Below are 72089 nucleotides of genomic sequence, written 5' to 3'. Positions count from 1 at the left end.
CTAGGGTCCACTTCCTATGTCTGACAGCCCTGCTCCAATAGTAGTTTCAGGATCTGGGTTAAGTGATAACCGGGAGATTATGAGGGAGGAATTAAAGACTAGGTGTGTGGATTAGCACATCATAGGAGCACAGGAATTGCTAAATCGTCAGTTTGCTGACTGCCACCTCGACAGTATATTAGATGGCTGAAATGCATAAACAGGAATGCTTTCCTTTGTGTTATTCTGAAAACAAAGAAAGTGGACAGTCAGTTGAAAAGGACCATCCCTCTGTAACTGAGGAGATTACTGCATTTGCTGTTGTTTCTACCCGCTCCTTCCATCCTCTTTCCAATGTCATAGTGAGTTAGGTAGCATGTCCACTGACAGAAAGCAGGCTTTCAATAACGTCATTTATAAACACTCTGGTTTGATCAAGGCAATGAGGAAAGGAGGAGGTTCAGCACTTTCACAGCCATTGAGATGGGGTTAGCCTCCTCAACGCCCAGCATTGACCTCCTCAGTGAAGGGTCCCTAGCCTTCCCGGCTCTAGGATCACCCTCAACATGGGATAGGACATAAGAACGGAGGAACTAGGAACAGGAGTAGGCCATGTGGCCCCTCGAGCCTGCTCCAGCATTCAATGAGGTCATGACTGATCTTCAACCTCAACTTCAATTTCCCGCCTGACCCCCAAATCCCTTGATTCCCTGAGAGAGCAAGAAGCTATCAATGTCACCCTTGAATATACTCAACGCAGGACACAGGAGAAGGAGCAGTTGTCACTGCTACTGTGACTTCTCACCACTGACAGTATCAGGAGTCAGCTGGAGAATGCAATGAGGTGGAAGGGGGTGGACCCTCCGAGGCTGCCTCATGGGACACTTTGCCTGAGTCAGTCACACCCTTGAACCCCTCTTCATGCCTCTCATTTCATGAGTGCCTGTCTTATTGTGAGGCATGAAGTACATCAAAGAACAGCTTCTCCAGGATATAATACAAAGGCCAATTACAGTTCACCAGGATGATACCTGAGAGGACGGACTGGATTCTAACGGGAGATCAAGTGCAACTTGGGCGATCTGATCGGGGTGTTTAAAGTAATGAAGAGAATTGACTGGGCTGACAGGGGACATCTCTTACCTCGAGCAGTTAAAAGCAAGCCCATAAACATGGTGAGATGGTGGTGTAGTGGTAATGTCATTGAACTAGTAATCCAGAGGTCCAGGCAATGCCCTGGGGACACGGGTTCAAATCCCACCACAGCAGCTGGTGGAATTTAAATTCAATTAATCACTAAAAATCATGAATTGAAAGCTGGTCTCAGCAGTGTGCCATGAAACAATTATCATTAAAACCCATCTGGTTCACTAATGTCCTATAGGGGACCTTGCATTTATATGGCCTATATGTGACTCCAAACTCACAGCAATGTTATTTACCCTTACCTGTCCTCTGAAATGGCCGAGCAAGCCACTCAGTTGTCAAGGGCAATTAGGGATGGACAACAACTGCTGGCCTTGCCAGTGATGCCCACATCCCTTGAAATAATTTTTTAAAAGCATGTTCACACAAAGGGCTGTAAGAATGAAGAATAGACTCCATGGATTGAGATTTAGAAAATGAGATAGATATGTTAGAAGTATGAAGGGATTTGGTGAGAAAGCAAAAAAAAAAACTTGGATTAAAGAGAGTGAAAGCTCAGAAGGGCAACAAAACTGGCAGAGTAGGCTGAATGCACCAAATGGTCTCCTGCTGTTCCTATGCTTCTCCTATGATACGTAACCTGTTCCTCCTACCTCTTTCCCAATATACTCCTCCAAATTCCATTCCCTTTGGGAAACTCCCATGCACTCAATGTTGCTCTTTCCTTGAGCTCCATTCATTATGTTGCTCCCTTCACACTGCCAAAGAGTTGGCATTATCCCAGAACCATTCCACAGCCATGTAGGAAAAGAATGTGCCCTTTGCATTTACGTGACACCTTGTCCAGCCTCTCAGAGACATCTCACAGTGCTTCACATACAATGGGGCAGAAAACCCTGGCTCCAACCAGCCCGACACCAAGGATACTTCTTGATGGCAGTCGCTTGTTAGGCTGCAGCGATCCCACCACAGCCTGAGTGGGGTAGGCTCAGCGTGGATGAATAGGTCCTCAAAGAGGTGAAAGGCCCCTCATTAGGGTCAACATCACAAAGAACAGATTATCTGGTCATTCTCACATTGCTGTTTGTGGGAACTTGCTGTGCGCAAATTGGCTGCCACGTTTCCGACATTACAACAGTGACTACACTGCAAAAGTATTTCATTGATTGTAAAGTGCTTTGAGACATCCAGTGAGAAGCTTTATATAAATGCAAGTCTTTCATATTCCTCTTTTACACGTCTCTCTGGGATGATGTCGGATATCTGGGTACAGTGTTTAGCCCTGTGAAATCTGTTACCTTTGTCCCCCATTTTCCATTGACCTTGCATTTATATAGTGCATTTAACATAGTCAAACATCCCAAGGCACTTCACAGGAATGTTACCGGGCAAAATTTGGCACTGAGTCACATAAGGAGATATTAGGATAGGTGGCTAAAGGCTTGGTCAAAGAGATAGTTTTTAAGGAGCATTTTAAAGGAGGAGAGAGAGATAGAGAGGCGGAGCGGTTTCGGGAGCAAATTCCAGAGCTTAGGGTGGAGGCAGCTGACGACAGATCAGGTAATAGCAGGGTGATGGGAAATCGAGAATAAGCAAGAGGCCAGAATTGGAGGGGCATCTTGGAGAGTTGTAGGGCTAAAGGAAGTTACAGAGACTAGGAGGCCATGGAGGGATTTAAAGACTTCTAAAACTGAGGCAATCACGTCAGCGAGCAACGGGGTGATGGGTGAACGGGACTTGATGCAAGTTAGAGTACAGGCAACAGAGTTTTGGATGTCCTAAACTTTATGGAATGTAGGTGATGGGAGGCTGGCAAGGGCAGCATTGGAATAGTCATATCTGAAGGTTACAAAGGCAGGAAAGGCAGGCCAATTTGCAGAGAGCAGTATCCCCACAAGCAGATGAATGAACTTTGTCTAGTTTTGACTGAGGGAGGAATGATTGCCCTACTCTCCGTCCAATTGTACCGGGGAACCATTTAACATTCAGCAGAACAGACAGAGCAACAGCAATGAGAAGATCTTTTTTTTTTGCTTGAGGGGAGGGTCAAAGATGACATTAAACAATGTCAGCAGTGATCTGTACTGGAGCTACACTAATTGAGGGAAAGGGAGAGATAGGAAGGAAATTTTGCATGTGGAAGGAGAATTCATGAATTTTTATTGGAGATTATTACAGCATTTAAATAGAAACATGGAAAGGCCATGGGAAAGAAATCTTGCAGTTTGAAAGGGCAATGATCTCAACCCTACATGACTTACAAGCTCCAAGCCTTCGTTCACCATAATGCAGTCATCACTATCTTGTTGATTCACTAACACCTAAACTATTAATGCCACAGATGTCAAGGGAAGTTTCATTAAATTTTAATGTCAATTTTGTTTTCTGACGCTTTTAAAGGTGGGTTTCTCATGAGATATCTGGACAGGTCCACTGGGTAAAGGCACTGACTCCTCCACACCAGGAAGTCCCAGGTCCGATCCCTGGTTTATGCTGAGCTAGCTGCTCTTGGCCAGGGCACCAGATGGGTTTGCTGCTATAGGATGCAGTGGTTCCAGAATAGGTAAATGAAAATCAGGCCTGGTTAACACTAAACTCAATGGCGATACTCTGAGCCCTGAGTCAGAAGGTTGTGGTTTCAAGCTGCACTTCACAGAGACTGGGGCACATAATCCAAGCTCTTTGCACACATCATGGCAATTCGTGATTGCAGTTTTTTTGCATCTTTTTGACCTCTTGATAGGACGGAAAAGAAACAGTCCACGTGATTGTGTCAACAACCTCTTGGATACACAGCTGGAAATATGGCCTGACTAGGACAGGGCTTCTGCCGCATATACGAGTGCTCGGAACAACATTCTCCCCCACCCCCCACCCCCCCAAGCCCCTAGCACCAACGTCCCCTCTCTCGGCCAAAACTCATTGGCCTGAATTCTTCTGGAGCAGGACTTGTTAATTAGGCATTCTTCCTCACGCTACAGCTGGAAAAAACTGTAGCATCAGAACACGCTGGAAGTACGAGCTGATGCTGGGGCATCAGGCACCTCAGTGAATGAAAGGCCCGACAGTGTATCTCCTTACTCCAAGAAACAGAGCAACGACAGAGAAGGAAAGAGGGTGAATTAGTCAAATCACTTACAGAAAACCAAATATAGAGAGGGAAAGATCAAGGGAGAGGGAGAGAGAGAAAAAAAGAGACTTTGGCTGAAGGTGAAAACAAGTGCTAAACGGGTGCAGTGTTAATAAGACAAACCTGTTTGAAAGTCAGTATTTAACACAAATTTTGATTCTAATTGCTGATTATCGTAAGTTGAACTTGTCTGGAGGTGCCAAACAGACACCTGCAGGTTTAACACTCAAGTGCTGATTGTATGCAATTTTCATGGAGGAGTCGATGTGAGCTTCTCGCACCCTCTTCCTCTGAAGGTGTGGAGTGCCCTGGCTAGCAGACAGTGGCAAATTGCAGAATGGCTCAGGGATCGAGGTGCACTGGTTCTCGGATTCTGTACTGGAGGTGCTGGTGGAGGAGGCCCAGAGGAGGAGGGATGTCCTGTACCTACAGCAGGGAAGGACACCACCTCACCCTCCTGTCCCTCCTGTCTGTCTCTCCTGCAGCAGCTGGTGCCTGTTGTGCCTGGCCTCATGTCCTCCTGCCATTCCTCATCCGGCCAATGGGAACCCCTAGCAGGATGCCGATGACCAAGCACTCCCTTTCCCCTGGTGACTCCTATAGGATGTCCGATAAGGAGGAGGAGCACAGCACTTACTCTCTTCAGGTAAAATCCTCAGAGAATTTCTGGAATAAAGGTTGCTTGAGTGTTGATGACATTTTGCCAAACTATCCCAGGAATTCTCCCGATGTGTTTCGGAGGCCCTCTTCACAGCTCCAGCAGCATTGAGCATGAAATGGTGAGTATCCCTTTAAGTAGCGTTTGCAATCGACATAAACGCTGTGTTTATTCCCAAACAGCTGGGAGCTGTTAGGAGGGGACATTAGGGCAAGTGCTAGCCACCAAAGGGGCTCTTTAATGAGCCCTAGCAGGCATTGTAAGTGACAATCAGCTGTGAAAGGAGCCTGCAGGGTCTTTTCCAGGCATTGGCTTCATGCCTGTTACCAAGATGTTGTCCTGTTCCAAATATGGGCTAAATTGGCAGTTCAGCTCAAAACCCCATCTTGGCCACTTCGGAGGATCATGCTGAGCATGCTACTGAAAATCACCCCCTTAAAATTTTAAATTTAGAAGTTCTCTAACAATTTACCACCTGTAGGCATGAGACTCCACAGTTTAAATTGTTCCCTTTCTGGCCTGGAGAGGTTGCTTGGAAATGCAGGAACTGAAATATCCTCATTAAGAAGGTAGTCACGCTGTTAAATAATAGCCCTAATTTCCTGCGGCGAGTTTACTTGGCCATTAATGTACAAATACAGCAGTTTCTTGAAGCTCACGGGTGTTTGAGCATGAGCTGCCTTCTTCACAAAGCTAAAGGACGGCATAAATTGTCCAGTAACTTGTGGCGGTTGACAGTGTATCTCTTCCTAGCCACAAGTTGCTGGACAATTTATGTATCAATAATGTGATGGTGTAACTTGTCATTGTTTTGCAGGCAAGTTCTGGCCCATTGTTCCTCCATTACAATGCTTCTTTATGGGGCCTTTCCTGTGTCCAAAATGGCTGCCATATTTGCATCCATAACAACAGCAACTACAAAATAATTTGTGGGTTGTGAAGAATTTTGGGAAAGCATTATCTTCTTCCCTTCAATTCCACCCTTGGCGTCTCAATAGGGAAAGTCTTTAAGAGTGACCGATCTCAAAAGAGTTTCTGACATTTTTACACCGAGGCTGAACCCCTTCCTCAAATGTAGAATGGTTTGGTGATCGATAAGGTAACAGCGTGCCAGTTGTGGTACTGCAACCCAGAGATCGCCAGTATATGAACATTCCATGCAGCCTTGGCAGTGTTTCCCACGTCTGTCAGCAAAAGAAATTGCAGGCATCACTTGTCAATTAAATAGCAGCCATAACTTTCTGTGGTGCAACGTAAAAAGATGGATTACAGATTAGTAATACCAGACAGATTGGTGTATTGGAAAGTAGGCCTGCAAGATACTTAATGGTAAAGAGAAAATTAGGGAGAGCTCAAACTGGGCGAGTGAGGGAACAAGAGAGAGTGAGAGAGTGCGAGAGCTAAAAGGGAGCCAGACAGAGAGAGAGGGAGGGAGAATGAGAGAGAGTGAGAGAGAGAGACTGCAAGGGTTGACAGGGAGCGCACGAGCGAGAGAGTGAGGGAGAATGAGAGAGACTGCGAGGGTTGACAGGGAGCATATGAGAGACAGAGTGAGGGAGAATGGGACAGAGAACAAGAGAGTGCCCAGAGCTAAAAGTGAGCACAAGAGAGAGTGAGGGAGAACGAAACAGAGTGAGAGAGTGCGAGAGCTGAAAGGGAGCATGAGAGAGAGATTCAGTAAAGGATTGGCTCACGCTGGTAATGATGCATGACCTCAGAAGGGACGATGATTCTGACAGGAGATGCTGCCATCTTGAGGTTCTGAAAGGCAATCTCTGTTGGTTTAAGGTGGAGAGTGAGAGTAAGGAGTGGCATTTCAATTTTAAATCGGTCAAGTCAGTTCACATACAAATTTCTTCGAACATTTGTAACATGAATATTTGAAACAGACTTTAAAAAAAAAATAACAGAAAGAATCAGTGTGAAAAGGAAACCAACCAGTCTCCAGGGCACGTACACAACCTCTCCTGACCCACAGACTAACCAGTCATGATTGATATCAGTGAAATACACTACAGAAAGGGAACAGGCTCAAATTTTATTTTATATCCTTAATGGAATTATCCAGAACAAGGCCCTACAGCCTGCTTTATCCTTTAGGAGCCATTTAATGAATATACCACAGAAGGTTTTCTCTCTGTGATTTATCGATGTGAAACTGTAAACCCATTTTATAAAGATCAGGAAGGGGGAAGCCTACCCTCCATTCCCCCTCGCTCCCTCCCTCTACCACATATTCATAACCAATTTGATAAGAAAACGTAATTATGCAGCTTCTCGCACGCACTACAAGCTGGCTAATATCCAGCTATTTCTCCCTGCCCCCATCGTTTCAAGGAGCTTTTACTGTGGCAACTTTGAAAAGGTAGCATCCAAGGCCGGACATGTTGTTTAGGTTTTTAATTTTTACTTTTGTTTTAAATATATATTGTTTCATTAGTCATGCCCTATATGTTCACTAGGGGAAAAAAGAAAGACTGGCATTTCTGTAGCACCTTCTAAAAGCTCGGGAGGTCCCAAAGTGCTTTCCAGCCAATGAAGTGCTTTTGAAACAAAAACAAGAAATGCTGGATTCACTCAGCAGGTCTGGCAGCATCTGTGGAAAGAGAAGCAGAGTTCACGTTTCGGGTCAGTGCTTTTGAAATGTCGTCGGTGTTGTAAAGTAGCTAATCTGTGCACAGCAAGATCCCACAACCAGATAATCTGCTTTAGTAATTTTGATTGAGGGATAAATATTGGCCAGACACTAGGGAGAATTCCCCTGTTGTTCTTGAGAAGGTGACATGAGATCTGTGGCATCCACCTGAGTGGGCAGATGGGGCCTCAGTTTAGCGTCTCGTCCAAAGGTGATACCTCCGACAGTGCAGCACAGCCTCACTACTGCACTGGAGTGTCAGCCCAGATTATGTCACTCAGGTCTCTGAAGTGGGTCTTGAATGCAGCACCTTCTGGACTCAGAGACAAAAGTGGTAACACTGTGTCAAGGCAGATAAGCGTCACAGGCCAAGGAATATATCTCAGATTGACTCCTTGAACTGTGCTGTTTTCTAAGCTGGCAGCAGCCTATGCAGGCTCAGGAGGGCAAATTGATGGGCTAGTGTTTCCGTTAGCCAGAGACTCCTGCCACAAATGCACGTGCATAGATAGTAGGTGAAGACATGGTCAATTTCAGTTTAATCAGATGGAAAATCGGTCAGGCTCCTTTACAGCCCTGTGCTCCAAGCAGCCTGATGTGCCTATATTCACTGTGTCCAGCTGATTCAGAATGCCAGGCCAATGGGTCAGGAATAAATCCCCTGAAACATGATTTAGTGTGTTTGTTGTAGCAGACTGGGACAAGTTACAGTACCACCTCTGGAGCAAAGAACAATTACAGCTAACACAAAAGCAAAATACTGCAGATGCAGGGAATCCAAAATAAAAACAGAAAATGCTGGAAATACTGAGCAGGTCTGTCAATATCTGTGGAGAGAAAAACAGGATTAAGGTTTCAGGTCAATGATGTTTCAACAGAATTTCCTATGGAAAAAACAAATGACTGTATTGATGCCATTTCCTGCTCTAGCTTCGAACTGGAAAATTTCATCAACCTTACTTCCAATTTCCACCCTTCTCTTGTCTTCACGTAGTCCATCTCCGACTCTTCCCTTCCCTTCTCAATTTCTCTGTCTCCATTTCTGGGGATAGGCTATCAACCAATATTTACTATAAGCCCACAGACTTCCACAGCTGCCTTGACTACACTTCCTCGCACCCCATTTCCAGCAAGTAGATCATAAGATCACAAAAAATAGGAGCAGGAGTAGGCCATTCGGCCCCTCAAGCCTGCTCCACCATTCAATAAGATCATGGTTGATCTGATTGTGGTCTTAACTCTACTTTCCTGTCGGACTCCCATAATCCTTGAGTCACTTGTCGATCAAAAATCTAACTCAGCCTTGAATATATTCAATGACCCAGCCTCGACAGCTCTCTGGGGAAGAGAATTCCAAAGATTACTGACCCTCTGAGAGAAGAAATTCCTCCTCATCTCTTTCTTAAATGGGAGATCCCTTATTCTGAAACTGTGCCCCCTAGTTCTCGATTCCCCCATGAGGGGACACATCCTCTCAGCATCTACCCTGTTAAAATCCCTCAGAATCTTATCTGTTTTAACAGATCACCTCTCATTCTTCTAAACTCCAATGAATATAGGCCTAACCTACTCAACCTTTCCTCATAAGACAACCCCTTCATTCCAGTAATCAGCCTAGTGAACCTTCTCTGAACTGCTTCCAATGCAAGTCTATCCCTCCTTGAGCAAGGAGACCAAAACTTTAGGTGCGGTCTCACCAATGCCCTTTACAGTTGTAGCAAGACTTCCCTACTTCTATACTCCACCCTCCTTGCAATAAATGCCAACATTTCATTTGCCTTCCTAATTACATGCTGTACCTCCATGCTGACTTTTTGTCATTCATGTACAAGGACAACCAGATCCCTCTGTACCACAACATTCTGCAGTCTCTCTCCATGTGAATAAAATTTTGCTTTTCTATTCTTCCCACCAAAGTCGACAACCTCACATTTTTCCACATTATACTCCATCGGCCAAATTTTTGCCCACTCACTTAACCTACCTTTTTCTCTTTGGAGGCACTTTGTGTCCTCCTCACAACTTGTTTTCCTACCTATCTTTGTATCATCTGCAAATTTGGCTACAATACACTTGACCCCCTCATCCAGGTCATTAATATAGAGCATAAACAGTTGAGGCCCCAGCACTGATCCCTGAGGCATTCCACTAGTTACGGTTTGCCAACCTGAAAATGCCCCATTTGTCCTGTTGCCTGTTAGTTAGCTAATCTCCCTGTTGACTCTACCTGATTTCATTATGATATTCTAAATGTCCTGCTACAACTTCCTTAATAATGGATTCCAGCAGCTTCCCAATGACAGATGTTAGGCCAACTGGCCTATAATTGCATGCTTTCCACCTCCCTCCTTTCTTGAATAGTGGTCTTACATTTGAGGTTTTCCAATCTACTAGGACCTTTCCAGAATCTAGGGAATTTTGGAAGAATACAACCAATGCATCCACTATCTCTGCTGCCACTTCTTTTAAGACCTTAAGATGCAGATCACCCAGTCCAGGGGACTTTTTAGCCTTTATTCCCATTATTTTTTCTCTAGTGATCGTGATTGTTTTAAGTTCCTGCCTCCCTTTTGCCTCTTGATTTTCTAGTATTCTTGGGATGTTTTGTGTCTTCTACTGTAAAGACAGATAGAAAATACTTGATCAAAGTCTCTGCCATTTCCTTGTTTCTCCTTATTGATTCCCCAATCTTATCCTCTAAGGGACCAGTGCTTACTTTAGCTACTCTTTTCCTTTTTATATATTTGATAGAAGCATTTACTGTCTGTTTTTATATCCCTGCTATTCTCATACTCTAATTTCTTCCTCTTTATCATTTTCTTAGCCACCCTTAGCTGATTTCTAAAATTTTCCCAATCATCTGGCCTACCACTAACCTTCGCAGCGATGTACATCTTTTCTTTCAATTTGATACCATCTTTGTTAGCCATGAATGGTGCAACCTTCTCATAGTCTTTCTTTCTCAATGCAATATATCTTTGTTGAGAGTTATGAAATATCTCCTTGAATGCCTGCCACTGCTTCTCTATTGTCTTACCTTTTAACCTATTTTCCCAGTCCACTTTAGGCAACTCTGTCTTCATACCCTTGTAATTGCCTTTATTTAAGTTTAAGACACAAGTTTCAGACCCAAATTTCTCACCTTCAAACTGAATGTGAAATTCTTCATATTATGATCACTCTTGCCTAGAAGAACCTTTACTCTCAGGTCATTTATTAATCCTGTATCATTACACATTACCAGGTCTCAAATAGCCTGTTCCCTGTTTGCTTCCAGAATGTATTGTTCTAAGAACTGTCCTGAATACACTCTATGAACTCATCCGCCATGGCTACCTTTGCCAATTTGATACATGCAATCTATAACTGGAGGAAGCGGAAACAACAGGAATTTCCATTAATTTTCTATTATTACAATACTTGTTTTTTGTCTGTCTGGACTGTTTTCATTGGTCAGTTTAAGGGGCATATCTGTTGGTGGGTTTATTTGGTGGGCAGTGCCTGGCACACACAGAGGCACATAGGACATGTGGAGGACTGGAGAGCATGGCGCACATATGAGTGCCAATGATTGGTGGCAGTGATGTGGGAGCAGGGTAGGGGGTGGTGGGGTGTGGTTGGTGGAGAACAAAAACTGCACAAGGTAAGGGGAGCTCAACAGCAAAGTTATCCTGGCTGGAGAGACTGTTTCTGTGAGGGATGGGATGAGATTGATGGGGGTGGCAACAGCAGGATGGGGATAGCATGGGAGGGACGTAAGGAATGGGATGGGGATGGCATGGCAAGGAGGGGATGTCATTGGAAAAGTGGCATAGGAGGGGTGGTGAGATGATGGAATTGGTTAAGTGTGGCAAAATGGCAAAGACAATTATTTGATACAACTTATTATTCGAAAGCTATTCTTTGTGCTAAAAAAGAAGATTCACTAGATTTGAATGAAAATGTTTTAGAAACGCTTTTGGGTGAATTAAAAGAATAAATCAGCATGGATTCTATAGACGATGAAGATGATAACAGTCTGTACACTCCAGAGTTTCTACACAGTCTAACTCCATTGGACATACCACCAAACAAACTTAAACTCAAGGAAGCAGCAGTTATAATGTTGCTACAAAACTTGATTCCTAAACAAAGACTTCACCATGGAACAAGATTAGTAGTTAGGAAGCTGTTACTTCAATGATAGATGCTGAAATTGAAACAGGCGGATTTCAAGGAAATAGTGTTTATTCCTCAAATAGTATTGAACCCATCAGATGCAAACCTGCCTTTTCAACTCAGGCGAAAACAGTTCCCAATTAGACTTTCATATTCTATGACTATGAACAAGTCACAGGCAGAATTTGTCTTTATATTCCTAGGCCTGTGGTTAGAATCATATCTGGCACAAAGAAAGATGACTGTGGTTGTTGGAGATCAATCATCTCAGCTCCAGGACATCACTGCAGGAGTTCCTCAAGGTAGTGTCCTAGGCCCAACCATCTTCAACTGCTTCATCAATGACCTTCGCTCCATCATAAGGTCAGAAGTGGCGATGTTCGCCGATGATTCCAGTGTTCAGCACCCTTCGTGACTCCTCAGATACTGAAGCAGACCGTGTAGAAATGCAGCAAAACCTGGACAATATCCAGGCTTGGGCTGATAAGTGGCAAGTAACATTTGGACGACACAAGTGCCAGGCAATGACTATCTCCAACAAGAGGGAATCTAACCATCACCCCTCAACATTCAATGGCATTACCATCGCTGAATCCCCCACTATCAACCTCCTAGGAGCTACCATTGACCAGAAACTGAACTGGACCAGCCACATAAATACTGTGGCTACAAGAGCAGGTCTGAGGTTGGGAACTCTGTGACAGTAACTCACTTTCTTACTCCCAAAGAATGCCCACCATCTACAAGGCACAAGTCAGGAGTGTGATGGAATACTCTCCACTTGCCTGGATGGGTGCAGCTGCAACAACACAGAAGACATTCACCACCATTCAGGACACATTATCCCGCTTAATCGGCACCCCATCTACCACCTTCAACATTCACTCCCTCCACCACCGACGCACAGTGGCAGCAGTGTCTACCATCTACAAGATGCACTGCAGCAACTCGCCAAGCCTCCTTCGACAGCACCTTCCAAACTCGCAACCTCTACCACTTCGAAGGACAAGGGCAGCAGATGCACGGGAACACCACCACCTGCAAGTTCCCCTCCAAGCCACACACAATCCTTACTTAGAAATATATTGCCATTCCTTCACTGTCACTGGGTCAAAATCCTGGAACTCCCTTCCAACAGCACTGTTTGTGTACTTACACCAGAATAACTAGAAATCCTGTGTTTAAAGAAGTACTGTTGCATTAAAGATATTGATTTGACTGCAAATATTTTATAGGACTCTGCTAGTATTACGGCATTACTCACGGATTCCAATGTAGCGTGGGGAGGAGGTGCTTGCTTGATCATGAATTCAACCCAAGGATTTTGTATGCAATAAAAGAGAAAGTAACAATTAAAAATAGTAATTACATTTGCATAAGGTTAAGTCTAGCAATGCCATGTTCTCAGCATGGATTGATTATAATGACAAGAAACTCAGGAGTGCTGTGAATGGAGTGAAACTAATCTGTGCCTGATTCTATGATTGACACTCCCTTCCAGCAAGGCTCTGCACAGGGAGCAGAGCCTCGTTACTTTCACCCTATAGTGCCTCAGCACATTGAATGTCCAAGAGCTGTATGCAATGAGTTAGCGTGTCAGCTTCACTCAGTCAGTGGAGCTCTTCATCCTGAACCAGGAGGTCTAGGGTTCAAGCCCTACTCCAGGGCTTCAGCACATAACCTAGAATACCCCTTCAGTGCAGTACTGTGGGAGTGCTGCACTGCTGCAGGTACTGTTCTTTGGCTGGAATGTTAAACTGAAACCCCATCAAAACTGTGGAGCTCTTCACTTTGTACAACCTGGAACTTGGTGTCAGCTAAATATTGCCTTTTAATGTATTTTGTCTTCTCTTCTGTTCTCTTCAGCGTTGGGTTCTCAATAAGATAAGATTTGAAAATGTGCTGTTTTTTCTGATTTAATATAACTGCCAATTGCTGTAATCTGGAAATCCTAATAGGATTGATTCCACAATCAGAAGGGGTGTGGTGTTCCTAATGGGCACTGTGGGAAACCTTCTTCCCCACTTATCCTCTTCTATTTCTCTCTCTAGCTCCCCTCTTCCCCTTGTATCCCCTCCACCTCTCCTTTCCCTCTCCCATCTTCCTTACCCATCTTCCATTCTGCTCCCGCTTTTTTTTTTAGATTAGATTAGAGATACAGCACTGAAACAGGCCCTTCGGCCCACCGGGTCTGTGCCGAACATCAACCACCCATTTATACTAATCCTACGCTAATCCCATATTTCCCTACCACCTACCTATACTAGTGACAATTTATAATGGCCAATTTACCTATCAACCTGCAAGTCTTTTGGCTTGTGGGAGGAAACCGGAGCACCCGGAGAAAACCCACGCAGACACAGGGAGAACTTGCAAACTCCACACAGGCAGTACCCGGAATCGAACCCGGGTCCCTGGAGCTGTGAGGCTGCGGTGCTAACCACTGCGCCACTGTGCCGCCCTCAATCTTCCAGCTCTCTTTCCCCTTCCTCCCCCTCCTGTCCCCTCCCTCTCCCTCATCCCACTCACTCTCCTCTTCCCCTTTCTCATCCCGGTCTGTCTCCCCTCCATATCTCCCTTTCCCCTTCTTTTTCCTACTCCCCGTTCCCTAACCCTATCCCTCACTCCCTCTCCCTTCTGCTCTGTCTGCCCTTCCCATTGAACCCTTTCTCCTGTTCCTCTTTCCCTTCCCTACTCCCCATCTCCCCTTCCCTACTCCCCATCTCCCCTTCCCCTTCATCCTGTTTCTCCCCTGCAGCCCATCTCCCTTTCCCTTTCTCTATTCTGAGCCCACTTCTCTCCCCTTGTCCCCTCTCTGCCCTCTCTTGCCAGTTGTTTCCTCCTCCCCCTGTTCCTACTCCTTCCCTTTCTTCCTTCTGCCCTCTCCCTCTCCCCTTCCTTTGCCCCCCTCAGCATTTCCCCCTTCCCCACCTCTCCGCTTCTCTCCTGCTTGCCCCATCCCCCACCTTGCCTCATCTACACCCCACTCCCCCATCTCTTCCTGGGTTATCATAGAATCACAGAATTGTCACAGCACAGAAGGAGGCTATTCGACCCGTCGTGTCTGTGCTGGCCCTTCGAAGGAGCAATTTACCTAGTGCCGCTCCCCCGCCTTCTCCCCATAGCCCTGCACCTTCATCCTTTTCCTACAATAATCCAATTCCCTGTTGAATGCCTCAATTGAACCTGCCTCCACCGCACTCTGAGATAGATCCTAACCACTCGCTCCGTATTATGATTAGTTCCTGATCTTACTGATACTCAGCTGTGCTGGTTCTTTATGGCACAGGGACAGAGGGTGAATCAGGAAGTGGAGCTTGGCTACTATACCTGGAAGGGGCCCCAATGCAGCACTGATTGTGGTTACCTAACGCGAGCAGAAACATTGAAATCCAAACCCAATTTCTGTTTAATTCCATTATTACAGCTGGCTTCATCTAGATAGTGCAGTTAAAGATACATCACCCTCAGCCAAGCATTAAATTAGCTTCACTCATTCACATTTCATTGCTAAGTATACTGAATACTGCCAGTTAATTACCTCATTCAGCATATGTTAGATATTTAATCATTACACACATTTACACCTTGTTGTGGAATAGATAAATTCATTGCTGGTGTTGCAGCAGCGTTCAGAGGGAAATCTAGCCAACTTTCCGAGAGAAGATTAAAAGGATAGAAAGAAAGAAAGAATGTCCGAAGGTGTTTGTGCAGTGAGTGAAATACTTTACAAAGCACAGTCACTTTGAGCTCTGTAGATAAACTCAGCAGCCAAATTGCGCACAGCAAGGTCCCACAAACAACAATGGGATAAATGGCCAGAGAGAAATGGATGCTGGGTCAAATCGAGACTGAGACTGAGAGTTTTGTTTGGTAAGGGTATTGAGGGATATGGAGAAAGGTAAACGGATCTAATTGGATGGTGGAACAGGTTTGAGGGGCTGAATGGCCTACTCCAGTTCCTATGTTGCTATAATCTGTTCTAGTTAAGGGAGGAATGTTGGACAGACATGAGGGATTTTAACACAGAGAGTTGTATGATCTGGAATGCACTACCTGAAAGACTGGTGGAAGCAAATTCCATAGGAAAGTTTAAAAGGCCGTTGGAGATGTACTTGAAGAGGATTATTAGGAGAATGCTGGGGATTGGGGCTAAATAGGACAGCTCTTTCAAACAGCCGGCACAGGCATGATGGGCCAAATGGCCTCCTTCTGTGCTGTACAATTCCATAGTCCTAGGGCATCAGGAGAAGTCCTCTATTTTTGTTCAAATAGTGCCATGGGATCTTTTACATCCACCTGAGTAGGCTTTAGTCCACCCGACAAGGACATTGATTTCTGGTCAGAGGACCCGCCTCTCAGTCAGGAGGTGGTGTAATACTACCTAATGCATCACTGGTACTGCCCCCATTCCCCAGCGAAGAGTGGGCCCATCAGAGGGCCTGGCTGGGATCAATGCTTGAACCTTAAAGAGGGAACTGCAGGATCACCTTACACTTTTTTCTGAGAAGGGGGACAATCATCTTTTGATGCCTTTGTCTGCACCCAATAGTGAAATGGCTGCTGATTGGTGTGCTGGTGGCCCTGGGATGAAGAGCTTGTCTGGATGAGAACAAAAAAATGCCCTTGGTGTCCCAGGACATCATGAAGAAAGCATTATGTTTGTAAGTGGGACTGTAACCCAGCACGGGGCTTCAGAGAAAGAGGAGGAACAACCGGGTGAATTCCAGTTAATGGTTGAAAACCACAAAAAAAGACTTACAGTCAAATTCCATTATTCTTTAGGGGGTTGTGGAGGGTCCTACAGCACTGGGGTGACGGGGAGGGGGTGTTGTGTGTGCAGTGACTATGGGGGGGGGGGTGGGGTGCTGGTGGGTGAGAGTTGCTGGGGCCTAGCAGCTCTGGGATGGTAATGGGAGTGTGGGGTATGGGGTGTGGTGTTTGTGGGTCCAGTAACTCTGGGGAGGGGTGGGGTTTATTGGTCTAATAGCTTTGGGGGTTGGGGGCAGGGGTGGGGGGTTGGGGGAAGGTAGTAGGTCCAGTAGCTCAGGGGGAGTTGGGGGTCCAGAATTTTGGAGGGGGCGGTTTGTGGGTCCAGTAGCTCTGATGGGGGCAGGGGTGATGATTGTGGGTCCACTAGCTTCAGTTTTGTATGATCCTCTCAGCAGATATATTGACTGGAGTGTTTTGTGATGGACCCCAGTAATTAAATAAAAACCACAGTAGCAAAAGAGCACGGGGCAGATGGTTCGCTGTGACCCTGCTCTACGGAAAGGTAAACACAGAGCTCCTTTAATACCACCCAGTTCTTTCCAACAGAAAAATTCAGCCCACAATTCCTGCATCTCTTGGACTCAGGCAGGAGGTGGGGGCGGGGCTTACAGTCAGCACTCGCTATGAATGGCTAGTTTTGCTGTCAATCATCGACACTTGCTGAAATTATCTGAGGCCTATACTGCAAAAATTATTGAAGTTATTCATCTTGGACAATGTAATAGTTACATTTAATCGTGTCACTGTGAAATTTCAGGTTTTTAATGCCTATTCCACATAAGGAAACATATTTTGGACATCAGAAAATAGAAATTTCAGTCACTGAGAAAAAATGGCATAAATTAGTATATTCTGACTGCTCTTTCATCATTAGTAGTTTTAATTCATGCTTGTAGTTTACCATTGTCAGTTTCCTATCACACTCTGTGCTTTTGACTGTTATGTTCCCAATCTGTACTGATGTTTAGCTGTTTAACTTTGAGCAAATTATCAAAGGGAGGGGGAGTGAATGGGAGAGGGACCATCAGTCTGAACACAGACAGGAATGAGTGGAGGGAGGGGGAGTGAATGGGAGAGGGTCTCTCATTCTGAACACAGACAGGAATGAGTGGAGGGAGGGGAAGTGAATGGGAGAGGGACTCTCAGTCTGAACAGAGACAGGAATGAGTCAAGGGAGGGGGAGTGAATGGGAGACGGACTTTCAGTCTGAACACAGACAGGAATGAGTGGAGGGAGGGGGAGTGAATGGGAGAGGGTCACTCATTCTGAACACAGACAGGACTGAGACGAGGGAGGGGGAGTGAATGGAGAGGGTCTCTCAGTCTGAACACAGACAGGAATGAGTGGAGGGAGGGGGAGTGAATGGGAGACGGACTTTCAGTCTGAACACAGACAGGAATGAGTGGAGGGAGGGGGAGTAATTGGGAGAGGGACCGTCAGTCTGAACACAGACAGGAATGAGTGGAGGGAGGGGGAGTGAATGGGAGAGGGACCGTCAGTCTGAACACAGACAGGAATGAGTGGAGGGAGGGGAAGTAATTGGGAGAGGGACCCTCAGTCTGAACACACACAGGAATGAGTGGAGGGAGAGGGAGTGAATGGGAGAGGGTCACTCATTCTGAACACAGGAATGAGTCGAAGGAGGGGGAGTGAATGGGAGACGGACCCTCAGTCTGAACACAGACAGGAATGAGTGGAGGGAGGGGGAGTGAATGAGAGAGGGACCCTCAGTCTGAACACAGACAGGAATGAGTTGAGGGTGGGGGAGTGAATGAGAGAGGGACCCTCAGTCTGAACACAGACAGGAATGAGTCGAGGGAGGGGGATTGAATGGGCACAGGAAGACAGGAAGCTGAATAATATTACTTCCTGTGTCAACAGAACTCAAACCTCATTCATTGCTCCTTCAACCGCATTCTACTCAGAAACCATTAGCCTCCTGGGTTTTTTTTAATCACATAAAATGGATGGCATCAATGTTGCCCTCCTTCACGGGCTTCTTGGCGGTAAGGGTGCCTAGTTCGTCCCTTTGTTGCAGATAGTAGGGTGGGAGGGCCAGGGGCCCCTGGCTGAACAGTCACATAATAAAACCAGGACACTGTCTGGTTGCACTTTAGGCCTCCTCTCTCTCTCTCTCCTTCCCCCACCCACCTCCATTAATGGTTTTGATGTTATTAGGCTGGACAGAGGCTTGTCTGTGCGAATTATTTTCACTAGTATTACATATTCGTAATCAACTAAATATAGGACAGCGAGAAGGCCAGTGGCTAAAGACTGCCTGGTTACTGCTGCTGGCTCGGCCTACCATCACGTTCCAAGGAGTAATGAAGCTGCCCTTGTCCCCTCCCCCCACCCCTCTCCCCTTGCCCCCCTCCCACAGCCCCCACACACCCTCCCACTTGGCACGCAGATCCACAGACACTGAGGATAGTCGTCCTCCTGCTGAGGAGGTTGAGCGCCAGAGCACTGAACGCTGCAGTCCCAGCATCAGGCATTTCAATTGACGGGCAAGATGCAGAACGCAAAGGAACTGCAGCCGACTGTCTGCCTTACTGAGGTGAATAACCTTTCGAGAAGCTTCTGGGTATTTTCCGTCATGCTACTGTAGCAAGGAGAAGGAAAGAAACAATTGCAGCACTCAAGGGCGGACAAGCCAGACTTTGGCAGTGAGGCACTTCAGCTCACAGAGTGGGGTGTTTTCCACCTGTTGGAGGAAAAGGCTTGCTCATTTTGGTCTGACAGGATAATTTCTGACAGGATTTTATTACTACAAGCAACTCATTTTTTTGTTGTGCACTGTCTCCCAACAAATGTAACCCTCCACTCCAAACCAAAGAGGCAGCTTTGAAGAATGCTTTTCCCTTACAGAGGGGGTTATTATGGCCACAATATTTCATCAATAAGAGGAGAAACGTCAAAGAGTGCAGGGAAAGAGCCGGGGAAGGGGATTAGAGAGTATCTCTCAGATGTGATGCTAGCACTCGCAAGGGCACAATGGGCTGAATGGCCTCCTTCTGGGCTGCAATTTTGGTAATTTAGATGGAAGCTATCACAGCCACTGTACTTGAGATGTGAAATATATGGGAAAAAAAAGCTGTCACTCTTCATTGTGTCCTCCCGGCCCACAACCAACTCAACAGGGCATTAGAGCACCTGTGGTATCTCTTCATGGGTGACCCTGTGTCATGTGTCACAAGCTGTACAGTACCAGATGGGAGTGAATCGTACTCTGCTACCCAGTGTGTACTGTACATGTACAGGAGCTGACACAAGACACATGCAGGTTGTACAGTACCAGACAGGAATGAATCATTCTCTTTTACACACTGTGTACTGTATATGTATGGGCAGTGCAGTATCTGATTTTGTAGAGGTTTAGGAAGGTTTTAACATCTTGTCTGCACTGTTCTGGGGCAACAGCCTGCACCTTCTGATTGGAGACAGAGTGTATACTTATAGAGTCAAGCTGACACTTGGGTACTAAGGGCTCGCAGGCTGGGTGCAGACTGCTCCTGACTTTTCCATCCTCAATCCCAACATCAAATGCTATATCGATGGGTAAAACACATCAAACCCAAACAGGCTGGCGCTTATGGAATAAATCTGCAGCTCGGTCATGCCCGGGCGAGCCAAGTCGTCTGGGACACAGGAAAACCGCCACTCACTTTCGCTTCAGATTTCCAACATGTCTGTCACATCTGTAAACTCTTCACTCTCAGTCCAGCAGAAAGACCCCTACCTCATCCAGCCCATGGATTGCCCTTTATCTGGAAAATCCTACATCATTCCCATTGCTTACTCTGCTCCTCCAGTAACAGCCTCTTCATCAGCCAATGATTAAAGCTCCAGCTTGTTGCCTTTCTTTGAACCATTTCTGAGCTCTCTAAGGTCCACCTAAGGGCAGCAAATTCTTCCCAAAACATGATCTGATTGTTCCTCTCCAGCAAGCTTATTTCACTGTAATTTTCCCATGTTTCCACTTAACTGCTGTGTCTACATTTTCCAGAATATACTCAGATGTAAAACCAACTCAGAGATACTGGCAAAAGCAAAATACTCCGGATGCTGGGAATCTGAAATGAAAACAGAAAATGCTGGAAATACTCAGCAAGTCAGGCAGCATCTGTGAAGAGAGAAACAGATTTTACATTTCAGGTCAGTGAGTTCCTTCGGAAATTTCACAATTCTTGTCTCCTATGTCCCTCCGTATTATTTATCCCTCTGTAGTTTTAGTCTCTGTTCTTCTGTTTTGTAATTAACCTACAAAATACCATCTCAGCACTTTAGATAACACGCCTATTGTCCAATGGGCAATGTGGGCATGGATAGTGATGGGCTTTAAGAGGACATAGACAGACTGTTGGAATGGGTGACACGTGGCAGATGAAATTTAATGCAGAGAAGTACGAAGTGATACAGTAGAGATGGAAGAACAAGGAGAGGGCGCATAAAATAAAGGATCCAATTCTAAAGGGGATGGAGGAGCAGAGGGACCTGGGGGTATATGTGCATAAATCATTGAAGATGGCAGGACAGGTTGAGAGAGCGTTTAATAAAACATATGGGATCCTGGGATTTATAGATAGAGGCAATGAGTACAAAAACTATGAAGTTATGATGAATCTTTATTAAAAAACTGGTTCGGCCTCAACTGGACTATTGTGGCCAATAGTGGGTGTCACATTTTAGGAAGGATGTGAAGGCTTTAGAGAGGGTGCAGATTCACAAGAATGGTTCCAGGTTATGGGGATAGATTGGAGAAGCTGGAGCTGCTCTCCTTGGAGAAGAGAAGATTAAGAGGAGATTTGATAGAGGTGTTCAAAATCATGAGGGGTCTGGACAGAGTAGATAGGGAGAAATTGTTCCCACTGGCAGAACGATGGGGAACTAGAGGACACTGTTTTAAGACGAATGGCAGGAAAAAACCTTTTTATGCAGCGAGTGGTTGGGATCTGGAATACACTGCCTGAGATATGGTGGAGGGAGATTCAATAGTGGCCTTCAAAAGAGAATTGGATAGTTATTTGAAGATAAAAAAAATTTGCAGGGTTGTGGGAAAAAGGTGGGGGAGACGGACTAGCTGAGTTGCTTTTGCAGAGAGCTGGCACGGAAACGATAGGCCAAATGGCCTCCTTCTGTGTTGTAACCATTCCACGATTTTTATGAACTAACTTTTAAGATAAATCTGTTCTGACAATGCAACCTTCCATTCGAGCGCTTCTGATATGTCTTCTCTTTGCCGCAGCAGAGGATTCCCCCCCACCCACAGTGGTTGACAGGGCCCTCGACCATGTGCCTCTGTTCTGACCCCTTCTGCTCCCTCCCAGAACCGTGACAGGGTTCTCCACCCCACCAGCCTCCATATTCAATGGATCATGCTCCACCATTTCCATCATCTCCAGCGTGACGCCACCACTAAAATCATCTTCCCCTCCTCTGCCGTTTCAGCATTCCGAAGGGGCTGTTCCCGCCATGACACCCTGCTCCACTCCTCAATTACCCTCAACACCCCGTCCCTTTCCCACACCACCTTCCCATGCAATCGCAGGAGGTGTAACACCTGCCCTTTTACCTTCTCTCCCTTCACCATCCAAGGACCCAAACACCCCTTCCAGGTGAAGCAGCGATTTACTTGCACATTTTTCAATTTATTATACTATTTTCGCTGCTCACAAAACACAGATTGGGTGACCGCTTTGCGGAACACCTCTGCTCAGTCTGAAAGCAGGACCCCGCGCTTCCGGTTGCTTGCCATTTTAATAGACTACCCTGCTCTCGATCCCACATTTCTGTCCTTGGTCTGCTGCAGTGTTCCAGTGAACCTCAACGCAAGCTGGAAGAACAGCACCTCATCTTTCGATTAGGCACTCTGTAGCCTTCCGGACTCAACACTGAATTCAATAATTTCAGACCATAATCTCTGTCCCCATTTTATTTCCTTTTCCTTTACTTATTTTGAATTTTTTTCTTATGGACTGCAGCCATTCAGGATCCTACTGTTTGCACCTCCTCTAGATACATCTTTTGTTTCTTTGTTACTCCCATTACCACTCCCTTTGGCCTTGCACTATCAACTCTTTTGTCATTTGATCTCTCCTGACTTCCATCCAATCACCAACCTTCTCCTGCACGGAGGTGGCATGCGAGCGGGAGTTCAGTGCTGACTTCATCTGGCAGCTATCATGAGAGGCAATGTGGCCTGCCAGGGAGGGTGGAGCAGCACGGGCACTGGCAAATGAAGCTAGGAGGTGGGGAAAAGGTGCCAGCACTGCAGAGGCATTGTGCCAGAGTCCCATCTGGGCACTGCCACTTGAGCCCAAGAAACATGTGAGAGAAAGTGGGCAAAGAATGAGAGAGGCCAGCTGCTGTAGGCCTCATTCACCCAGGCTTCAGGGCCCTCGGTGAGGAGGAGGAGCAGTAGGCAGCCCCCAGGCAGTGAGAGAGCAGTAAACCTCAGAGCCAAAAAGAGAGCCTGCCTCAGGGTGAGGGCACAGGAGAAGGGAGCAGAGATGCATGTGAGCAGACAGGTAGTAGATGCTGCAATCCAGTGAAGATGTACTGTCAAAGGCTCAACTACCTCCAAATGTCCGAGTGGCAGTGTCACTGAAAACTGTACCTCTCCAGGGAGACCGTCACTGTTAATTCACCGGCTGCAGGAAGATCACGTGCGACTGGCTGATCCCCGCCCAAGTGGAAGCAGCTGCCACTTCTGATCCCGACATCAGGAACTGCGACCTAGCCACAAAATCCAGCCCATTAATTCTGTTTCTCTCTCCACCTGCTAAGTATTTCCAGCACGTTCTGTTTTTATTTCAGATTTCCAGTATCCGCACTATTTTGCTCTTGAACTAATCTCTGAAGTCCTGCATCATCCCATTAAATATCACAGGCAGGGGTCCTTCATATTGGATTAGTGTCCTACTTCTCTGATCGAGGTCAGCTCGTGGTGATTGGTTCACTGGGATGGTCCAAAATGGTGGGCATGCCTTGTACACACCTGCAACATTTCCTGCCACATTTAAATGCTGCTGGCGGAGGTTTCTCACTCAAGTGCTACCCCCCGCACCAAAGTGGTGGACTGCGCTCTTACAATTGGGAATCTTCCATGTCATTTTGGATCCTTAGGTGGCCACATTGTGAAAAACAGACACTTTGCAGCCCAGTTTCTAGGCCCTGACGTTTTGCATTTTTAACTCTCACTGCTGGTGAGATCAGTCTTCCCAGCTACTCTGGCACCGCAATATTAACAATTAGCTCCATCTTCTGGCAAAAAAACAAATTACACGCAGTTCTTCTTTGGTCTCCTTGTCTCGAGAGACAATGGGTAAGCGCCTGGAGGTGGTCAGTGGTTTGTGAAGCAGCGCCTGGAGTGGCTATAAAGGCCAATTCTAGAGTGACAGACTCTTCCACAGGTGCTGCAGTGCAGTGTTTAATCAGACAAGTGATCCTGTACATACCGTATTGTGTATACGCTACACACATGTTTACACTGATGTGTGACAAATTATAGGAACAGGTGTAGGCCATTCAGCCCCTCGCGCCTATCCATCAATCAATTAGATCATGGTTGGTCTGTACCTTAACTGCAGTTTCCTGCTTTGATATTCTTGATACTATTTCTGAACAAAAGTCTATAAATCTCAATCTGGAATGTTTCACTTGACCCCCAGCAACCACAGCTTTTTGGGGGAGAGAGTTCCAGATTTCCATCACTCTTTGTGTCAAGAAGTAATTCTTGATATCACCACTGAATGAATGGTCTAGTTCTAATTTTAAGGTTATGCCCCCTTGTTCTGGACTGCCCCACCAGAGGAAATGCTTACTCTCTATATTCCCTATCAAATCCTTCCATCAATTTCCACACCTCGATCCGATTACCCTTAATCTTCTACACTCCAGGGAATGCAAGTCAATTTTGTGTAATATGTCCCGATAATTTAACCCTTTTAACTCTGGTATCGTTCTGGTGAATCTGTGCTACACCCCTCCCAAAGCTGATATACCCTTCCTGAGTCATGGTGCCCAGGACTGAATGCAGTGCTCCAGATGGAGTCTGACCAGAGCTGTGCATATGGCTTCAAGCAATTAGAACAGCAAGTAGATTTGAAAGAAGAGGAAGAAAGGGGATGTGGGCAAGCTGCAAACGCTCAGCTGTACAGGTAAGGAAAGGGTATCCAACTGGGCCTGGCTTCAAGTGGCTGTGGAAGACATTTTCTGCATCCTTTAAAAGTGCGTGAGCAGTGGGCGGTGGAGTTGGTACAGCCATGCCCCTCCGACAGCTCTGCAATCCTATGGGATAGCTGTACAGAAACCGTGGAGCAAACAACATCTTCCCAGCCCTACTGCCAGTGGAGGCCCTTGGCAATGAGAAAACAAGCGCCGAACAGCATTCTCTCTCCACTGGCACCTGTGACTAGTGCCACTTAAACTTTGGGAAAACAGTCAATATGTAAACTGGCAGGTAAATGATTTAAAACATATAAACGGATTTAAAAGCCTGAGAGAATTAACTGGTGAGAATTGCGGGACCAGTGGAGGAATGTGCGCAAGTTGTTGTCTGAACAGATTACTTGTCAAATGTTCTATTAGGTGCACAGACCCTGGTTTCAAAGCCTGTTTTACTTAAGACAGATCCTAACTGAAAGGGAGATTAGAACTGAAACAGAAACTGAAATGAAAACTGAAACAGAAACTGAGACAGAAACTGAAACTGAAACAAAAACTTCAGGTTTCTGGGGAAACAGAAACTGTTTAGAACCATATGAAAAGGACACAGAGCCATCCAAGCTCAGATCATGCAGGTGCAAGAGAGCCAGCAGGCTGAAGAAAGTGAAGGCTAGAACCAAGAGCTGTCAACAGGTAAATATGAGTTGCTGCAGCTGTTTCTGTTACTTAAAGTAACCGATTAACCCGACCCTCCCATGCAGTGCATAGGGTTGTCACTGAAGGGTTTAGATAAAGGTAATACTGATGGATCCACACCATCAAGACTGTTGTGAGCAGAGCTGAGGAGCTTCTGGAGACATGTGCTGTTTTAGGTGAAGACCGTATCCATGGAGATTGAATTGAAGGGGAACTTCTGTCAAATGAGAATCAGTGGTGACATCTTAGAAGTAAGAAACTAAAGATCTACCTGAGGACGTTCAGAGCTTTGATGAACTTTGCAGCTGTAATTGATATGCTGAGTGGACTGCCCAGTAAATCTGTGAGATCTATCTTTGCTGTATCAGTTCAGTTACTGTGTAATTTGTAATATATATATATATATATATGTGTACGTATATGTGTAAGACTGTGATTTGTTTGTTAATTCATTCTTAATTTATGTTGATCTTGGTTCATCTATTAAAGTAAAAGTTATAAAAGTGCAATCTTGGCCTTTTTTTTGTTGAGGTCGTTTGGTAAATTCAGTTCTTTTGCCTTTTTGATCTCCATGGGGATCATAATGCTGCTGCCAAGTTTGCCAGACTGGGCTTATCATGTTCCCATATCGGTGACACCATAAAGACTTGCAGACAGAGTTTCCAGTCACAGGGAAGGGGAAGGGTTCCAAAAGGATTGGGGAAGACTAAGGAGTGTCCAGGTGCTGACAGATGTGTCTTTGGATTTGGAGGAACCTCACATGACACTGTACCTGGCGCTTTAAGGTCATGATGACCGCAGTCCAACATGTCACTCCAGTTATCCTCCCCACTCAGGGGATATGGAAACATGAGTAGGGCATTCAGCCCATTGGGGCCTATTCCGCCATTCATCATGGCTGCTCTACACTTCAATTTAATTTTCCCATCTTTACTCCAAATCCCTTGATATCCTTACCCAGCAAAAATCTATCTCAGTCATGACAGGTGCAGTTGTCCCATATCCACAGCCTTTTGGTAGAGAGAATGCCCCTTGTGTGAAAAAAAAGCTTCTCGATTTCACTCATAACTAGTGTTACAACCAGGTGAGAAAGAGGTCTAGGGTTCCCTTTCAGCCTTCACCTGGTCTTACTGTAACAGGGTTTAATTTTAAACACACCGTGTTTTTAGCTCCCCCTTGGTGAATCCTTGTTCATCACTTTCCAATTATAAGGCAAAGAAACCAGCACAAACAGGCTTTTTTGGGTTCAAAGAAGAAAAGTTGAAATTTATTAAACTTAAACTCTAATTTGGTTAACGTCAACGGAGACACGCCATGCCCCATGCATAGGCACATTCAAATGGAAACAGAAAAGAGCAGTAGAAAAATAAAGTGGAAAAGTTTGAGGCAATATCTGAAGAGTTGTTGTTACAGTTCTTCGACCTCACTGTAGAGTCCTTGATTATAGGTGGTTCTTGCTTTTCGCTGGGGCCCAGTATTCTTCTTAGAACTTGTCCGCTGAAGGAGACTTTTCTCTCTTGGGGTTCATGTGTCATCAGTGGATTCAGAGGCTTGTGAGAAATAGATGGGAGCAGGCAGACAGGAGAGATCATCTCAGTCCAGGAGCAAGCAGCTTTCTGCCCAAACTGTTTGTACAAATTCAGAAAACTCAGGTTGCCTAGTAGGTTAGTTATGTGACTAGCTGGTTTGACCATGTCCGTTTGTGTATTCGGTCATTTTAGCAGTCCACCTGGAATGCGAGCTCCCCCACCTTCAATGTCTGGTGATCAAAAGTCCATTGTGGGTTGAACGTGTCAGGGATTGGCTTCTTTGTCCTTCCAAACACTGTCTGTTAATATGCAAATGTCTTTTCCAGTTCAACAAGTCCTCCCCTCACTCCAGTAACAGTTTAAAATCAATGTTCAGGGTAAAATTAATGTGCCTCATTCTTGGCAGGTAACATGACACCAGCTTGGCTCCCATATTAAGATAATGTCTCCTTGTTCTCCTATGTAGTTTCGCCATATCTATTCTATCAAATCCTTTTTAACATTTTAAACACCTCGATCTAATCACCCCTCAATCTCATATATTCAAGGGAACACATAGATACATTAGGAGTAGGACAAGCCCACCTCATAGTGTGACCAAGGGGACCCAGGAGTATAGGATTTAGTCTATATTATCTATTTAAATGACACAAATTAAAGACTGATCCTTCTAATCATCCTGTATATGGATAGTGTCTGCTGAGCAGGGCCCTGGAAAGATGATCAAGGCTGGGAGAGAAGGCTGAAAGATGGCAGCTCTGCTAACCCTGTGGCCTGTTCTTGGCACAATAAAGTGTGGGAGCTTTATGAAGAAAGCTGGGTGAGTGGCATGAAGGATGCAGCAAGGCATGAAGAATGACTGGGGGTACAGAGAGTAAGGTTACAGCAGGTTAAAGAGAGAGCGTGAAGACGAAAGCCAACTATCCCAGGCACCTAACAGGTAGCCATGTTCAAAGGGAGCATGCACGGCAAACCTGTGCTGTGACACAGTAATCCTCTCTGAGCGGCACTCCTTCTCAATGTATCTCCCCTGCTGGTGGGCTGAATGTATCAGCTGTGGCTCGGTGAACAGCATGCTTGTTTCTAAGTTAGAAGAGTACAAGCTCAGGTTCCACTCCAGGAACTTGAGCAGAATTTAAACTGACACTCTAGTGCAGCACTGAGGGTGTGCTGTGCTGTCGGAGGTGTCTTCTTTTGGATGAAATGCTAAACCAAGACCCCTGTCTGCCTTCTCAGATCCTGTGACACTATTCAAAGGAGAGCAGCAGGGTTTCCCTGGTGTACTGGCCAATATTTATTCCTCAACCATCATCACTGAAGCAGATGATCTGCTCATGAACTCATTGCTCATTGTCGGAGCTTGCTGTGCACAAATTGGTTGTTGCATTTCCAACATTACAACAATGACTGCACTTTAAAAGTACTTCACTGGCTGTGAAGCACTTTGAAGCATCCTGAGATTGTGAAAGGTGCTATATAAATGCAAGTTTTTTTTCTTAAATTTAGCCTGTACTTAAATTGGCACATGGACAATCTCAAGAGGAGCCGATTTCAGAATCCGGTGCGAAAAAGCAGGGCTGGTTCCGATCAGCCTCACTGATTTCTCTCAGCTCAGTGAGCACCAGAGTCTAATTTATAAAAACGATCTGCGACTCAGTTAATCAAATGGTCTGGATGGTGAGAATGCCGTCTGTTGCTTGACAGTGCCATTGGGAAGGTGCTTCAAACCACATCATCTACACCCTCATTAAAGGACAGTGAGCTTGACTGCAGCCTTTATTGGTTGAAACTCACCAAAGTTAATGTCTCACACACCCACTAGTACAAGGTGGTTACTGGAGTGGCTCAGCTGAATGTGAGTGAACTGCTGCAGTACAACCAGATGCTTCTATATTTGTGTAACCTATAAAAGTATATTTAACTATTACAATGCTGCTAGTTCCAGATAATCTTTTGCTCTATTGTCAACTGTGGCTCAGGTGGTCATACTTTTGCTTCTAACTCAGAAGGTTGTAGGGTCAATCCCCACTCCAGAGAGTTGAGCACTAAGATCTAGCCTGACACTGTAATGTTGTAGTAAAGGAATGTTGCACTATTGGTAGGTGTTGTCCTTCAGATGAAATATTAAATCAAGGTTCCATCTGCTCCCTTGGGTAGACATAAAAGATCCCATAGCACTCTCTTGGAGAAAAGCAGGTGAGTTCTCCCTGGTGTCCTGCCCAATACTTATCACTGAAGCAGATGATCTCATGAACTCATTGCAATTTGTGTGAGCTTGCTGTGCATAAATTGACTGCTGCATTTCCTGCATTACAACAGAGACTGCACCTCAAAAACAGCTTCAACAGCTGTAAAACACTCTGGGGTGCCCTGAGATCATGAAAAGTGCTATGCAAATACAAGTCTTTATATCTTTCTGTTGGAGGTGCTGTCTTACAGATGAGATGTTGAAACGAGGCCCCATCTGCCCTCACAGGTGGCTGATAAAGATCCTGTGGTGCTGTTGAAAGAACAGCAAGGGGGAGCTTTTCCCTGGCGCCCTGGACAGCATTTATCCTTCAACCAACAACACTAAAACAGATTGCCATTTGTGGAACTTTGCTGAGTGCAAATTAGCTGTCACATTTACCAATAAGGTAGTAGTGGCTACACTTCAAAAGTGTTTTATTGGCTGTGAAATGCTTCAGAATGTACTGAGGAGAATTGGATAAATACTAGAAGAGAACTGCATTCAAGGGTACAGTAGCTTGGTGGTTATATTACTGAACTAGTAATACAGAGACTGAGACCAATAATCTCAGTGGCATGAGTTCAAATCCCACCACACCAGTTAGAGAATTTAAATTGAGTTAATTAAATAAATCTGGAATGAAAAGCTAGTCTCAGTAATAGTGAGCATGAAGCTATGAGATTGTAATTTGAAAACTCATTTGGTTTACTAATGTGCTTTAGAAATGGAAGCCTTCCATTCTAACCTAACCTGATTTATATGTGATCCACAGAAATGTGGCTGATTCTTCAATGGCCTAGCAAGCCAGTCAAGTTGTTCGGGATGGGCAGTAAATAGGCCCACATCCCATAACCAAACTTTAAAAAATTATAGGGCTATGGGGAAAGAGCGGAGGAGTGGGACCCTAGCTCAGGGATAAGCACAGTGGACAAATGGCCTCCTTCAATGCTGTAAGATTCTATGCTTCTATGACATGAACAGACAAACATAAAGACAAATCTTTCTTTCACTGGGCCAGCTGTTCAAAAGAAGAGAATCAGTTCACATTCTTAAAAGGGGATGGTTTCAGATGCAGAGAGTTCCTCTTTTAAAAGAGTTCTAATGACGTTTCCTCTTTGAACTGGGACTTGACGATGAGCCTTTCACTTGCAGCTTTTGCGGTGCATTGCAAGTATGTGTGGGTCGATGCGAAGAGTGGTTTAATTCCCTACGCCCAACCTGAGTGTTGAAAGCTCATAGGACGATGTTATAGTAATGTCATGACTGCCAGTGTTAATAAAGGGACTCATTAATCACTGCTTGACTCGAGTGGCAATGTGGCTGCCTGGCCGGTCTTGTCTGGGTCCAAGTGAAACTCATTAGTTGTATTGTTTCAGCCGTGATTAATTGGAGAATGATTCCTGGAAATCAGCGCTCTGCACCGTCGCTGGGTGTGTGGCTGCATGACTTTCTTAGTAATAATGATCATGAAGCATCACTTACTACAAAACAGCTAATTGATCGTGGCATGTGTGCCAGCTGTGCCAGTGTGTTAAGTGACGTAAAGGGTCCACGGTGAGAAACGAACGAGTTCTAGAATAAAATGTTGTTGCAGTGATGAGCACAGCCATCTCATGGTAAATGCATTTCAATGTGCAAACAGATCACCACTCATTCTAATTCTACAGAAATCAACGGCAACAAATCCCTTCCCATTCACTCCCACAATACAGAATCCCAATGGACAAATCCCTTCCCATTCACTCCCACTATATAGAATCCCAATGGACAAATCCCTTCCCATTCACTCCCACTATACAGAATCCCAATGGACAAATCCCTTCCCATTCACTCCCACTATATAGAATCCCAATGGACAAATCCCTTCCCATTCACTCCCACTATATAGAATTCCAATGGACCAAATCCCTTCCCATTCACTCCCACTATTCAGAATCCCAATGAACCAAATCCCTTCCCATTCACTCCCACTATATAGAATCCCAATGGACAAATCCCTTCCCATTCACTCCCACTATATAGAATCCCAATGGACAAATCCCTTCCCATTCACTCCCACTATATAGAATCCCAATGGACAAATCCCTTCCCATTCACTCCCACTATATAGAATTCCAATGGACCAAATCCCTTCCCATTCACTCCCACTATTCAGAATCCCAATGGACCAAATCCCTTCCCATTCACTCCCACTATATAGAATCCCAATGAACCAAATCCCTTCCCATTCACTCCCACTATATAGAATCCCAATGGACAAATCCCTTCCCATTCACTCCCACTATATAGAATCCCAATGGACAAATCCCTTCCCATTCACTCCCACTATATAGAATCCCAATGAACCAAATCCCTTCCCATTCACTCCCACTATATAGAATCTCTATGGACCAAATTCCTTCCCATTCAGTCTGACTCTATGAAATACCAATGAAAAAAACACTTTCTGATTAAATTGTATGAAGTACCATTTGGCAATAATCCTATCACTCACCCTCAGTGGACAGAATCCCAATGAAACAAGACCTTTCTCATTCGTTCTGACTCTATGGAATACCAATGAGCCAAACTCCTTCCCTTTCACTACAGCTATACAGAACACTAATGGACCATTCACTGCCACTGTATCCAGTCCCAAAGGGCCAAAGCCAATGCACCACCCACTTTTCATTTACTCCCAGTGTATAGAATCAGAGACATCATCCAAAAACACAACATCAGTTTCCACATTTACACTGACAACACCCAGCTCTGCCTCACGATCACCTCTCCCGATCCCTCCACTGCTGCTAAGTTATCAGACTGCTTATCCAACATCCAGTACTGGCTGAACAGAAATTTCCTCTAATTGAATATTGGGAAGACTGAAGCCATTGTTTTTGGTCTCTGCCACAATCTCTACTCCCTCACCACTGATTCTATCCCTCTCCCTGGCAACTCTGAGACTGAACAAGACTCTTTGCAACCTCAGTGCCATATTTAACCCCGTAATGAGCTTTCAACCACATATCTGTGCCAACACTAAGACCGCTAATTTCCACCTCCATTACATTGCCTGTCCCCGCCCCTGCCTCAGTTATTTTATTGCTGAAACCCTCATCCATGCCTTTGTTATCTTCTGTTCCAACGCACTCCTGGCCGGCCTCCCATATTCTACCCTGCATGAAGTTGAGGTCATCCAAAGCTTTGCTGCCCGTATTCTAACTTGCACCAAATGCCATTCACCCATCGCCCCTGTGTTCACTGACTTACACTGACTTCCAATTAAACAATGCCTCAATTTTAAAATTCTCATCCCTGTTTTCAAATCCCTCCATGGCCTCATCCCTCCCTGTCTCTGTAATGTCCTCCAACCCCACAAACACCAACATACCTGTGCTCCTCCAATTTTGGCCTCCTGTCATCCCTGATTTTAATCCCTGATTTCATTATTGGTGGCCGTGCCTTCAGCTGCCTAGGCCCTAAGCACTGGAATACCTTCCCTAAACCTCTCTACCTCACTTTGCTCCTTTAAGACACTGCTTAAAACCTGCCTCTTTGACCAAGCTTTAGTCACCTACCATAATATCTCCTTATATAGATCGGTGTCATATTTTGTTTTATAAATGCTTCTGTGAAGCACCTTGGGATGTTTTATTATGTTAAACGTGCTACATAAATACAAGTTGTTGTTTGATTAAATCCCTTTCATTTTCTTTGCACTACTAAATCCAAATTGACCAAACCGCTCCTCATTCACTTCTGCCGTATAGAGTTACAATAGCCCAAACCACTGCCATCTACTTCCACTATGCAGAATCCTAAATGACCAAATCCCCTCCCAATTACACCTACTGTATAGAATCCCACGAGCCAAAACCCTTTCCATTCACTGATAGTGTAAAGAACCCAAATGAATAAAACCCCTTCCCATTCAATCTCACTTTACAGAAACCCAGTGGACCAAACCTATTCACATTCATTCCACTCTATAGTATTCCAATGGAACAAATACCTTCCAATTCACTCCACAAAAGAGAATCCAAAGGGGCCAAACTCAATTCTCATTCACTCCCACTACTTTGAATTAAATGGGCCAAACCCCTTCCCATTCTCTCTGGCTATAAAGAATCCTAAGGGACTGAACCTTTCTTATTAACTCTTGGTGTACAAAATCCTAATGGGAAGTCCCCTTCCCATTCAGTCTGAATCTATAAAATACCAATGGGCCAAAACCTTTTCCTTTCACTACTGGTCTACAGAATCTCAGTGGACCAAACCCCTTCCCCTTTACTCCTGGTGTACAGAATTCCAAAGGACCTAACCCCCCTTCCCCTTCAGTTTCTCTATACATTGTTCCAATGAACCAAACCCCTCCCATTCACTTCCAGTGTATAGAATCCCAATGCATCAAAAACCTTTGCATTTATTCTCAGTGTACAAAGGACCAAACCCTTCCAATTTACACCCACTGTACTGAATCACAGTAGACAAATCTCTTTCCCATTCATGCAGTTTAAAGGATCCCAACGGACAAACCCCCTTCCCATTCAATCCCACATTGTAGAAACAAATTAGACTAAAACTTCCCATTCATTCCACTATTCAGAATTCCAATGAAATAAGCATTTTCAATTCACTCACACTATATAGAATACAAATAGATTAACCCTCTTCCTATTCACACCACTATATTGAATTAATATGGATAAAGTGCCTTCCCATTTTCTCCCAGTATGCTGAATCCCAATGGACAAAACCACTTCCCATTCAGTCCCACTGTAAAGAATTCTATTCAACGAAACCCTTTCCCATTAACTCCTGATATATAAAACCCAAATATTTGTTTTATTCTTTCATGGAATATGGGCATCACTGGCAAAGCCAGCATTTGTTGCCCATCCCTAATTTCCCTTGACAACTGAGTGGCTTGCTAGGCCATTTCAGAGGGCAATTAAGAGACAACCACATTGCTGTGAGTCTGGAGTTACACATAGGCCAGACCAGGTAAGGACAGCAGATTTCCTTCCCTAAAGGACATTAGTGAGCCAGATGGGTTTTTAAAACAATCAATGATAGTTTCATAGCACCATTACTGAGACAAGCGTTCAACTTCAGATTTAAATTCCACCAGCTGCTGTGGTGGGATCTGAACCCATGTCTGCAGGGCATTAGCATGGGTCTCTGAATTATTAGTTCAGTGACATTACTACTGCACCACTATCTTCCCTATAGGAAGGCCCTTCTCATTCATTCCCATTATAGAGGATCCCAATGGACCAAACCACTTCTTGTTTGCTCCCACAGTATTCCATCCCAATGGTCCAAATGATTTTCAATTCACTTCCGCTGTACAGAATTCCATTGGGCAAAACACTTCCCATTAGCTCCAGGTGTACAAATTCACAATGGGAAGACTACTTCCTGTTCATGGCCACAATATAGAACTCAGATGGATTAAATCTCTTCACATTTACTCCTACAGTATGGTATCTCAAAGAATAAAACAACTGCTGATAAATCCCAATGTACGGAATGCCAATGGATAACATTCCTACCCATTGACTCCCAGTGAACAGAATTCAAATGGAACAAACACCTTCAGGTTCAATCTAACTCTATCAAATACCAATGGACCAAACGCCTATGCTTTCACTACGCCTGCACAGAATTACAATGGACCAAATTCCTTCCCATTCAATGCCACTATTTCGAGTCCCAGTGGATCAAACACCTTTCCATTCACTCACACTGTACAAAATTCGATTGAACAACCCACTTCTCTATCAATCCCAGTATTCAGAATCCCAAATGACCAAACCCTTTCCAATTTAAACCCGCTGTAGTGAATCCCAATGAACCAAACCCCTTCCCATTCAATTCCCTTTACAGAATCCTAATAGACTGAAACTTTTCTCATTCATTTCACTCTATACGATTCTAATGCACCAAATACTTTCCAATTCCCTCCCGCTAAAGAGAATCCAAAGGCACTAAATTCAATTCCTATTCACACCCACTATATTGAATTAAAATGGACTTAATCGCTTCCCATTTTCTCCAAGGGTACAGAGTCCCAAAGGGTCAAACACCTTCCCAATCACTATAGCTGTAAAGAATTCCATTCGACCAAATCCATTTCTATTAATTTTCCCCCTTTACTCCCACAATACTGAATCCCAAATGAACCAAACAGCTTTCAATTCACTCCAATTAAGATGAAGAAGAAAAATTGTGCTTAAGACAGATATTAGGTGGATAATACAATGGAGAACCCCAGGCTGAATATAGAAGAATCAGAGAGAAGCAAAGAGGGAGTATGAGAAGAGATTGGCAGCTAACATAAAAGGGAATATCAAAGTCTTCTATTGGGCATGTAAATAGTGAAAAGTTGGTAAAAGGAGGAATGGGTTGAATAGAGACCAAAAAGGGGATTTGCACATGGAAAGAGGGGAATAGCTGAGGGATTAACTGAATACTTTGCATCTGTCACTGCCGTGGAGGAAGATGCTATATAGGCCCTGGTGAAAGAGGAGGTAATTAATGCTGTTACGACCAGGCAAGAAAGGTGTCTAGGGATCCCTTTCCGTCTTCACCTGGTATGACTGTAACAGGGTTTTATTTTTAAACATACTGTGTTTTTAGCTCCCCCTTGGTGAATCCTTGTTCACTGCTTTCCAATTATAAGGCACAGAAAGCAGCACAAACAGGCTTTCTTAGATTTAAAGAAGAAAAGTTGAAATTTATTTAAACTTAAACTTAAACTCTCATTCAGTTAACATATACAGATACACGACGTGCTCACGCTAGCATGCATATGTAATACACACATGCAGATAGAGACAGGAAGAAAACAGAAGAAATAAAGTGGAAAGGTTTGAGGTAAATCTGAAGAGCTGTTGTTACTGGTCTTTGAGCTGATTGTAGAGTCCTTGATTGTAGGTAGGTCTTGCTTTTCGCTGGGGCCCAGTATTCTTAAACCTTGTTCGCTGTAGGAGGCTTTTCTCTCTTGGGGTTCATGTGTCTTCAGTGGATTCAGAGGCTTGTGAGAAAGAGATGGGAGCAGACAGAAGAGAGATCTTCTCAGTCCAGGAACATTCTGCTTTCTGCCCAAACTGTTTGTACAAATTCAAAAAACTCAGCTTGCCCAGCAGGTAAGTCATGTGACTAGCTGGTTTGACCATGTCTGTTTGTGTATTCGGCCATCTAAGCTCCCCCACCTTCAACGTCTGGTGATCAAAAGTCCATTGTGGGTTGAATATCAGGGAATGGCTGCTTTGTCCTTCTAAACACCGTCTGTTAATATGCAAATGTCTTTTCCAGCCACGGCTGATCTGTTTAACAAGTTCTTTCTCAATTCCAGTAACAGTTTAAAATAAATGTTCATGACAAAATTAATGTGCCTCATTCTTGGTAGGTGGGGGCCGAGCATGACACCTCCATACCCAGCAGAATGAAATGCGATTTGAGAAAAACGCATTTCATTAAAAAGGTTGAGAAAAATGTAAGATACAGAAAAAAACATTCATTTCTCTCATTCATTCCCATTCATTCATAAATCCTAAAACTTATTACAGCCTGTCTTCTCTTGGTGGCAGTGCTGCTTTAACAGCCCACTTTTTGGCATCCCGATAAACATGTGGTTCTTTTTTTTTGAGAAGCTTTTCTTCCGTTTGCCCATTTCCATGGCTGCCTAGGGTCTTTGTTCCTGCTAAGGTAATTTTTTTTGTGAGTCAGTAATGGACGGGTCTATCCTGAACTCTCTTTCAATGCTTTGCTGAGTCATGCAAAGACTTTTGACTTCAGGGGATGGATGATTCGCTTTTTTTCTGACTATGGGGGAGGATTCTTTGCTCATCACCCCTTTGTCCCAGAGGACACTCCTGCCTGCACGTAGTTGTGCAGACTCTACTGTACTCCCCTATGGCACTTCACCTAGGTGAGGCATTACCCTCATGGTTTCTCTGCCCTCTTGAGGTCTTTATTTGCCTCTGCGGGTTCCTGTAAATGCTGTTAGCATCTCTGGTAGGGTGCTTCTAATGTCTGCATTTAGGTAGGAGGATGTGGGGTCTAACTTTTCACATTTCTTGGGGTTTGCTGGCCGGACAGTAGGAGTTTCCATCCAGGATTTCTCCTGGACTTCCTTTAACCTGCCCTCTTGGTCAAATTTTCCTCTTCCCTGTCTAACCCTTTGCCAGCTTTGTGCCTGTCTGTCCCTTTTTGTTCTTGGCGGGGGTCCCATACAGTTCACCAGCCCTCTGCTGGAGGGTCTTCTGAACACTGGTACAGGACTTAAGGCTGCAGGTTTCACTGAAGGTTGGGGTTTCCCCTCAACCTGGCACATGTGGCAACTCCTGCAGTACTCCACCACATCTTTCTGGAGTTTTGGCCCGTCAAACTGTTGTCTTATGCGGGCTTTGGTCTTTTGTACATGGGCATGTACAGCCACTGTAGTCTCGTGGGCCCTTCTTAATATTTATTTCTGGTACCTCTGCAGCACCACTAATTCGTGAACTACTGCCTACTCCTTGCTCTCAGGTCTGTGAGGAGAACTCCATTTCCTCATCAGTACCTCACTCTTTAAATAGTAGCAATCAGGGACTCCCTCTGCTTCACTTTCAGACTGGGCAGCCTGTGCTAACTCTCGCAATATTGGGTTGGCTCACTGAACCTCAGCTAGAGAAAATCCATTTAATTCATTCCCTGGGTCTTCTAACTTTCCAAAGAAAGTCTTGGACAGGCAGACCTCATGGTCATCTGCCTGCAGTGCCAATGCAGTCTCCTGTCGGGGAGCTGGTTTGATCATGGCCTGATTCATTACACATTCAGGGAAACTGCAGGAGTCCGTCTCCTGCCACTGCCCTGTCTCTCTGACCTCCTGCGGTCTTTCTTTCACTACTGGGTGGGTTACCACCTTCACCCCCACCAGATCATTTCCTAAGAGCAGGTCAACTCCATCCACAGGCAAACTAGGGGCAATCCCTACGGTCACCGGTCCCAAAACTAGGTCACACTCCAGGTGTACAGGAACAGGCATACAGTGCCCTCCAATACCATTCACCACCATTTTGGTGTTCACTGCACTCTCTGGGGGAAAGGTCAGGCCTTTTCTCAGTAAGAGGGATCTAGTGGCCCCTGTGTTCCTTAAAATCACTATGGGCTTGCTTGTCCCACATGCGGGGTATGGGGTTACTTTCCCTTCAGACACAGAGCCCTGATAACCCTCAGGAACCCTATTACATTTTTCTGCACTTGCAACGGTAGACTTCGTGGGTCTCACTCTTACTGCAGTTAAAGTCGCAGCCTGTTCTGCTGCGCTTTCCATCAGGTTCCTTTCTTCACTGAGCACATTTGGCCTGATTACCCTACAGGTTTTCCCTTTAGTTTCCAGCAGTCAGCTTTTAAATGCCCTGCTTTATAACAATGGAAGCACACAGGTCTCTCGGTCTCACTCTTGCTCACAGCACCTTCCTTTTTGGCTGGAGGAGAGCCCCTGAGTCTCCTGCTTTCCTTTCTCTCCCAGGACTGCCTGGGCGGATATCACCTTCCCACCCTTTGTCCCTTTCAGATTTGTGGGGGTGATTAGGAAAGGTTCTCCCCTGGGAAACCAACTTATAAATTAAAGCAAACTCATCGGCCAGAACAGCCACTTGCCGGGCTCTCTGCACCTGCTGCTCCTCTACATGGGTTTTTATTGAGAGTGGGAGAGAGTTTTTAAATTCCTCTAACAGAATTACTTCTCTGAGATTCTTATAGCTGAGTTGTACTTTAAGAGCCCTCAGCCACCGGTCAAAAGCCAGTTGCTTACTTCTTTCAAACTCCAGATAAGTTTGATTAGCTTGCTTCTTGAGGGTTCTAAACTTGTGGTGGGAGGCTTCGGGTACTAATTCATAGGCCCTGAAGATACCATTTTTGGTCAGTTCATAATTTGATGAACTCTCATCTGGCAACAGGGAATAAATCTTATGGGCTTTTCCTGTTAGCTTGCTTTGTCATAAAATTGGCCAGTTCTTAGCTGGTCATTTTAACTGCCTTGCCAGTCTCTCTAGCAACAGAAAATCTTCAATCTCCTCCTCATTGAATTTTGGAATTAGTTGAGCTAGTTTTAACAATTTTGTACCCAGCCCTGAATTATGTACCTCCATATTGGCCATGCTTTAACTGTGCTTACTCTGTTTCCCCCTAGTTAATGGGAGCAGATGATGAATGGGAACAGATGATGAATGGGAACAGATGGTAAATGAGACCAGATGATGAATGGGAACAGATGATGAATAGGAACAGATGATGAATGGAAACAGATGGAAAATGGGAAGAGATGATGACTGGAAACAGATGATGAATGTTAACAGATGGTAAATGGGAACTGTTGGGAAATGGGAACAGATGGTGATGGATACAGATCATGAATGGGAACAGGTAATGAATGGGAACAGATGATGGATGGGAACAGATGATCTATGGGAACAGATGGTGATTGAGAACAGATCATGAATGGGAAACGATGAGAAATGGAAACAGATCATGATTGGGAATAGATGGTGTATGAGTACACATGGTGAATGGAAACAGGTGGTGAATGAGAACAGGTGGTAAATGGGAACAGATGGTAAATGAGAACAGATGGTGAATGGGAACAGATGATGAATGAGAACAGATCATGAATGGGAACAGATCATGAATGGGAACAGATGGTGCATGATAACAGATGGTGAATGGGAACAGATGATGAATGGGAACAGATGATGCACAAGAACAGATAGTGAATGGGAACACATGGTGCCTGAGAAAAGATGGTGAATGGGAACAGATGATGAATGAGAACAGATGATGAATGAGGAAAGATGTTCAATTGGAAACTGATGATGAATGGGAACAGATGATGAATGGGAACACGTGGTGTCTTTGAAAAGATGGTGAATGGGAACAGATTGTGAATGGGAACAGGTGGTGAATGGGAACAGATGATGAATGGAAACAGATGATGGATGGGAACAGATGGTTAATGGGAGCAGATGATGAATGGGAACAGATGATGAATGGGAACAGATGATGAATGGAAACCAATGATGATTGGGAACAGATGGTTAATGGGAGCAGATGATGAATGGGAACAGATGATGAATTGGAACAGATGGTAAATGAGAACAGATGATGAATGGGAACAGATGATGAATAGGAACAGATGATGAATGGAAACAGATAGAAAATGGGACGAGATGATGACTGGAAACAGGTGATGAATGAGGACAGATGGTTAATGGGAGCAGATGATGAATGGGAACAGATGATGTATGGGAACAGATGGTAAATGAGTCCAGATGATGTTAGGGAACAGATGATGAATGGGAACAGATGATGAATGGAAACAGATGATAAATGGAAACAGATGCCGAGTGAGGACAGATGTTGAATTGGAAACAGATGATGAACGGAAACAGATGATGAATGGGAACAGATGGTGAATGGGAACAAATAGTGAATGGGAACAAATTGTGAATGGGACCAGATGGTGAATGGGACCAGATGGTGAATGGGAACAGATGAAGAATGGGAACAGATGATGAATGGAAACAGATGATGAATGAGACCAGATGATGAATGAGACCAGATGATGAATGTTAACAGATGATGAATGTTAACAGATGGTAAATGGGAACTGTTGGTAAATGGGAACAGATGGTGATGGATACAGATCATGAATGGGAACAGGTAATGAATGGGAACAGATGATGACTGGAAACAGATGATGAATGAGGACAGATGGTTAATGGGAGCAGATGATGAATGGGAACAGATGACGTATGGGAACAGCTGGTAAATGAGTCCAGATGATGTTAGGGAACAGATGATGAATGGGAACAGATGATGAATGGAAACAGATGATGAATGAGCACAGATGGTTAATGGGAGCAGATGATGAATGGGAACAGATGATGTATGGGAACAGATGGTAGATGAGTCCAGATGATGTTAGGGAACAGATGATGAATGGGAACAGATGATGAATGGAAACAGATGATGAATGGAAACAGATGCCGAGTGAGGACAGATGTTGAATTGGAAACAGATGATGAACGGAAACAGATGATGAATGGGAACAGATGGTGAATGGGAACAAATAGTGAATGGGAACTGATGATGGATGGGAACAGATGATCTATGGGAACAGATGGTGATTGAGAACAGATCATGAATGGGAAACGATGAGAAATGGAAACAGATCATGATTGGGAATAGATGGTGTATGAGTACACATGGTGAATGGAAACAGGTGGTGAATGAGAACAGGTGGTAAATGGGAACAGATGGTAAATGAGAACAGATGGTGAATGGGAACAGATGATGAATGAGAACAGATCATGAATGGGAACAGATCATGAATGGGAACAGATCATGAATGGGAACAGATGGTGCATGATAACAGATGGTGAATGGGAACAGATGATGAATGGGAACAGATGATGAATGGAAACAGATGATGAATGGGAACAGATGGTTAATGGGAACAGTTGATGAATGGGAACAGATGATGAATGGAAACAGATGATGAATGGGAACAGATTGTAAATGAGACCAGATGATGAATGGGAACAGATGATGAATGGAAACAGATGGTGAATGGGAACAGATGATGGCTGGAAACAGATGACGAATGAGCACAGATGTTGAATTGGAAAGAGATGATGAACGGAAACAGATGATGAATGGGAACAGATGGTGAATGGGAACAAATGATGAATGGACACAGATGGCGAATGGGAACAGATGGTGAATGGGAACTGATGATGAATGGGAACAGATGTTAAATGAGATCAGATGATGATTGGGAAAAATGATGAATGGACACAGATGGTGGATGAGAACAGATGGTCAACGGAAAAAGATGGTGAATCGGAACAGATGATGAAGGAGAACAGATGATGAATGGGAAGAGATGATGAATGGGAACAGATGGTAAATAAGACCAGATGATGAATGGAAACAGATGATGAATGGGAACAGATGATGAATAGGAACAGATGATGAATGAGAACAGTTGATGAATGGGAACAGATGATGAATGAGAACAGATCATGAATGGGAACAGATAGTGAATGGGAACACATGGTGCCTGAGTAAAGATGGTGAATGGGAACAGATGATGAATGAGAACAGATGATGAATGAGGAAAGATGTTCAATTGGAATCTGATGATGAATGGGAACAGATGATGAATGGGAACAGATGATGAATGAGGACAGATGGTTAATGGGAGCAGATGATGAATGGGAACAGATGATGTATGGGAACAGATGGTAAATGAGTCCAGACGATGTATGGGAACAGATGATGAATGGGAACAGATGATGAATGGAAACAGATGATAAATGGAAACAGATGCCGAGTGAGGACAGATGTTGAATTGGAAACAGATGATGAACGGAAACAGATGATGAATGGGAACAGATGGTGAATGGGAACAAATGGTGAATGGGAACAAATGGTGAATGGGACCAGATGGTGAATGGGACCAGATGGTGAATGGGAACAGATGAAGAATGGGAACAGATGATGAATGGAAACAGATGATGAATGAGACCAGATGATGAATGAGACCAGATGATGAATGGAAACAGATGATGAATGTTAACAGATGGTAAATGTGAACTGTTGGGAAATGGGAACAGATGGTGATGGATACAGATCATGAATGGGAACAGGTAATGAATGGGAACAGATGATGGATGGGAACAGATGATCTATGGGAACAGATGGTGATTGAGAACAGATCATGATTGGGAAACGATGAGAAATGGAAACAGATCATGATTGGGAATAGATGGTGTATGAGTACACATGGTGAATGGAAACAGGTGGTGAATGAGAACAGGTGGTAAATGGGAACAGATGGTAAATGAGAACAGATGGTGAATGGGAACAGATGATGAATGAGAACAGATCATGAATGGGAACAGATCATGAATGGGAACAGATGGTGCATGATAACAGATGGTGAATGGGAACAGATGATGAATGGGAACAGATGATGCATAAGAACAGATAGTGAATGGGAACACGTGGTGTCTTTGAAAAGATGGTGAATGGGAACAGATTGTGAATGGGAACAGGTGGTGAATGGGAACAGATGATGAATGGAAACAGATGATGGATGGGAACAGATGGTTAATGGGAGCAGATGATGAATGGGAACAGATGATGAATGGGAACAGATGATGAATGGATACCGATGATGATTGGGAACAGGTGGTTAATGGGAGCAGATGATGAATGGGAACAGATGATGAATTGGAACAGATGGTAAATGAGAACAGATGATGAATGGGAACAGATGATGAATAGGAACAGATGATGAATGGAAACAGATGGAAAATGGGACGAGATGATGACTGGAAACAGATGATGAATGAGGACAGATGTTTAATGGGAGCAGATGATGAATGGGAACAGATTATGTATGGGAACAGATGGTAAATGAGTCCAGATGATGTTAGGGAACAGATGATGAATGGGAACAGATGATGAATGGAAACAGATGATAAATGGAAACAGATGCCGAGTGAGGACAGATGTTGAATTGGAAACAGATGATGAACGGAAACAGATGATGAATGGGAACAGATGGTGAATGGGAACAAATAGAGAATGGGAACAAATGGTGAATGGGACCAGATGGTGAATGGGAACAGATGAAGAATGGGAACAGATGATGAATGGAAACAGATGATGAATGAGACCAGATGATGAATGAGACCAGATGATGAATGGAAACAGATGATGAATGTTAACAGATGGTAAATGGGAACTGTTGGTAAATGGGAACAGATGGTGATGGATACAGATCATGAATGGGAACAGATGATGCACAAGAACAGATAGTGAATGGGAACACATGGTGCCTGAGAAAAGATGGTGAATGGGAACAGATGGTGAATGGGAACAGATGGTGAATGGGAACAGATGGTTAATGGGAGCAGATGATGAATGGGAACAGATGGTAAATGGCAACAAATGGTGAATGGAAACAGATGATGAATGGGAATCGATGGTGAATAGGAACAGTTGATGAATGAGAACTGATCATGAATGAGAACAGATCATGAATGGGAACAGTTGGTGTATGAGAACTGATGGTGAATGGGAACAGATGATGAATGGGAACAGATGATGAATGGAAACAGATGATGAATGGGAACAGATGGTTAATGGGAACAGTTGATGAATGGGAACAGATGATGAATGGAAACAGATGATGAATGGGAACAGATTGTAAATGAGACCAGATGATGAATGGGAACAGATGATGAATGGAAACAGATGGTGAATGGGAGCAGATGATGAATGGGAACAGATGATGAATGGGAACAGATGATGAATGGATACCGATGATGATTGGGAACAGGTGGTTAATGGGAGCAGATGATGAATGGGAACAGATGATGAATTGGAACAGATGGTAAATGAGAACAGATGATGAATGGGAACAGATGATGAATAGGAACAGATGATGAATGGAAACAGATGGAAAATGGGACGAGATGATGACTGGAAACAGATGATGAATGAGGACAGATGTTTAATGGGAGCAGATGATGAATGGGAACAGATTATGTATGGGAACAGATGGTAAATGAGTCCAGATGATGTTAGGGAACAGATGATGAATGGGAACAGATGATGAATGGAAACAGATGATAAATGGAAACAGATGCCGAGTGAGGACAGATGTTGAATTGGAAACAGATGATGAACGGAAACAGATGATGAATGGGAACAGATGGTGAATGGGAACAAATAGAGAATGGGAACAAATGGTGAATGGGACCAGATGGTGAATGGGAACAGATGAAGAATGGGAACAGATGATGAATGGAAACAGATGATGAATGAGACCAGATGATGAATGAGACCAGATGATGAATGGAAACAGATGATGAATGTTAACAGATGGTAAATGGGAACTGTTGGTAAATGGGAACAGATGGTGATGGATACAGATCATGAATGGGAACAGATGATGCACAAGAACAGATAGTGAATGGGAACACATGGTGCCTGAGAAAAGATGGTGAATGGGAACAGATGGTGAATGGGAACAGATGGTGAATTGGAACAGATGGTTAATGGGAGCAGATGATGAATGGGAACAGATGGTAAATGGCAACAAATGGTGAATGGAAACAGATGATGAATGGGAATCGATGGTGAATAGGAACAGTTGATGAATGAGAACTGATCATGAATGAGAACAGATCATGAATGGGAACAGTTGGTGTATGAGAACTGATGGTGAATGGGAACAGATGATGAATGGGAACAGATGATGAATGGAAACAGATGATGAATGGGAACAGATGGTTAATGGGAACAGTTGATGAATGGGAACAGATGATGAATGGAAACAGATGATGAATGGGAACAGATTGTAAATGAGACCAGATGATGAATGGGAACAGATGATGAATGGAAACAGATGGTGAATGGGAACAGATGATGGCTGGAAACAGATGACGAATGAGCACAGATGTTGAATTGGAAAGAGATGATGAACGGAAACAGATGATGAATGGGAACAGATGGTGAATGGGAACAAATGATGAATGGACACAGATGGCGAATGGGAACAGATGGTGAATGGGAACTGATGATGAATGGGAACAGATGGTAAATGAGATCAGATGATGATTGGGAAAAATGATGAATGGACACAGATGGTGGATGAGAACAGATGGTCAACGGAAAAAGATGGTGAATCGGAACAGATGATGAAGGAGAACAGATGATGAATGGGAAGAGATGATGAATGGGAACAGATGGTAAATAAGACCAGATGATGAATGGAAACAGATGATGAATGGGAACAGATGATGAATAGGAACAGATGATGAATGAGAACAGTTGATGAATGGGAACAGATGATGAATGAGAACAGATCATGAATGGGAACAGATGGTGTATGAGAACAGATGGTGAATGGGAACAGATGATGAATGGGAACAGATGATGCATAAGAACAGATGGTGAATGGGAACAGATGGTGTATGAGAAAAGATGGTGAATGGAAACTGATGGTGCTTGGGACCGGATGGTGATTGGGAACAGATGATGAATGGGAACAGATGATGAATGGGAACAGATGATGTATGGGAACAGATGGTAAATGAGTCCTGATGATGTTAGGGAACAGATGATGAATGGGAACAGATGATGAATGGAAACAGATGATGAATGGAAACAGATGCCGAGTGAGGACAGATGTTGAATTGGAAACAGATGATGAACGGAAACAGATGATGAATGGGAACAGATGGTGAATGGGAACAAATAGTGAATGGGAACAAATGGTGAGTGGGACCAGATGGTGAATGGGACCAGATGGTGAATGGGAACAGATGAAGAATGGGAACAGATGATGAATGGAAACAGATGATGAATGAGTGCAGATGATGAATGAGACCAGATGATGAATGGAAACAGATGACGAATGTTAACAGATGGGAAATGGGAACTGTTGGTAAATGGGAACAGATGGTGATGGATACAGATCATGAATGGGAACAGGTAATGAATGGGAACAGATGATGGATGGGAACAGATGATCTATGGGAACAGATGGTGATCGAGAACAGATCATGAATGGGAAACGATGAGACATGGAAACAGATTGCGGGTACTGCCTGTGTGGAGTTTGCAAGTTCTCCCTGTGTCTGCGTGGTTTTTCTCCGGGTGCTCCGGTTTCCTCCCACAAGCCAAAAAGACTTGCAGGTTGATAGGTAAATTGGCCATTATAATTTGTCACTAGTATAGGTAGGTGGTAGGGAAATATAGGGACAGGTGGGGATGTTTGGTAGGAATATGGGATTAGTGTAGGATAAGTATAAATGGGTGGTTGATGTTCGGCACAGAGTCGGAGGACCGAAGGGCCTGTTTCAGTGCTGTATCTCTAATCTAAAGATTATGATTGGGAATAGATGGAGTATGAGTACACATGGTGAATGGAAACAGGTGATGAATGAGAACAGGTGGTAAATGGGAACAGATGGTAAATGAGAACAGATGGTGAATGGGAACAGAAGATGAATGAGAACAGATCATGAATGGGAACAGATCATGAATGGGAACAGATGGTGCATGATAACAGATGGTGAATGGGAACAGATGATGAATGGGAACAGATGATGCACAAGAACAGATAGTGAATGGGAACACATGGTGCCTGAGAAAAGATGATGAATGGAAACAGATGATGGATGGGAACAGATGGTTAATGGGAGCAGATGATGAATGGGAAAAATGATGAATGGACACAGATGGTGGATGAGAACAGATGGTCAACGGAAAAAGATGGTGAATCGGAACAGATGATGAAGGAGAACAGATGATGAATGGGAACAGATGATGAATGGGAACAGAAGGTAAATGAGACCAAATGATGAATGGAAACAGATGATGAATGGGAACAGATGATGAATAGGAACAGATGATGAATGAGAACAGATCATGAATGGGAACAGATGGTGTATGAGAACAGATGGTGAATGGGAACAGATGATGAATGGGAACAGAAGATGCATAAGAACAGATGGTGAATGGGAACAGATGGTGTATGAGAAAAGATGGTGAATGGAAACTGATGGTGATTGGGACCGGATGGTGATTGGGAACAGATGATGAATGGGAACAGATAATGAATGGGAACAGATTATGTATGGGAACAGACGGTAAATGAGTCCAGATGATGTTAGGGAACAGATGATGAATAGGAACAGATGATGAATGGAAACAGATGATAAATGGAAACAGATGCCGAGTGAGGACAGATGTTGAATTGGAAACAGATGATGAACGGAAACAGATGATGAATGGGAACAGATGGTGAATGGGAACAAATAGTGAATGGGAACAAATGGTGAATGGGACCAGATGGTGAATGGGACCAGATGGTGAATGGGAACAGATGAAGAATGGGAACAGATCATGAATGGGAACAGATCATGAATGGGAACTGATGGTGGATGAGAACAGATGGTGAATGGGAACAGATGATGAATGGGAACAGAAGATGCATAAGAACAGATGGTGAATGGGAACAGATGATGCATAAGAACAGATGGTGAATGGAAACTGATGGTGATTGGGAACGGATGGTGATTGGGAACAGATGATGAATGGGAACAGATGATGAATGGGAACAGATTATGTATGGGAACAGACGGTAAATGAGTCCAGATGATGTTAGGGAACAGATGATGAATGGGAACAGATGATGAATGGAAACAGATGATAAATGGAAACAGATGCCGAGTGAGGACAGATGTTGAATTGGAAACAGATGATGAACGGAAGCAGATGATGAATGGGAACAGATGGTGAATGGGAACAAAGGTGAATGGGAACAAATGGTGAATGGGACCAGATGGTGAATGGGACCAGATGGTGAATGGGAACAGATGAAGAATGGGAACAGATGATGAATGGAAACAGATGATGAATGAGACCAGATGATGAATGACACCAGATGATGAATGGAAAAAGATGATGAATGTTAACAGATGGTAAATGGGAACTGTTGGTAAATGGGAACAGATGGTGATGGATACAGATCATGAATGGGAACAGGTAATGAATGGGAACAGATGATGGATGGGAACAGATGATCTATGGGAACAGATGGTGATTGAGAACAGATCATGAATGGGAAACGATGAGAAATGGAAACAGATCATGATTGGGAATAGATGGTGTATGAGTACACATGGTGAATGGAAACAGGTGATGAATGAGAACAGGTGGTAAATGGGAACAGATGGTAAATGAGAACAGATGGTGAATGGGAACAGAAGATGAATGAGAACAGATCATGAATGGGAACAGATCATGAATGGGAACAGATGGTGCATGATAACAGATGGTGAATGGGAACAGATGATGAATGGGAACAGATGATGCACAAGAACAGATAGTGAATGGGAACACATGGTGCCTGAGAAAAGATGGTGAATGGGAACAGATGGTGAAGGGGAACAGATGGTGAAGGTGAGCAGATGCTGAATGGGAACAGATGATGAATGGGAACAGATGGTTAATGGGAGCAGATGATGAATGGGAACAGATGGTGAATGGCAACAAATGGTGAATGCAAACAGATGATGAATGGGAATCGATGGTGAATAGGAACAGTTGATGAATGAGAACTGATCATGAATGAGAACAGATCATGAATGGGAACAGTTGGTGTATGAGAACTGATAGTGAATGGGAACAGATGATGAATGGGAACAGATGATGAATGGGAACAGATTGTAAATGAGACCAGATGATGAATGGGAACAGATGATGAATGGAAACAGATGGTAAATGGGAACAGATGATGGCTGGAAACAGATGACGAATGAGCACAGATGTTGAATTGGAAAGAGATGATGAACGGAAACAGATGATGAATGGGAACAGATGGTGAATGGGAGCAAATGATGAATGGACACAGATGCCGAATGGGAACAGATGGTGAATGGGAACAGATGATGAATGGGAACAGATGGTAAATGAGTTCAGATGATGATTGGGAAAAATGATGAATGGACACAGATGGTGGATGAGAACAGATGGTCAACGGAAAAAGATGGTGAATCGGAACAGATGATGAAGGAGAACAGATGATGAATGGGAACAGATGATGAATGGGAACAGATGGTAAATAAAACCAGATGATGAATGGAAACAGATGATGAATGGGAACAGATGATGAATAGGAACAGATGATGAATGAGAACAGTTGATGAATGGGAACAGATGATGAATGAGAACAGATCATGAATGGGAACAGATGGCGTATGAGAACAGATGGTGAATGGGAACAGATGATGAATGGGAACAGATGATGCATAAGAACAGATGGTGAATGGGAACAGATGGTGTATGAGAAAAGATGGTGAATGGAAACTGATGGTGATTGGGACCGGATGGTGATTGGGAACAGATGATGAATGGGAACAGATGATGAATGGGAACAGATGATGTATGGGAACAGATGGTAAATGAGTCCTGATGATGTTAGGGAACAGATGATGAATGGGAACAGATGATGAATGGAAACAGATGATAAATGGAAACAGATGCCGAGTGAGGACAGATGTTGAATTGGAAACAGATGATGAACGGAAACAGATGATGAATGGGAACAGATGGTGAATGGGAACAGATGAAGAATGGGAACAGATGATGAATAGAAACAGATGATGAATGAGACCAGATGATGAATGAGACCAGATGATGAATAGAAACAGATGACGAATGTTAACAGATGGGAAATGGGAACTGTTGGTAAATGGGAACAGATGGTGATGGATACAGATCATGAATGGGAACAGGTAATGAATGGGAACAGATGATGGATGGGAACAGATGATGAATGGGAACAGATGATGAATGGGAACAGATGGTGAATGGGAACAGATGGTGAATGGGAACAGATGATGAATGGGAACAGATGGTGAATGGGAACAGATGGTGAATGGGAACAGATGATGAATGGGAACAGATGGTTAATGGGAGCAGATGATGAATGGGAACAGTTGATGAATGGGAACAGATGATGAATGGGAACTGATGGTTAATGGGAACAGATGATGAATGGGAACAGATGATGAATGGAAACAGATGATAAATGGGAACAGGTGATGACTGGAAACAGATGCTGAATGTTAACAGATGGTGAATGAGAACAGATCATGAATGGGAACCGATGATTAATGGAAACAGATCATTAATGGGAATAGATGGCGTATGAATACACATAGTGAATGGAAACAGGTGGTGAATGAGAACAGGTGGTAAATGGGAACAGATGGTGAATGTGAACAGGTGGTGAATGGTAACAGATGAAGAATGAGAACAGATCATGAATGAGAACAGATCATGAATGGGAACAGATGGTGTATGAAAACAGATGATGCATGTATACAGATGGTAGATGGGAACAGATGATGAATGGAAACAGATGATGAATGGGAACAGATGATGAATGTTAACAGATGATGAATGAGACCACATGATGAATTAGGCCAGATGATGAATGAGACCAAATGATGAATGGAAACAGATGATGAATGTTAACGGATGGTAAATGGGAACTGTTGGTAAATGGGAACAGATGGTGAATGGATACAGATCATGAATGGGAACAGGTAATGAATGGGAACAGATGATGAATGGGAACTGATGGTCTATGGGAACAGATGGTGAATGAGAACAGATCATGAATGGGAACCGATGATAAATGGAAACAGATGATGCACAAGAACAGATAGTGAATGGGAACACATGGTGCCTGAGAAAAGATGGTGAATGGGAACAGATGGTGAAGGGGAACAGATGGTGAAGGGGAGCAGATGATGAATGGGAACAGATGATGAATGGGAACAGATGGTTAATGGGAGCAGATGATGAATGGGAACAGATGGTGAATGGCAACAAATGGTGAATGCAAACAGATGATGAATGGGAATCGATGGTGAATAGGAACAGTTGATGAATGAGAACTGATCATGAATGAGAACAGATCATGAATGGGAACAGTTGGTGTATGAGAACTGATGGTGAATGGGAACAGATGATGAATGGGAACAGATGATGAATGGGAACAGATTGTAAATGAGACCAGATGATGAATGGGAACAGATGATGAATGGAAACAGATGGTAAATGGGAACAGATGATGGCTGGAAACAGATGACGAATGAGCACAGATGTTGAATTGGAAAGAGATGATGAACGGAAACAGATGATGAATGGGAACAGATGGTGAATGGGAGCAAATGATGAATGGACACAGATGCCGAATGGGAACAGATGGTGAATGGGAACAGATGATGAATGGGAACAGATGGTAAATGAGTTCAGATGATGATTGGGAAAAATGATGAATGGACACAGATGGTGGATGAGAACAGATGGTCAACGGAAAAAGATGGTGAATCGGAACAGATGATGAAGGAGAACAGATGATGAATGGGAACAGATGATGAATGGGAACAGATGGTAAATAAAACCAGATGATGAATGGAAACAGATGATGAATGGGAACAGATGATGAATAGGAACAGATGATGAATGAGAACAGTTGATGAATGGGAACAGATGATGAATGAGAACAGATCATGAATGGGAACAGATGGCGTATGAGAACAGATGGTGAATGGGAACAGATGATGAATGGGAACAGATGATGCATAAGAACAGATGGTGAATGGGAACAGATGGTGTATGAGAAAAGATGGTGAATGGAAACTGATGGTGATTGGGACCGGATGGTGATTGGGAACAGATGATGAATGGGAACAGATGATGAATGGGAACAGATGATGTATGGGAACAGATGGTAAATGAGTCCTGATGATGTTAGGGAACAGATGATGAATGGGAACAGATGATGAATGGAAACAGATGATAAATGGAAACAGATGCCGAGTGAGGACAGATGTTGAATTGGAAACAGATGATGAACGGAAACAGATGATGAATGGGAACAGATGGTGAATGGGAACAGATGAAGAATGGGAACAGATGATGAATGGAAACAGATGATGAATGAGACCAGATGATGAATGAGACCAGATGATGAATAGAAACAGATGACGAATGTTAACAGATGGGAAATGGGAACTGTTGGTAAATGGGAACAGATGGTGATGGATACAGATCATGAATGGGAACAGGTAATGAATGGGAACAGATGATGGATGGGAACAGATGATGAATGGGAACAGATGATGAATGGGAACAGATGGTGAATGGGAACAGATGGTGAATGGGAACAGATGATGAATGGGAACAGATGGTGAATGGGAACAGATGGTGAATGGGAACAGATGATGAATGGGAACAGATGGTTAATGGGAGCAGATGATGAATGGGAACAGTTGATGAATGGGAACAGATGATGAATGGGAACTGATGGTAAATGGGAACAGATGATGAATGGGAACAGATGATGAATGGAAACAGATGATAAATGGGAACAGGTGATGACTGGAAACAGATGCTGAATGTTAACAGATGGTGAATGAGAACAGATCATGAATGGGAACCGATGATTAATGGAAACAGATCATTAATGGGAATAGATGGCGTATGAATACACATAGTGAATGGAAACAGGTGGTGAATGAGAACAGGTGGTAAATGGGAACAGATGGTGAATGAGAACAGGTGGTGAATGGTAACAGATGAAGAATGAGAACAGATCATGAATGAGAACAGATCATGAATGGGAACAGATGGTGTATGAAAACAGATGATGCATGTATACAGATGGTAGATGGGAACAGATGATGAATGGAAACAGATGATGAATGGGAACAGATGATGAATGTTAACAGATGATGAATGAGACCACATGATGAATTAGGCCAGATGATGAATGAGACCAAATGATGAATGGAAACAGATGATGAATGTTAACGGATGGTAAATGGGAACTGTTGGTAAATGGGAACAGATGGTGAATGGATACAGATCATGAATGGGAACAGGTAATGAATGGGAACAGATGATGAATGGGAACTGATGGTCTATGGGAACAGATGGTGAATGAGAACAGATCATGAATGGGAACCGATGATAAATGGAAACAGATCATGAATGGGAATAGATGGCGTATGACTACACATGGTGTATGGAAACAGGTGATGAATGAGAACAGTTGGTAAATGGGAACAGACGGTGAATGAGAACAGATGGTGAATGGGAACAGATGATGAATGGGAACAGATGATGAATGGAAACAGATGGTGAATGGGAACAGATGATGAATGGGATCAGATGATGAATGGGAACAGGTGATGAATGGGAACAGATGATGAATGGGAACAGATGGTTAATGGGAGCAGATGATGAATGGGAACAGTTGATGAATGGGAACAGATGGGAAATGAGACCAGATGATGAATGGGAACAGATGATGAATGGGAACAGATGGTAAATGGGAACGGGTGATGACTGGAAACAGATGATGAATGTTAACAGATGGTAAATGGGAACTGTTGGTAAATGGCAACAGATGGTGATGGATACAGATCATGAAGGGGAACAGGTAATGAATGGGAACAGATGATGAATGGGAATAGATGGTCCATGGGAACAGATGGCGAATGAGAACAGATCATGAATGGGAAACGATGAGCAATGGAAACAGATCATTAATGGGAATAGATGGCGTATGACTACACATAGTGAATGGAAACTGGTGGTGAATGAGAACAGGTGGTAAATGGGAACAGACGGTGAATGAGAACAGGTGGTGAATGGGAACAGATGAAGAATGAGAACAGATCATGAATGAGAACAGATCATGAATGGGAACAGATGGTGTATGAAAACAGATGATGCATGTATACAGATGGTAGATGGGAACAGATGATGAATGGGAACAGATGATGAATGTTAACAGATGATGAATGAGACCACATGATGAATTAGTCCAGATGATGAATGAGACCAAATGATGAATGGAAACAGATGATGAATGTTAACGGATGGTACATGGGAACTGTTGGTAAATGGGAACAGATGGTGAATGGATACAGATCATGAATGGGAACAGGTAATGAATGGGAACAGATGATGAATGGGAACTGATGGTCTATGGGAACAGATGGTGAATGAGAACAGATCATGAATGGGAACCGATGATAAATGGAAACAGATCATGAATGGGAATAGATGGCGTATGACTACACATGGTGTATGGAAACAGGTGATGAATGAGAACAGTTGGTAAATGGGAACAGACGGTGAATGAGAACAGATGGTGAATGGGAACAGATGATGAATGGGAACAGATGATGAATGGGAACAGATGATGCATAAGAACAGATAGTGAATGGGAACACATGGTGTCTGAGAAAAGATGGTGAATGGGAACAGATGGTGAATGGGAACAGATGATGAATGGGGACAGATGATGAATGGGAACAGATGATGCATAAGAACAGATAGTGAATGGGAACACATGGTGTCTGAGAAAAGATGGTGAATGGGAACAGCTGGTGAATGGGAACAGATGGTGAATGGGAAAAGATGATGAATGGGAACAGATGATGAATGGGAACAGATGGTGAATGGGAACAGAAGGTGAATGGGAACAGAAGGTGCATGGGAACAGATCATGAATGGGATCAGATGATGAATGGGAACAGGTGATGAATGGGAACAGATGATGAATGGGAAGAGATGGTAAATGAGACCAGATGATGAATGGTAACAGATGATGAATGGGAACAGATGATGAATGGAAACAGATGGTAAATGGGAACAGGTGATGACTGGAAACAGATGATGAATGAGAACAGATGATGAATGAGGACAGATGTTGAATTGGAAACAGATGATGAATGGAAAGAGATGATTAATGGGAACAGATGATGAATGGGAACAGATGATGAATGGGAACAGATGGGAAATGGGAACAGATGATGACTGGAAACAGATGATGAACGAGAACAGATGATGAATGAGGACAGATGTTGAATTGGAAACAGATGATGTATGGGAACAGATGATGAATGGGAACAGATGGTAAATGAGACCAGATAATGAATGGGAACAGATGATGAATGGGAACAGATGATGAATAGAAAAAGATGATAAATGAGAACAGATGATGACTGGGAACAAATGGTGAATGGGAACAAATGGTGAATTGGAAACAGATGATGAACGGAAACAGATGATGAATGGCAACAGATGATGAATGGGAACAAATGGTGAATGGGAACAAATGGTGAATTGGAAACAGATGATGAACGGAAACAGATGATGAATGGCAACAGATGATGAATGGGAACAAATGGTGAATGGGAACAAATGGTGAATGGACACAGATGGCGAATGGGAACAGATGGTGAATCGGAACAGATGATGAATGGGAACAGATGATGAATGGCAACAGATGGTGTATGAGAACAGATGGTCAATGGAAAAAGATGGTGAATGGGAACAGTTGATGAATGAGAACCGATGATGAATTGGAACAGATGATGAATGGGAACAGATGGTGAATGGCAACAAATGTTGAATGGAAACAGATGATGAATGGGAATAGAAGGTGAATAGGAACAGATGATGAATTGGAACAGATGGCGAATGGGATAAAAGCAAAATACTGCGGATGCTGGAAATCTGAAATAAAAACAAGAAATGCTGGAATCACTCAGCAGGTCTGGCAGCATCTGTGGAAAGAGAAGCAGTGTTAACGTTTTGGGTCAGTGACCCTTCTTCGGAACTGACAAATATTAGAAAGGTCACAGATTATAAGCAAGTGAGGTGGGGGTGGGGCAAGAGATAACAAAGGAGAAGGTGCAGATTGGACCAGGCCACATAACTGACCAAAAGGTCACGGAGCAAAGGCAAACAATATGTTAATGGTGTGTTGAAAGACAAAGCATTAGTACAGATTAGGTGTCAATACACTGAATATTGAACAGCAGCAAGTGCAAATCTGAAAATAAACATGAAAAAAACAGTGGGTAAGCAAACTGAACAAACTAAGATGAAATGAATTAAATGCAAAAAAAATTGTAAAAATTGTAAAAAAGGAAAAGAATGTAAAAAAAAAGGGAAGAAAAAATAACTGAAAATGAAAGTAAAAATGGTTAATGGGAACAGTTGATGAATGGGAACAGATGATGAATGCTAACAGATGGTAAATGGGAACGGTTGGTAAATGGCAACAGATGGTGAATGAATACAGATCATGAATGGGAACAGGTAATGAATGGGAACAGATGATGAATGGGAACAGATGGTCTATGGGAACAGATGGTGAATGAGAACAGATCATGAATGGGAACCGATGATAAATGGAAACAGATCATGAATGGGAATAGATGGTGTATGACTACACATGGTGAATGGAAACAGGTGGTGAATGAGAACAGGTGGTAAATGGGAACAGATGGTGAATGAGAACAGATGGTGAATGGGAACACATGGTGTCTGCGAAAAGATGGTGAATGGGAACAGATGGTGAATGGGAACAGATGATGAATGGGAACAGATGATGAATGGGAACAGATGATGCATAAGAACAGATAGTGAATGGGAACACATGGTGTCTGAGAAAAGATGGTGAATGGGAACAGCTGGTGAATGGGAACAGATGGTGAATGGGAAAAGATGATGAATGGGAACAGATGATGAATGGGAACAGATGGTGAATGGGAACAGAAGGTGAATGGGAACAGATCATGAATGGGATCAGATGATGAATGGGAACAGGTGATGAATGGGAACAGATGATGAATGGGAAGAGATGGTAAATGAGACCAGATGATGAATGGTAACAGATGATGAATGGGAACAGATGATGAATGGAAACAGATGGTAAATGGGAACAGGTGATGACTGGAAACAGATGATGAATGAGAACAGATGATGAATGAGGACAGATGTTGAATTGGAAACAGATGATGAATGGAAAGAGATGATTAATGGGAACAGATGATGAATGGGAACAGATGATGAATGGAAACAGATGGGAAATGGGAACAGATGATGACTGGAAACAGATCATGAATGAGAACAGATGATGAATGAGGACAGATGTTGAATTGGAAACAGATGATGTATGGGAACAGATGATGAATGGGAACAGATGGTAAATGAGACCAAATGATGAATGGGAACAGATGATGAATGGGAACAGATGATGAATAGAAAAAGATGATAAATGAGAACAGATGATGAATGGGAACAAATGGTGAATGGGAACAAATGGTGAATTGGAAACAGATGATGAACGGAAACAGATGATGAATGGCAACAGATGGTGAATGGGAACAAATGGTGAATGGGAACAAATGGTGAATGGACACAGATGGCGAATGGGAACAGATGGTGAATGGGAACAAATGATGAATGGGAACAGATGATGAATGGGAACAGATGGTGTATGAGAACAGATGGTCAATGGAAAAAGATGGTGAATGGGAACAGTTGATGAATGAGAACCGATGATGAATGGGAACAGATGATGAATGGGAACAGATGGTGAATGGCAACAAATGTTGAATGGAAACAGATGATGAATGGGAATAGAAGGTGAATAGGAACAGATGATGAATTGGAACAGATGGCTAATGGGATAAAAGCAAAATACTGCGGATGCTGGAAATCTGAAATAAAAACAAGAAATGCTGGAATCACTCAGCAGGTCTGGCAGCATCTGTGGAAAGAGAGGCAGAATTAATGTTTCGGGTCAGTGACCCTTCTTCGGAACTGACAAATATTAGAAAAGTCACAGATTATAAGCAAGTGAGGTGGGGGTGGGGCAAGAGATAACAAAGGAGAAGGTGCAGATTGGACCAGGCCACATAACTGACCAAAAGGTCACGGAGCAAAGGCAAACAATATGTTAATGGTGTGTTGAAAGACAAAGCATTAGTACAGATTAGGTTTAAATACACTGAATATTGAACAGCAGCAAGTGCAAACCTGAAAATAAACCTGAAAAAAACAGTGGGTAAGCAAACTGAACAAACTAAGATGAAATGAATTAAATGCAAAAAAAGATTGTAAAAAATGTAAAAAAGAAAAAGAATGTAAAAAAAAAGGGGAAGAAAAAATATCTGAAAATGAAAGTAAAGATGGTTAATGGGAACAGTTGATGAATGCTAACAGATGGTAAATGGGAACTGTTGGTAAATGGCAACAAATGGTGAATGGATACAGATCATGAATGGGAACAGGTAATGAATGGGAACAGATGATGAATGGGAACAGATGGTCCATGGGAACAGATGGTGAATGAGAACAGATCATGAATGGGAACCGATGATAAATGGAAACAGATCATGAATGGGAATGGATGGTGTATGACTACACATGGTGAATGGAAACAGGTGGTGAATGAGAACAGGTGGTAAATGGGAACAGATGGTGAATGAGAACAGATGGTGAATGGGAAGAGATGATGAATGAGAACAGATCATGAATGGGAACAGATGATGAATGGGAACAGATGGTGAATGTGAACAGATGGTGAATGTGAACAGATGATGAATTGGATCAGATGATGAATGGGAACAGTTGATGAATGGGAACAGATGGTAAATGAGACCAGATGATGAATGGGAACAGATGATGAATGGGAACAGATGATGAATGGAAACAGATGGTAAATGGGAACAGGTGATGACTGGAAACAGATGATGAATGAGAACAGATGATGAATGAGGACAGATGTTGAATTGGAAACAGATGATGAATGGAAACAGATGATGAATGGGAACAGATGGTGAATGGGAACAGATGATGAATGGAAACAGATGGGAAATGGGAACAGATGATGACTGGAAACAGATCATGAATGAGAACAGACGATGAATGAGGACAGATGTTGAATTGGAAACAGATGATGAATGGGAACAGATGATGAATGGGAACAGATGGTAAATGAGACCAGATGATGAATGGGAGCAGATGATGAATGGGAACAGATGATGAATAGAAAAAGATGATAAATGAGAACAGATGATGACTGGGAACAAATGGTGAATGGGAACAAATGGTGAATTGGAAACAGATGATGAACGGAAACAGATGATGAATGGCAACAGATGGTGAATGGGAACAAATGGTGAATGGGAGCAAATGGTGAATGGACACAGATGGCGAATGGGAACAGATGGTGAAAGGGAACAGATGATGAATGGGAACAGATGATGAATGGGAACAGATGGTAAATGGGAACTGTTGGTAAATGGCAACAGATGGTGAATGGATACAGATCATGAATGGGAACAGGTAATGAATGGGAACAGATGATGAATGGGAACAGATGGTCTATGGGAACAGATGGTGAATGAGAACAGATCATGAATGGGAACCGATGATAAATGGAAACAGATCATGAATGGGAATAGATGGTGTATGACTACACATGGTGAATGGAAACAGGTGGTGAATGAGAACAGGTGGTAAATGGGAACAGATGGTGAATGAGAACAGATGGTGAATGTGAAGAGATGATGAATGAGAACAGATCATGAATGGGAACAGATCATGAATGGGAACAGATGGTGTTTGATAACAGATGGTGAATGGGAACAGATGATGAATGCGAACAGATGGTGAATGGGAACAGATGGTGAATGGGAACAGATGATGAATGGGATCAGATGTTGAATTGGAAACAGATGATGAATGGAAACAGATGATGAATGGGAACAGATGGTGAATGGGAACAGATGATGAATGGAAACAGATGGGAAATGGGAACAGATGATGAGTGGAAACAGATCATGAATGAGAACAGATGATGAATGAGGACAGATGTTGAATTGGAAACAGATGATGAATGGGAACAGGTGATGAATGGGAACAGATGGAGAATGGCAACAAATGTTGAATGGAAACAGATGATGAATGGGAATAGATGGTGAATAGGAACAGATGATGAATGGGAACAGATGGCTAATGGGATAAAAGCAAAATTGTGCAGATGCTGGAAATCTGAAATAAAAACAAGAAATGCTGGAATCACTCAGCAGGTCTGGCAGCATCTGTGGAAAGAGAAGCAGAGTTAACGTTTCGGGTCAGTGACCCTTCTTCGGAACTGACAAATATTAGAAAAGTCATAGATTATAAGCAAGTGAGGTGGGGGTGGGGCAAGAGATAACAAAGGAGAAGGTGCAGATTGGACCAGGCCACATAGCTGACCAAAAGGTCACTGAGCAAAGGCAAACAATATGTTAATGGTGTGTTGAAAGACAAAGTATTCGTACAGATTAGGTTTAAATACACTGAATATTGAACAGCAGCAAGTGCAAACCTGAAAAGAAACCTGTAAAAAACAATGGGTAAGCAAACTGAACAAACTAAGATGAAATGAAATAAATGCAAAAAAAGATTGTAAAAAATGTAAAAAAGAAAAAGAATGTAAAAAAAAAGGGGAAGAAAAAATATCTGAAAATGAAAGTAAAGATGGTTAATGGGAACAGTTGATGAATGGGAACAGATGATGAATGGGAACAGATGATGAATGGGAACAGATGGTAAATGAGACCCTGTGATGAATGGTAACAGATGATGAATGGGAACAGATGATGAATGGTAACAGATGATGAATGGGAACGGATGATGAATGGAAACAGATGGTAAATGGGAACAGATGGTGAATGGGAACAAATGATGAATGGACACAGATGGCGAATGGGAACAGATGGTGAATGGGAACAGATGATGAATGCTAACAGATGGTAAATGGAAACTGTTGGTAAATGGGAACAGATGGTGAATGGATACAGATCATGAATGGGAACAGATGATGAATGGGAACAGATGGTCCATGGGAACAGATGGTGAATGAGAACAGATCATGAATGGGAACCGATGATAAATGGAAACAGATCATGAATGGGAATAGATGGTGTATGACTACACATGGTGAATGGAAACAGGTGGTGAATGAGAACAGGTGGTAAATGGGAACAGATGGTCAATGAGAACAGATGGTGAATGGGAACAGATGATGAATGAGAACAGATCATGAATGGGAACAGATCATGAATGGGAACAGAGGGTGTATGATAACAGATGGTGAATGGGAACAGATGGTGAATGGGAACAGATGATGACTGGGAACTAATGATGCATAAGAGCAGATAGTGAATGGGAACACATGGTGTCTGAGAAAAGATGGTGAATGCGAACAGATGGTGAATGGGAACAGATGATGAATGGGAATAGGTGATGAATGGAAACAGATGATGAATGGGAACAGATGGTTAATGGTAGCAGATGATGAATGAGAACAGATGATGAATGGGACCAGATGGTGAATGGGACCAGATGGTGAATGGGAACAGTTGTTGAATGGAAACAGAAGATGAATGAGACCAGATGATGAATGGAAAAAGATGATGAATGGAAACAGATGATGAATGGTAACAGATGATGAATGGGAACAGATGGTGAATGGGACCAGATGGTGAATGGGACCAGATGGTGAATAGGAACAGATGATGAATGGAAACAGAAGATGAATAAGACCAGATGATGAATGAGACCAGATGATGAATGGAAAAAGATGATGAATGTTAACAGATGGTAAATGGGAACTGTTGGTAAATGGGAACAGTTGGTGATGGATACAGATCATGAATGGGAACAGTTAATGAATGGGAACAGATGATGGATGGGAACAGATGGTCTATGGGAACAGATGGTGAATGAGAACAGATCATGAATGGGAACCGATGATAAATGGAAACAGGTCATGAATGGGAATAGATGGTGTATGAGTACACATGGTGAATGGAAACAGGCGGTGAATGAGAACAGGTTTTAAATGGGAATGATTGTAAATAACAACAGATGGTGAATGGGAACAGATGATGAATGAGAACAGATCATGAATGGGAACAGACCATGAATGGGAACAGATGGTGTATGATAACAGATGGTGAATGGGAACAGATGATGAATGGGAACAGATGGTGTATGATAACAGATGGTGAATGGGAACAGATGATGAATGGGAACAGATGATGCATAAGAACAGATAGTGAATGGGAACACATGGTGTCTGAGAAAAGATGGTGAATGGGAACAGATGGTGAATGGGAACAGACGATGAATGGAAACAGATGATGAATGGGAACAGATGGTTAATGGGAACAGTTGATGAATGGGAACAGATGATGAATGGGAACAGATGGTAAATGAGACCAGATGATGAATGGGAACAGATGATGAATGGGAACAGATGATGTATGGGAACAGATGGTAAATGGGAACAGATGATGACCGGAAACAGATGATGAATGAGAACAGATGATGAATGAGGACAGATGTTGAATTGGAAACTCATGATGAATGGGAACAGATGATGAATGGGAATAGATGGTAAATGAGAACAGATCATGAATGGGAACCGATGATAAATGGAAACAGGTCATGAATGGGAATAGATGGTGTATGAGTACACATGGTGAATGGAAACAGGCGGTGAATGAGAACAGGTTTTAAATGGGAATGATTGTAAATGACAACAGATGGTGAATGGGAACAGATGATGAATGAGAACAGATCATGAATGGGAACAGACCATGAATGGGAACAGATGGTGTATGATAACAGATGGTGAATGGGAACAGATGATGAATGGGAACAGATGGTGTATGATAACAGATGGTGAATGGGAACAGATGATGAATGGGAACAGATGATGCATAAGAACAGATAGTGAATGGGAACACATGGTGTCTGAGAAAAGATGGTGAATGGGAACAGATGGTGAATGGGAACAGACGATGAATGGAAACAGATGATGAATGGGAACAGATGGTTAATGGGAACAGTTGATGAATGGGAACAGATGATGAATGGGAACAGATGGTAAATGAGACCAGATGATGAATGGGAACAGATGATGAATGGGAACAGATGATGTATGGGAACAGATGGTAAATGGGAACAGATGATGACCGGAAACAGATGATGAATGAGAACAGATGATGAATGAGGACAGATGTTGAATTGGAAACTCATGATGAATGGGAACAGATGATGAATGGGAATAGATGGTAAATGAGACCAGATGAAAAATGGGAACAGATGATGAATGGGAACTGATGATGAATGGAAACAGATGATAAATGGGAACAGATGATGGCTGGATACAGATGACGAGTGAGGACAAGTGGTGAATTGGAAACAGATGATGAACTGAATCTGATGATGATTGGGAACAGATGGTGAATGGGAACAAATGGTGAATGGGAACAAATGGTGAATGGACACAGATGGAGAATGGGAACAGATGGTGAATGGGAACAGATGGTGAATGAGAACAGATGGTCAACGGAAAAAGATGGTGAATGGGAACAGATGATGAATGAGAACAGATGATGAGTGGGAACAGATGATGAATGGGAACAGATGGTGAATGGCAACAAATGGTGAATGGAAACAGATGATGAATGGGAATAGATGGTGAATGGGAACAGATGATGATTGAGAACTGATCATGAATGAGAACAGATCATGAATGGGAACAGATGGTGTATGAGAACAGATGGTGAATGGGAACAGATGATGAATGGAAACAGATGATGACTGGGAACAGATGGTTCATGGGAACAGTTGATGAATGGGAACAGATGATGAATGGGAACAGATGATGAATGGGAACAGATTGTAAATGAGACCAGATGATGAATGGGAACAGATGATGAATGGAAACAGATGGTGAATGGGAACAGATGGTGTATGAGAAAAGATGGTGAATGGAAACTGATGGTGATTGGGAACGGATGGTGATTGGGAACAGATGCTGAATGGGAACAGATGATGAATGGGATAAAAACAAGAAATGCTGGAACTCCGATGAAGGGTCACTGACCTGAAACGTTAACTCTGCTTCTCTTTCCACAGATGCTGCCAGACCTGCTGACTGATTCCAGCATTTCTTGTTTTTATTTCAGATTTCCAGCATCCGTGGTATTTTGCTATTAGATGATGAATGGGAACAGATGGTAGATGGGAACAGAGGATGAATGGGAACAGATGATGAATGGGAACAGATGATGAATGGAAACAGATGATGAATGAGACCAGATGATGAATGAGACCAGATGATGAATGAGACCAGATGATGAATGTTATCAGATGGTAAATGGGAACTGTTGGTAAATGGGAACAGATGGTGATGGATACAGATCATGAAGGGGAACAGGTAATGAATGGGAACAGATGGTGTCTGAGAAAAGATGGTGAATGGGAACAGATGGTGAATGGGAACAGATGATGAATGGAAACAGATGATGAATGGGAACAGATGGTTAATGGGAGCAGATGATGAATGGGAACAGATGATGAATGGGAATAGATGGTAAATGAGACCAGATGATGAATGGGAACAGATGATGAATGAGAACAGATGATGAATGAGGACAGATGTTGAATTGGAAACAGAGGATGAATGGAAACAGATGATGAATGGGAACAGATGATGAATGGGAACAGATGATGAATGGAAACAGATGGTGAATGGGAACAGATGGTGAATGGGAACAGATGATGAATGGAAACAGATGATGAATGGGAACAGATGGTTAATGGGAGCAGATGATGAATGGGAACAGATGATGAATGGGAATAGATGGTAAATGAGACCAGATGATGAATGGGAACAGATGATGAATGAGAACAGATGATGAATGAGGACAGATGTTGAATTGGAAACAGAGGATGAATGGAAACAGATGATGAATGGGAACAGATGATGAATGGGAACAGATGATGAATGGAAACAGATGGTAAATGGGAACAGATGATGACTGGAAACAGATGATGAATGAGCACAGAGGATGAATGAGGACAGATGTTGAATTGGAAACAGATGATCAATGGGAACAGATGATGAATGGGAACAGATGGTAAATGAGACCAGATGATGAATGGGAACAGATGATGAATGGCAACAGATGATGAATGGAAACAGATGATAAATGGGAACAGATGATTTCTGGAAACAGATGACGAATGAGCACAGATGTTGAATTAGAAAGAGATGATGAACGGAAACAGATGATGATTGGGAACAGATGGTGAATGGGAACAAATGGTGAATGGGAACAAATGGTGAATGGACACAGATGGTGAATGGGAACAGTTGATGAATGGGAACAGATGATGAATGAGAACAAACCATGAATGGGAACAGATGGCGTTTGAGAACAGATGGTGAATGGGAACAAATGGTGAATGGGAATAGAAGATGCATAAGAACAGATGGTGAATGGGAACAGATGGTGTATGAGAAAAGATGGTGAATGGAAACTGATGGTGATTGGGAACGGATGGTGATTGGGAACAGATGATGAATGGGAACAGATGATGAATGGGAACAGATGATGAATGGGATAAAAACAAGAAATGCTGGAATCACTCTGCAGGTCTGGCAGCATTTGTGGAAAGAGAAGCAGAGTTAATGTTTTGGGTCAGTGACCCTTCATCGGAACTCCGATGAAGGGTCACTGACCCGAAACATTAACTCTGCTTCTCTTTCTACAGATGCTTCCAGACCTGCTGAGTGATTCCAGCATTTCTTGTTTTTATTTCAGATTGTCAGCATCCGCAGTATTTTGCTTTTCAATGATGAATGGGAACAGATAGTAGATGGGAACAGATGATGAATGGAAACAGATGATGAATGTAAACAGATGATGAATGGGAACAAGTAATGAATGGGAACAGATGGTAGATGGGAACAAATGATGAATGGGAACAGATGATGAATGGGAACAGATGATGAATGGGAACAGGTAATGAATGGGAACAGATGATGAATGGGAACAGATTGTCTATGGGAACAGATGGTGACTGAGAACAGATCATGAATGGGAACCGATGCTAATTGGAAACAGATCATGAATGGGAATAGATGGCGTATGACTTCACATGGTGAATGGAAACAGGTGGTGAATGAGAACAGGTGGTAAATGGGAACAGACGGTGAATGAGAATTTTTGGTGAATGGGAACAGATGATGAATGGGAACAGATGATGCATAAGAACAGAGTGTGAATGGGAACACATGGTGTCTGAGAAAAGATGGTGAATGGGAACAGATGGTGAATGGGAACAGATGGTGAATGGGAACAGATGATGAATGGGAACAGATGATGAATGGGAACAGATGGTGAATGGGAACAGATGATGAATGGGATCAGATGATGAATGGGAACAGATGATGAATGGGAACAGATGGTGAATGGGAACAGATGGTTAATGGGAGCAGATGATGAATGGGAACAGTTGATGAATGGGAACAGATGGTAAATGAGACCAGATGATGAATGGGAACAGATGATGAATGGGAGCAGATGATGAATGGAAACGGATGGTAAATGGGAACAGGTTGTGACTGGAAACAGATGATGAATGAGAACAGATGATGAATGAAGACAGATGTTGAATTGGAAACAGATGATGAATGGAAACAGATGATTAATGGGAACAGATGATGTATGGGAACAGATAATGAATGGATACAGATGACGAGTGAGGACAGATGTTGAATTGGAAACAGATGATGAATGGGAACAGATGATGAATGGGAACAGATGGTAAATGAGACCAGATGATGAATGGGAACAGATGATGAATAGAAAAAGATGATAAATGAGAACAGATGATGACTGGAAACAGATGATGAGTGAGGACAGATGTTGAATAGGAAACAGATGATGAATAGGAAACAGATGATGAACTGAAACAGATGATGAATGGCAACAGATGGTGAATGGGAACAAATGGTGAATGGGAACAATTGGTGAATGGACACAGATGGCGCATGGGAACAGATGGTGAATGGGAACAGATGATGAATGGGAACAGATGATGAATGGGAACAGATGGTGTATGAGAACAGATGGTCAATGGAAAAAGATGGTGAATGGGAACAGTTGATGAATGAGAACCGATGATGAATGGGAACAGATGATGAATGGGAACAGATGGTGAATGGCAGCAAATGTTGAATGGAAACAGATGATGAATGGGAATAGATGGTGAATAGGAACAGATGATGAATGGGAACAGATGGCGAATGGGATAAAAGCAAAATACTGCGGATGCTGGAAATCTGAAATAAAAACAAGAAATGCTGGAATCACTCAGCAGGTCTGGCAGCATCTGTGGAAAGACAAGCAGAGTTAACGTTTCGGGTCAGTGACCCTTCATCGGAACTGAAGGGTCACTGACCCGAAACGTTAACTCTGCTCCTCTTTCCACAGATGCTGCCAGACCTGCTGAATGATTCCAGCATTTCTTGTTTTTATTTCAGATTTCCAGCATCCGCAGTATTTTGCTTTTAGATGTTGAATGGGAACAGATGGCAGATGGGAACAGATGATGAATGGGAACAGATGATGAATGGAAACAGATGATGAATGGAAACAGATGGTAGATGGGAACAGATGATGAATGGGAACAGATGATGAATGGAATCAGATGATGACTGGAAACAGATGATGAATGAGAACAGATGATTAATTTGGACAGATATTGAATTGGAAACAGATGATGAATGGAAACAGATGATGAATTGTAACAGATGGTAAATGGGAACAGATTGTGAATGGGACCAGATGGTGAATGGGAACAGATGAAGAATGGGAACAGTTGATGAATGAGAACAGATGGTGAATGGGAACAGATGATGAATGGGAACAGATGTTAAATGGGATCAGACATTGTATGAGAACAGATGGTGAATCTGAACAGATGATGAATGGGAAAAAATGGTGAATGGGAACAGATGGTGAATGGGAACAGACGATGAATGAGACCAGATGATGAATGAGACCAGATGATGAATGGAAACAGATGATGAATGTTAACAGATGGTAAATGGGAACTGTTGGTAAATGGGAACAGATGGTGAATGGATACAGATCATGAATGGGAACAGGTAATGAATGGGAACAGATGATGAATGGGAACAGATGGTGTATGATAACAGATGGTGAATGGTAACAGATGGTGAATGGGAACAGATGATGACTGGGAAGAGATGATGCATAAGAACAGATAGTGAATGGGAACACATGGTGTCTGAGAAAAGATGGTGAATGGGAACAGATGGTAAATGATACCAGATGATGAATGGGAACAGATGATGAATGGGAGCAGATGATGAATGGAAACAGATGATGAATGGGAACAGATGATGAATGGGAACAGATGGTAAATGAGACCAGATGATGAATGGGAACAGATGATGAATAGAAAAAGATGATAAATGTGAACAGATGATGACTGGAAACAGATGACGAGTGAGGACAGATGTTGAATTGGAAACAGATGATGAACTGAAACAGATGATGAATGGCAACAGATGGTGAATGGGAACAAATGGTGAATGGGAACAAATGGTGAATGGACACAGATGGCGAATGGGAACAGATGGTGAATGGGAACAGATGATGAATGGGAACAGATGATGAATGGGAACAGATGGTGTATGAGAACAGATGGTCAACGGAAAAAGATGGTGAATGGGAACAGATGATGAATGAGAACCGATGATGAATGGGAACAGATGATGAATGGGAACAGATGGTGAATGGCAACAAATGTTGAATGGAAACAGATGATGAATGGGAATAGATGGTGAATAGGAACAGATGATGAATGGGAACAGATGGCTAATGGGATAAAAGCAAAATACTGCGGATGCTGGAAATCTGAAATAAAAACAAGAAATGCTGGAATCACTCAGCAGGTCTGGCAGTATCTGTGGAAAGACAAGCAGAGTTAACGTTTCGGGTCAGTGACCCTTCATCGGAACTGAAGGGTCACTGACCCAAAACGTTAACTCTGCTCCTCTTTCCACAGATGCTGCCAGACCTGCTGAGTGATTCCAGCATTTCTTGTTTTTATTTCAGATTTCCAGCATCCGCAGTATTTTGCTTTTAGATGTTGAATGGAAACAGATGGCAGATGGGAACAGATGATGAATGGGAACAGATGATGAATGGAAACAGATGATGAATGGAAACAGATGGTAGATGGGAACAGATGATGAATGGGAACAGATGATGAATGGAATCAGATGATGACTGGAAACAGATGATGAATGAGAACAGATGATGAATTTGGACAGATATTGAATTGGAAACAGATGATGAATGGAAACAGATGATGAATTGTAACAGATGGTAAATGGGAACAGATTGTGAATGGGACCAGATGGTGAATGGGAACAGATGAAGAATGGGAACAGTTAATGAATGAGAACAGATGGTGAATGGGAACAGATGATGAATGGGAACAGATGTTAAATGGGATCAGACATTGTATGAGAACAGATGGTGAATCTGAACAGATGATGAATGGGAAAAAATGGTGAATGGGAACAGATGGTGAATGGGAACAGACGATGAATGAGACCAGATGATGAATGAGACCAGATGATGAATGGAAACAGATGATGAATGTTAACAGATGGTAAATGGGAACTGTTGGTAAATGGGAACAGATGGTGAATGGATACAGATCATGAATGGGAACAGGTAATGAATGGGAACAGATGATGAATGGGAACAGATGGTGTATGATAACAGATGGTGAATGGTAACAGATGGTGAATGGGAACAGATGATGACTGGGAAGAGATGATGCATAAGAACAGATAGTGAATGGGAACACATGGTGTCTGAGAAAAGATGGTGAATGGGAACAGATGGTGAATGGGAACAGATGGTGAATGGGAGCAGATGATGAATGGAAACAGATGATGAATGGGAACAGATGGTTAATGGGAACAGATGATGAATGGGAACAGATGATGAATGGGAACAGATGGTAAATGATACCAGATGATGAATGGGAACAGATGATGAATGGGAACAGATGATGAATGGAAACAGATGGTAAATGGGAACAAATGATGAATTTGGACAGATATTGAATTGGAAACAGATGATGAATGGAAACAGATGATGAATTGTAAAGATGGTAAATGGGAACAGATGGTGAATGGGACCAGATGGTGAATGGGAACAGATGAAGAATGGGAACAGTTGATGAATGAGAACAGATGGTGAATGGGAACAGATGATGAATGGGAACAGATGTTAAATGGGATCAGACATTGTATGAGAACAGATGGTGAAACTGAACAGATGATGAATGGTAACAGATGGTGAATGGGACCAGATGGTGAATGGGAACAGATGGTGAATGAGCACAGATGGTGAATGAGCACAGATGGTAACTGAGAACAGATGGTACACGGGAACAGATGATGAATGGGAACAGATGGTGAATGGGAACAGATGGTGAATGGAGACCAATCATGAATGAGAACAGATGGTGAATGGGAACAGATGATGAATGGAGACAGATGATGAATGAGAACAGATGGTGAATGGGAACAGAAGATGAATGAGAACAGATGGTGAATGGGAACAGATGATGAATGGGAACTGATGGTATATGGCAACAGATGGCGAATGGGAACAGATGTTGAATGGGAACAGATGACAAATTGGGACAGATGATGGATGGCAACAGATGGTGAATGGGAACAGATGGTGAATGAGAACAGTTGATGAATGGGAACAGATGGTGAATGGGAACAGATGGTGAATGGAAATAGATGGTGAATGGGAAGAGATGATAAATGGGAACAGATGGTATCTGGCAACAGATGGTGAATGGGAACAGATGGTGAATGGGAACAGATGACGAATTGGAACAGATGATGAATGGGAACAGATGTTGAATGGGAACAAATGGTGAATGGGAGCTGATGGTGAATGGAAACAGATGATGAACGGGAACAGATGATGAATGGGAACAAATGGTGAATTCAACAATACGTGTTGAATTGAAACTGTAAGTGTTGTATGCATACTCTGTTGCGAAAAGTTCTTATATCGGAGGGCAGACATATACATCAGTTTGTGAGAGTCAATTTCTTGACTTATTCGGCGTAATTTGGATTCCTTAGTATGATATCAGGTGGTGAATAGTGGGCTTTCTTCAGCAGCCTCAGCTGTTTATGCAATATTGCTCAATAAAAATATTTGGCCAATAGTTTTTTTTTTAAAGTTCAGTGTTTCCCAGAATTCCTTGCTGAACCTTAAGGCACTGCCTTCTTGCTCATCCTGCTTGTTCTGTCTTTGGCACCATTGTATGTCACCATGGTAAAACGAATGATCACCATGGCAACCACTCTACTTCTCAGTGCCCTGATGAGCATAATTTAAAACTGTGGAGGCTTGAAACTCTCGTGCATTTTCCAGCCTGCTTTTCCTTTTCAATTAGTGGTTTGTGGTTGCCTGGAAAATTGGTGTGTCTGCAGAATTTCTTTCAGTAACCAAGGACCTTTGACCTCCAGGGAACCATTTCCAGCTACAAGAACTAAGACTTTGATGTCAGTGAAGACTCCTTCAGTGTGGCTAATTGGGCAAGCAAGTCACCATTCCTTTCTCCTG

The sequence above is a fragment of the Heterodontus francisci genome, chromosome 8, assembly GCF_036365525.1.
Source record: "Heterodontus francisci isolate sHetFra1 chromosome 8, sHetFra1.hap1, whole genome shotgun sequence".
Lineage (NCBI taxonomy): Eukaryota > Metazoa > Chordata > Chondrichthyes > Heterodontiformes > Heterodontidae > Heterodontus > Heterodontus francisci.
Note: the sequence above shows the minus strand (reverse complement) of the source record.